At 46.1% G+C, this 71,854-nt stretch overlaps 1 protein-coding gene, 1 non-coding gene and 4 pseudogenes across 18 annotated transcripts; 4 read left to right on the top strand and 2 right to left on the bottom strand.

Moving 5' to 3' along the window:
* Positions 1-666: 666 nt before the first annotated feature.
* On the bottom strand, positions 667-739 carry TRNAP-GGG (transfer RNA proline (anticodon GGG)). The gene has a single exon. It is a non-coding gene; the product is annotated as a tRNA-Pro (tRNA).
* A 13,842-nt stretch (positions 740-14,581) lies between these two features.
* On the bottom strand, positions 14,582-43,773 carry LOC144115893 (CLIP-associating protein 1-like). 17 transcript variants are annotated; one of them, XM_077650525.1, is made up of 10 exons: positions 43,634-43,773; positions 41,053-41,123; positions 35,887-36,024; positions 33,446-33,640; positions 32,675-32,748; positions 31,355-31,450; positions 21,391-21,441; positions 18,772-19,257; positions 18,458-18,683; positions 14,587-14,749 (listed from the first exon to the last, which is right to left on the bottom strand). In XM_077650525.1, exons 3-8 carry the CDS (start codon positions 35,988-35,990, stop codon positions 19,136-19,138), a joined length of 642 nt encoding a protein of 213 aa, XP_077506651.1. In that variant the 5' UTR covers positions 35,991-36,024; positions 41,053-41,123; positions 43,634-43,773; the 3' UTR covers positions 14,587-14,749; positions 18,458-18,683; positions 18,772-19,135. The 17 variants fall into 17 exon arrangements, with proteins under 17 accessions (XP_077506637.1, XP_077506651.1, XP_077506644.1 ...); XM_077650527.1 differs by lacking the exon at positions 18,772-19,257 and adding an exon at positions 23,226-23,314 and having other exon boundaries at positions 14,625-14,749; positions 32,675-32,745; XM_077650518.1 differs by lacking the exons at positions 41,053-41,123; positions 43,634-43,773 and adding an exon at positions 23,226-23,314 and having other exon boundaries at positions 14,599-14,749; positions 18,772-18,948; positions 35,887-36,275.
* Positions 21,451-23,220, top strand: LOC144115897 (uncharacterized; annotated as a pseudogene).
* A 4,648-nt stretch (positions 43,774-48,421) lies between the features above and the next one.
* Positions 48,422-51,300, top strand: LOC144116504 (uncharacterized; annotated as a pseudogene).
* A 4,243-nt stretch (positions 51,301-55,543) lies between these two features.
* LOC144125204 (uncharacterized) lies at positions 55,544-58,838 on the top strand (annotated as a pseudogene).
* A 9,601-nt stretch (positions 58,839-68,439) lies between these two features.
* On the top strand, positions 68,440-70,569 carry LOC144103948 (uncharacterized; annotated as a pseudogene).
* The last annotated feature ends 1,285 nt before the right edge of the window (positions 70,570-71,854 follow it).

Below are 71,854 nucleotides of genomic sequence, written 5' to 3'. Positions count from 1 at the left end.
TAATTATTGAATATATGTTTGTTTAAACTGAGCCATACGGTGTCTCTTTGCCTCTCCGTCCCGTGTGGACCTGTGCATTATGGGGGTCATCACAAAGTTTTCCAGCTGAGGGCATAAAACAAATTTGCATGCATTGTTAGCTCATCAACAGCTAGGTTCGATAAACTAAATGAGGATTAGTATGAATGGAGTCATTGCTCATATACACTATTTCCGAAAAAGTTTCTACCTGCATATATAAACTGTTCTATAGTTCACTAGAGCTGTCGGTGTTAGTTGGATTAGATTTTCCATATATATATATATATATATATATATATATATATATATATATATATATATATATATATATATATGTGTGTTACGAAAGAAGGTTGCGTTGGCTACGCATGATAAAAGCTCAAGAGAAGTGGGCACTTCTACAGAGACACATTTATCATCGTTTCGACCGCACCACGGTCGAATCGAAACGATGGTAAATAAATGTGTCTCTGTAGAAGTGCCCACTTCTCTTAAACCTATATATGTGTGTGTATACATATATTGGAAACCAACAGTCACCGAAAACCCAGGTACATAGGGAAATTTTTTCTATTTTTTTCAATTTCTAGTGCCAATGAATTAGTTTAAAGAAAATTACTTATAAAGGAGCAGAAAAAACAACCATGCCGCCGGTGGGATCCGAACCCACGACCTCCGAATACCCCGTCCGGTGCTCTACCAACTGAGCTACGGCGACGGCTGTCCAATCTTCTGCTTTCGTGGGTATTTATGTTGTGCGTGTAAGCGAACCTTGAGTGTGTTCACCAGCGCCACCCTCGTCCATAGCGGTGGACGTAGCACGTCCTGTAATACCGCAAGTGTGACGTAGAACGTCATCGAATGGAGAGAGCAGAAACTGTGCGAGAGCCCTCTTATGCTACCTATGGCATCAAGACTGCCAGAACCGAGACCCTTGTTAAGCTATTAGCAGACAAACAAATGAAATGAGGGGATCGTTTGAAAAACATATTAAGGAAACCAACAGTCACCGAAAACCCAGGTACATATATAGGGGAATCTTTTCAATTTTTTTCAATTTCTAGTGCCAATCAATTGGCTTAAAGAAAATTACTTTAAAGCAGCAGAAAAAACAACCATGCCGCCGGTGGGATCCGAACCCACGACGTCCGAATATCGCGTCCGGTGCTCTTACCAATTGAGCTACGGCGACGGCTGTCCAATCTGCTGCTTTCGTGGGTATTTATGTTTTGCATGTAAGTGAACCTTGAGAGTGTTCACCAGCGCCACCCTCGTCCATAACGGTGGACGTAGCACGTCCTGTAATACCGCAAGTGTGACGTAGAATGTCATCTAATAGCGAGAGCAGAAACTGCGAGAGCCCTCTTATGCTACCTATGGCATCAAGACTGCCAGAACCGAGACCCCCCTTAAGCGAATAGCAAACAAATAAAATCAGGGGCTCGTTTGACAAACATATTAAGGAAAGCAACAGTCACCGAAAACCCAGGTACATAGGGGAATTTTTTCTATTTTTTCAATTTCTTGTGCCAATCAATTGGCTTTCTGCTAATAGCTTAACGGGGGTCACGGTTCTGGCAGTCTTGATGCCATAGGTAGCATAAGAGGGCTCTCGCAGTTTTTCATTTCATTCAAGTGTGGGTGATATCGAGCATGACGGCTATTCTTCCGAGTTGAAGGGAAAGAAAGAAGAGCTCCACAAATTTTTGTTCTTAGTGAAAGATATATTGCAGTGCATCTTTCTGGATACGCGGCAGCAAAAAACGTGACTATCTGAGAATGTTACCTTGAAAATTTCCCGCGTCTATTCAAACTCCTAAAGTTAACTGGGAAAAGGGCTTCATTACCTTTATTTTGAAATGAATGCACGTGTAGACTAGCCTCCGAGGATCTGTCGACGGCACGCTGCCGAACTGCGAAACTGCCAGGTGATGGCGGTGCCTGTATTTCGATGCTAGGTTATCTCAAGCGTAGAAAAGCTATTTTTTGGTGAGGGTGGCGTCCACTTGATGAGAACTCAATTATCTCCATAAAGACGTACTTGATTTTGTCCTGAGTGTTTGTTCAAAAATCCAAGATACAAAGGATGCAATGAAAATAATGAGTAATTACAATGAGAGAGAGAGATAAAACATTTATTATTGCATTGAAGTGTTCTACGAGTCAGGTAGGCGGACTCCTCAGTTCAGGACTCTGGTGGCTTGGGCGGATGTTTTCTCCTATGTGCTTAGCCGTAATGTGACCAAGGCAAACAGAACGAGCACTTTTTTCTTTTCCGCAGGTATATCCCACAATACATTCAGAGTAACTGTGACTGGGAGGACTTCCGAGACTGTCTGGGGAGCAATCACAAAGGATGGCCTCGGACCTCTCGTCAGGATGCAAGGCCAATTCACGACTGAGAGCTACTGCTCCATCCTTGATGATACGGCGTTCCCTGTCCTTATGGTTGTAGCTTTCCTACAACAGGATTTCAACCTTCAGCAAGACCGCTCTCATGTACACACATCAAATCTGGGTTCCTGTTTCATGCAGGAGCATGCAGTTGCCATGTGCAAATGGCCGCCGCAATCCCCAGACTTAAATATCATCGAAAACTTGTGGGGCAACATAAACGTAGCATTGTGCTCCCGTAACCTGCACGCCTTGCCCGCAGACAACCAGTGGTCTGCAGTGCAGGACCGCTGGGAGGAACTCAGGGCAAAAGTTCAGTTGTGCGACGAACTGTACACATATTTTCTGGACAAAATGAGGGCTGTGATTGAAGCTGATAGTGATGCCACCCGTTTCTAAGCAGTCGATAGTCCGGCTTAGGAGATCGCGCGTGTTGTGAAAGCTTGTGTTGTGCTGACCACTTCTCCTGCCAGTCTGGTGCCGTGATATTTTCGACCTTATCTTCTCACCCACTCTAAATGTCCAAGGAGAGTAACACTGGATAGTTCATCGAGCTTGACAGAAAGAGCAGCATGGCACTAAAAATACAAGAAGCCAGTGTCTGTGTTCTTTTCCTTTCGGCCTCTTGAACACTGCTCCGTCCATTTTTTTCGAACTATCTGGCTGACTAAAAGCCCAATTCTGAATGTCTTCATTTTTTTATCTTGCGCTTTTGTGATGTTTTGCAGAAATATGGAATAAAACGTTCGCGTTTTTCTCTGACAATTTTTTCAGTGCATTAAGTTGTAGCTGGTGCACTGCCACAAGTTCAAACTTGCTTTTCATCAATCTCTACTACGTCATTTATTTATAATCGACTTTGTGGCACCCAGCTTTCAGCTAATAGAAACATTCGAGTGAGTCGCGGGAATATTCTGGCTGTTCAGCACAAAGTAGCTGTTCTTGGAGCGGCGGTACAGGACGGAACTTTGACTCACGTTTGAACAAAGTTTATTCGTGACTTCTTTTAAAAGTTTGATCGCATGCAAAATAGAAAGAAAGCACGAGCAGCGTTCCCTTACATTCCGCACTGAAGGAAACGCAAATGCTGCGGTTCTTAAGAACTGCATCGGGCTCCCTCTATGCGTGCACATTGCGAGAGCGAAGTTAGCTTCACTGCACAGAAAATGCACTGCGGCGGAGCCGCCGCGCTCTAGCAGACGACGCGGCGAAGCCCCCTACGCGGCGACTGTGCTTACCCGTTATATATATATAGCCCCCGGCGTCGACGCCATCTGTTGGAGCGCGGCTGCGGCATTGTGTAGCCGACATACGGTGCGACGAGCCGAAATGACTCGCTGGCGTAGTAAAGCTTTCGCTTTAAAAGAGGGTGGAACTACGCAACTACCAGATTCTTCCGGAAAAGAAAAGGACCTTGCCAGAAGTAAAACACTGTCTGCAACAAACTTGCGGAAAGCCAGCCAGGATAATATTTCCGTTCATTGATGGAAAACTTATCACGAATACATTAGGCCCAGGTAACCAATATTTCCTGTGGTGCCCGATGGCTAGAAATCTCTGAAAGTGAACAGCACTCAAAACTCTCGAACATTGATCCTTTTGGGGCAATGCCTTTCTCAATCACTGCTCTGTGGATCCGCAGCGGTGGCGCAGTGGTTAAGATACTCGGCTGTTACCCCCAAAGGCGCGGGTTCTATCTCGGCCATGGTGGTCGCATTTCGATGGAGGCGAAATGCTAGAGGCCCGTGTACTGTGCGATGTTAGTGCATGTTGAAGAACACCAAGTGGCCGAAATTATCCGTAGCTCATCACGGCGTTCATCATGGCTCGAGTTGCTTTTTGACGTTAAAACCCCATAGATGAAAATAAAAAAAAAATGGTTCAGTGGTGTGATTTGAGAAAATGACTCCTGCCAACTGACGGAAAAAGAGACGCAAGGGGGACAGTCGAGTGTCAGCGATATTAATCGAATGAAACTCAGGAAGGACAACATACAGACAGCAACAAAACACCTAGACCCAAGAAAAACTGACTACGACACGCTCCCTGATTTAATGGAGGTAGGCTACATGCAAATTCACGTCCAAGCCTGCATACCGAAGTCCCATCGGTTTTCTCAATGCCAGAGATACGACCGGAGCTCGCAAAGCTGCCGCGGCCGCCATAAGTGTGCGAAATGTGATGAAAGACTGTGCTTTTGCCAACCTTGAAGCAGCACCGTCTTGCGCATAAGGTGAAGGGGAGCATCCTGCGTACGTTAGGCCTTGCCCACCATAGAAGAAAAAGAAGGTACCACTTTCAGAAGGAAATCATTTCATTTAAGAGGAGTGAAGACGCCTCTCAGTCGGCCAAAGCACATTCACTTTTATCGCTCTCACAAATTTCGCTGACGTGGTACATGAAGGCGATGCACCACACCGGCCTGCGGACCCTGTCGAGTACACACAGCAAGTCTGAGACAGGGCCATCCAAACCCCTGGTTTAAAGTAGTCAACCCTAGTCTTGCACCTCCCAAGCAGGCTACGTAGACAAGTGGGTTGGCAGGCCTCAAGGCCGCTTCTCACAGGTCAAGGCTAAACTCCAATCTGCACGCAGCTTATGCACACACATCGCGCGCCTCTGAAAAGGCGATGATATAAGGCATGGTAGCTCTGCCGTCGACGTCGAAGGGTCGGTGGAACTGCGTGAATCAGGCAAAACAAAACAAGCCGCGAGTCAAGGGACCGAGGAAAAGTACCTAGACCACCACTTTACACACAGGGCAAGATGTATTCATAGTACACTGAAATTCTTGGGGACTATGTAAATAACTTCAGTGACATAAAAGGAATCTTAGCTTCGCCTTCTACTGTTGCTTCCTTTTTTAGTAGAAACAAACTTAAGTCTCTAGCACATGAATATGCTCATTAACCACCACGAATGAGAGCAGGCAAATAAGATCTCGGGTGGCGTTGCAGTCATTGTGAAAAGTGGTGTCGCAGCTCGAGAACATAGGCTTAAATCTAGATTGGAACCTGCAGCAGCCACCGTACTTATATTTAAATCCATTACAGTATGCTCTATGTAAGTCGATCCAAACTCAAAGTAGCGCTCCATGAGCTGAAGAACCTTTTAAGGAATTGCCGGAACATTGCTAGGTAGTCGCAGATTGTAACGCAGATTCTTGTTTTGGGTAAAGGGAAAAACTGACAGTAGAGGTCAAATTTAGATGATTTTATTGTCTGTAGTAACGGCCGTTTGCTGAGCTCCGGTAAACCAACATATTTCTCCTCAATGTAAAGGGAAATGAACTATATAGATTTATCCTTAGTTCGCAGTGACTTTTCAGCCATTATACAGAGGATGTTTTAGACAACCCAATCAGAAGTGATCACCTACCTATTATCAGCCTAACATGCTCACTACCAGTCGCACCGACTATACCGCGGCGTTGGCAAGTGCACTTAGCTGAATGAGCACTATATAGGGTGACAACTTGTTTGTTGTTGTCGATGAACTAAATGAAATGCTCACGACTTCTATTGTTGCTGCCGCACGCCTGTTTTTCACAGTCCATAGCAGTGGAGAGTCAGAACCACAAAACTGTGATGGACTTGAGAATGTAAGGAAGCAAGAACGCCTGAAGAAAAGTGTACGGTGCTGCCGATCCTCTGCAAAAAACTCGTCAACCTAGCCCTTGCCATACGAGAGGATAGGGAAAAAAAAGAATGACGAACTTATTTGAACAAAAATTTGAAACTAAAAACAAAACAACTGCCGGAGAAAAAAAAGGGGAGGACCGGAGAAAAAAAAAAGGGGAGGACAACTGCACGCCTATGAAGTGTACTCCACAACGTCACTTTGTAATCGGTTTTATTCAATAATTTTGAGTGAAAGAAAATGAATGATTTTTGCGACACCGGCTACGAATATTTCACCCATAATCAACCCATCAACGTGCAAAATGTAGCGGAAAAAATACATGCCGTAAGTAAACAGTGTGTGGTGTAGCATCTGTAATACATTTTTTCAGCACCTAAATAATGGTTCCGAACGCAAATAGTTCTAGAAAACGTGACGTTTTTTACGAAGCAACCGAATCAGTCAACGCTTATCTATTATAAGAGTATGTCAGTCACATGATATCAGTCAGAACGTCCCATCACACCTTTATACATTTGCGTCATTTTCTCACTGGCCTACTTTAGCAGAACGCTATACTATACATTTATTCATCAAATAAAGCACGACTTTTCACCGTTATCATGGTGCAGGATTACAGCCTCGTTAGTACAGACTTCAGTACAGATACGCTGAATTATGGACAGTTTTCACAAGGAAAAAGCTGGTAACAAAGCCGAGTCGCACAGTGGTGTCCGTAATGCTTTCCTGCCTTTGAGCAAGCATTTCAACCAATGCAAAGAGCAGTAACCTCGTCTTCGTGTAAGCACACGAGTACATGATTTTTTTTTTTCTCGAACCCCACTCCTTTTTGCCGGAGGCAGACCTGATTTGTGGGAGAGGAATTTTGCTCACCACAGAGGCACCCGCTTGCTAGATAGAGGCAGAACGGTCTTGGAGACGAGTAACTTAGGTTTACGTACAACCAGTATAAGAGATTCATAAAAAAATATGATAGCCGTCCCGCAGCTGCACCAAACGAACAATACCCTCACCCAGTGCCTGTTCGCTGCTGTCTCCCGTGCAGCAGTGCTTCCAAAAGCGAAACAGAGAGAATGAACACGAATAGTTGTGTTGCCTGCGGCTAGGCAGGAAACTACAACAGCGCATTTGCACTCTACTACACGTAGACCACAGAAGAAGTGCTCCGAGTATCGTCATTTCTTCGAAAATGAGACAACACTTGCCTCCAGGTCACAAGTATCAACAACGCGGCAGGGCCCAAAATGCTGCCCTGAAGGACACCAAACGAAGTACATTTAAATGCGGAAGTGCTGTTGTTTACTGAAACAGACTGCATGCGAGTACTAAGGTATGATTCCATTAACTTAAAAGCAACACCACGAATTCCGTAGAATTCTAATTTTCTCAGCAAAATTCTCCAGTTAAGAGAATAAAATGCCTTTGTAAAGTCTATAAAAACTCCCAGTACGTATCGTTTTTCTTCGTTTTTTTAGAATGAACTCTTTTTGGTGAAGCAGGAGAAGTTCGGTGGAACAATGTTTCCTAAAACCGTATTGACAGTCAGTGAGGATGTTATGTTTATCTGTAAATAAAACCAGACGTGAATGGATGGCATTTTCAAGCACATTGGAAAAAATTGGTGAAATAGAAATTGGTCTGTAATTTGCTAAATTATTTTTGTCACCTTTTTTTGTGTAGAACACAAACCTTTGTGCACTGTAGCTGTGCTGGAAATACTCCACTTGACAAAGATTGAAAATATGGGCAAGTGGGACAGCAATAATGTCAGCAATGAATTTAATCGGTCGGACTTGAATGTTAAAGATATCACTGGAGCTAGTATTTCTTAATTTCATGATAATAGAGAAAACTTCCGTTTCTGAAATAGGACTCAAATAAATTGTATCAAGACAACTGCCAGTCAATTATTGGGTGCAGTCTCCTGACAGTGCAGGAAACTTCAAGTTTACTAGGTAGTCATTGAAAACAATAGCTAGATCAGTTCCTGAAATCGTTGCGCCATTCACAACCACTTCATTAATTCCTTTTGATGCCTGCACAAAACAAAAAAGGCTCCGATTAAATCTAGTCATCGAACAGTGCTGCCATAGCTACTGTATCTCCGCAGACTTAAGGTTCTTGAGGACGATTGCGAGTGACAGAATTCCCTTGACGGAGCTCACCTTTGTTTACATTGAATAGTAACAGCCTCCTCGGAAGCATACTGTTATCACCAACATTTTTTTCGCAATAAATTGGGCTTTTTTTCACCATATAGTCGAGTCTACGGAAGATCCACTTTATGGAGACTTTCAAAGCGAAAGCGCTACTGGCCTAGTAGGAGCGACCAAACTCGGCTACAAGAAACGGCACATTACAACCACGTGACGCCACATGACGTGGCGCCACTGCCATAGCAATGCATCACGTGAGTTCGCCACGCCGCCGAGTCTTCGCTATCGCTGTGCTGGAGCTCCACAGCCGCGGAGCGGCTGCTGCCTGACCACGTGATCTAGCCGAACCTCCGCTGGATAAAAAAAAAATTAGCTGTGGTTTAACTTCTGCTGAACCTGGTTAGAGAGCGAAAGCTGTGCTGTATTGAGCAAGTAGACGCGGCTTGGCATCTGTATATTACATTGAGCACGTTCCGCACACAGGATAGGCAGCGAGCCCACCTTGCCACCCTAGCGGGTGGGCGTTAAATTAATGGTTGATCGCGAAAGGTTGGTCACCAAACTCTGTGGCCTACTGCTGCAGTGCCGCGTGTCTGCCACAGCGTTGTCAGCGCTAATGCATGCAGCCCACATCTCTCACCACCGCCACATACATCAAACCACGATTGAAGTGCCCACTGACCCAGAGAGCCAGTTATGCGCCCTTCCTTTCCTCAAAGTAAGCGCAGTCTAGAATGTTGTCAGCGCCAACAACAATGAACACAATTAACGCCGACATCTTTCGCTTTGTATCTCTTGGATTAGCCGAGCAAGTCCACATCATATCAATGGCACATGGCTATATAAAATTACAAGCAGAACAAGGAAGAGGAGAGTATAGGTTATTCGGGCGGAGATAAAAGAACTCCATTCACATCTATTATTTACATTTACAAAATGAAAATGCACGGAACTATAGTTCACGACTCGACAGGGAGGACACCGATTAAACCTGTAAACTTACCACTGTCTTGCTTTTCCTTTTATCGTGAAATGATCGGCTGTATATGTTAAAAGCTGCCCTAATTACGTCGCCTGCTATTTTAAGGTGCTCCACTTTCCGTAGAATACACGGGTAATGTATAGCGGTATTGCCCTTCACTCGAAATCAAAGCAGCAGCTTTGAGGTAAGAGCATGTACCGGGCATGAACGTGACGAAGCAGTCTGTTTGGATCATACGATTTCCGAAGGGCTTCTCCACTGCTTTTTGGGTTGCATTTGTTTGTGGCATCAGACGCTTAAAGCTATCAGGTCGGCGTGAGTTGCGTGTTTAGCGCTCAAGGGCCGACCTCAGGCAGCCTGCGCGCCAACGGAGGAAGCGGGACTCGCTGCCACAGTAGGCACACTCCTAAGAAAACTAGAAGGGAGCGTAACGACTCAAAAGACAAATACAGTGTAGTACCAGAAAAGCGAGGAGTGGGCCGCGGCGTCTGTTTTTCCAAGCAGGCTAACCGGATACCAAACGTCACTGCGCACTGCGCGGTGGGGCGCGTGAACTGCGCTTTGGAAGGGGCGCTCGTCGGGGTAAACTCTGAAAATCCTCAAACTCAAAATTCGACCTCGCCGAAGAACCTCACTCAAACTAAAACTCACGTGTGAGGTTGAGGGCAGATTTTATGACCTCACTCAAAAAATTGAGCTGCCGGTGACTTCACCTCAACCTCACCTCGTCCGTGAAGTTGAGGTCATTTTGAGGTTGAGGTCGATCTCGCGAGGTCGAAACCTCATGATGTTGCCCACCTCTGTGAGACCATAGTATATTTTTCCCCGAGTGTGTGATCTCACTCTTATACAATTCCAAAAGAAGCAAACCCCAGCAAACATATCTTACAAGAATATATTATACTCTATGAGAAATACGGCAGCTACATTTACCTCTATACAGGCGATTCGAAAACAGCAGTTGACGTTCGAAGTTCAGGAGTGAAGGGAAAATGAAAAGGAATATGAATTCTTTAAAAAGCCTCAATATTTAAAGCACCGTGTTGGTCGCTGTAGAGAATATAATAGACGACAGCATAGAGGACAGCGCTGTTCACACCGATTTCCTCAACATTCAGCGCTCTACTCCAGAAACGCAGTTATGCCGTTAATTCGCGAAATATTACGCAACATTACAAAGGTGACAACATAATTTCTACTGGGTTTGAAGCCACTTCCATATTGACGGCAACGAGATAGCGGACGTGTGCGCAGCACGAGCTCCTAACAACAAAATTATGAAAATACACATGTTCCAAAAAGATTGCATGAAGTTAGTACATTGTAACCTGAGGGATAAGTGGCAGTGTATGAAAAATTCAAGTAAATAATAAGCTGCATGGGTAAAACTGATAGAAAAAGTAGAAGCCATGAACACATCAAGATTAGTTTATGTTAGTTTATACAGGTTTAACTCCCCAAAGCGACTCGGGCTATGAGGTACGCCGTAGTGAAGGGCTCCGGAAAATTCGACGACCTGGGGTTCTTAAACGTGCACTGATGTCGCACAGATAACGGGCCTCTAGAATTTCGCCTTCATCGAAATTCGACCGCCGCAGCCGGGACAGCACTCGCGTCTTTCGGGTCAGCAGCCGAGCGTAATAACCACTGAGCCACCGCAGTGGCGAACACATCGAGAATGCTTCACTGATGTGATATGTCGTATTTGTATTGGGCACACGCACCTTACCCACAAGTTAACACTGACAAAAGAAAAACTTACATGTGAACGCAGATACATTAAAGGGAAGCTGAAATGGTGTTTGGAGAACTTGACGAGATTCAAGCATTCGATTGCACGAAGCTTCTAGATAAAGCATGCAATGTTGTTTTACGCTAGCATTCAAAATGGTGACACAGTCGCCAATTAACGTTTTTCCTCAGTGCGTCGGAACTATACGGATACACTTAATTTGACTTCATTGTTACCAAATTTCAGACTGCTACTGCTTTCGCCCACATCCTTCTGCGCGTCGTCATTCATAGGCATTCTTAAAACTGCTGGGGCTCGCATTATAATTGAAGCCGCTGGTTGAAAGTCACACTTCTAGTTGAAAGTCACACTTCTAGTATTCTACCCTTCTTTTCACCTTCTTACCTTATTGTCTGCTGAAATCTTTCGCCTTCGAAGTGTTCAGACATCTGATGGAAAACGTTCAGCAAAGATTATCGCTGCAATCAGATCTACTGCCGATTGCTGTAAAGTCAGTTTTGCGAAGCACTGCCTATGCTGATTATTTGAGCAACCAAAATGAAAAGGAAATATACTTGAATCTTGCCAAGATTTTGAGCTGCTATGAAGGGCGTAGTTGACCCGAAGTTCTTATGAGAAAGAAATACTAGTGTCTGACTTGGCTAGACAACCTCATTCTTTCAGCACGTCATTTCAAACCAAAGCTGTCTTTACCTGCAGCCATCGCATAAGTACGCAGTCATTTCAATAAAAGAAAGGCAAGCAATTCACAATAATGAAATATTCTTGGCGCACACTGCTCCTTTATAATGTCATAGGATACCTTGCGTGCCATTGTGGAATTATGAGCTGCTTTTTTATTGTTAATTACTTTTACATAACGCTTCTTGACTTCTCACTTGAATCCCTTCCGTGCTTCAAGTGCCTCTGCAAACTGCTCTTTTGGTGTCTTGACCTTTTGAGCAGCATCGCTCGCCTCCTCGTTCATCTCGTATATGTCAACCACAGGTTGTGGCAAGGCCGCCTACCAATGCCTGCAACACACATAAGCAGCCTTACCTCAGATGAAGCCAACAAGAACTTAGTGAGTCTCTTATAATGGTTGAGACCTGTCAAACTGCAAAGAAGACGTGTTGGTGTTACCATTTTGCAAGATAATTATTAATTCGTAAATCCGGCGAACCGCATTTTTTCTGACCCCGTTACAGAGGAAATTTACAATATTCAAGTTGCTGCTGGACAGCTGTCATTATGCTCGATGTTATATTAGTTTGTGTTTGAGACAGATTCATTTGCCTCACATAAATCAGCCTGACGAATAGTACGACACATCCACATTCCTGGGCGTTCGGTGTCTTGGAAAAAAAAAGCGCTATAGCTTTGCCACCTTCAAGGTAATTCAACCCGCAGAGAAGAACAAAGGGTATCAGAAACTATCAGCCGTGGGAAGTTTTTGTTGAACGTGTCGTGAAGAAATGAGCTCCCAAGAACCAAATTTATCGTCTGCGTCAGCCAAATCCCACAAAACCTTGTTTCGCATGACGCGATAAAATGGTTTTTTAAATTTTTTTTTCTTTGTGACAAATGAGAAGTATCCGTAAGAGCCAAGGCCTCCATTTTTTTCCCATACTGCGGTAAAAGGAGCGCTTCAGATCGCTTTTTCGTTGCAATTTGCGATAATAGTGCGCAGAAGCCATGGTCTGCTAGATGGGCTCACGCTCGAGCTGAAGTTGCGCGAGCGGGTGTCTACGCCGAACGGCGTCTGTTCCCCTTTGGAGATACCGGCCGCATTCTATTTTCAGTCGCGGACTACTTGCGGACTCTAGTCTGGCGTACAATTTTCTCGGGCAGCCCGAAGGATGACCATATCATTACAGGAACGAGTTCGTTTTTAGTCTCTGGCAGTCCACGGAATACCCGGAGCTGACAGCAGACGACAGGTGCCCAGAAAGTGAACCGCTTTGCTGGTGGCCATATTGAGATCTCGATACTCATTATGAGCATTTCTTGTGTTCCTGGAGCACGATATCGTGCAGTAAGCCTTTACATGAGCTCTGCAGTTGCTCAATGAAATATCGTAAAACATTTAATTCTGGAATCTTCTTCCACAACACGCAGACGCGTTCGGAGCTGTGAGCGTGGGTTCTTTGAGCGTGTCGTCATCAGGTACTTATTCGCTTCTTTTGCGAGGTTGTCTGTGGGCTTACCTGAAAGCATCGCGGGTGAACTGTTCGTATACTTGACCAGCTAGCGCTTGTCGCAAACGTTTTTGCGAAAGCATTCGTCTGTCTGCCTGTGCTAAAGGACCTAGTCGGCTACCGCAATGAGTTTGGCTATTTGGCACGATCGAACTTTGCTGCAAGCAATAGAGGCGAGCAAACCTCCGAAGCTCAGTACTGTAATCATCTCGTTAAGCTCATGCGTAAGGCCTACGAGGGTATCCACATTACTCTGTTCATGGATGGCTGGGAGAGTTCCCTCTTCCCTGTCACCCATGGGGTTAGGCAGGGTTGTCCCCTCTGGCCATTACTGTTTTCACTGAGCATCGAGCCTTATCTAAAAGCAATCACACGACATCCTGGCGTTCATGGGATTCCTCTCCCGGGCAGTGGGGTGGATAAGGTAGCAGCTTTTGCCGACGGCATAGCCATTTACAATTGAGGAACGAGGACAGTCTGACCCGGTGTCCTTGGCTTTGCGATGATTACAGCAGGGTGTCTGGTGCTGCCCTCAATTATGCTAAGAGAAAGTACACCATAATAGGTCGGCCTAATGAGTGCCTCAGCGGTTTTATACACATCACGCACAGTGCAAACTTTCGCATTCTTGGTTTAGAGTACAATGCTTATGGTGTGACAAATTTAGTATCAGGCACCATACTTGACGAGGCTCAAAGCAGGATCACGACGGCTTCAGAATTTGATCTGCTGTTGCTGGAGCGGCGATATCTCGCACACAATGTCTTCAGTGGCCACATATGGTATCTGGGTAATATCACAGCCTCCACTTCTTGTTTGTCGTGCATTGCAATTTCTGCTGTGTCCATTTTTCCGGGGAGGCTGCACGGAAATGGTGTGCTGCGCGGCGCTCGGGCAGCCACGATCCAGGGGTGGGTTCGCCTCTCCTGTGTCTGTCTGCTGCCGGCTCCTAGCTTCCCGTTACATTCTCAGTTTGTTGTGGGAGGATGATTGCCCGGCACGAGTACTCGCCTCCTATTTCTTAGGCACGCGCCTCGGGGAACTCACCCCTAATGCACCAATAAATCGGGGTCCGCAGGGTATGCCTCTATTCTATGCACCGGCGGTGGCTTTCCATCGGCACGCTCGTCACGTCATCCCCGACTTAGAAGTTGAAGCAAGCCGAGTAGTGGGGAGTCCACGGGCGTGTTGCTTCTAACTCTGGTGCTTCTAGAACGCCGACGGTGGGCAGCATCCGCTTCATGGTTGTCGCTAACAGCGGCCATCCTTCCGGGCCACTTGAGTGACTTCATGTGGCGCTTGGAATGGAGAGTTTTGCCTACGCGTGATGGCCTAGAGCAGACAGCGCAGTGTCCAAGAAATAAAAAAAGCTTCGAAAAAGCCAGGGATAACTTGAAGCTCTTTTTAGAGCAAAGAAAGGAAGCATGCGCGTCAGCAACACGTCCCTTTCTTTGTATAAGGCTTAGAACAGTTTTTTCACCCTTTCGCTATCATATCAGCTTTGAAAATGATAGTATTCCTTGCATGTAAGACTGTATTTATTTTTGCGTGTTGCCTTCGAATCAATCAGTTGTGAGTGGTGCTCCGTCCCGTCTTTCTGCTTGTGTTGCGTCTTTTCTCGCTCCTGTAACGAAAGATGAACCGTTACCAACTTGCCCAGCAAGAAGTTCTTTTAAGGTAAATAAGGGTTTCTTGCTGTAACCTACATTGCACACCCCTGTCGCTTGAATCGAGCTACGGACGCATGCCCCCGAGGTGTTTGGTTGGAGCGTGCGCTCGTGCTTACTGGCAAGACGCTCGTCAAAGATTATCAAGTACGTACTCGTAGATTGCGGCCACTGTGTCTGCGGCGCTGTGAAGCTACAGAAAGGACTGTAAGACCTGCAAAACGAGTTGTTTGCTGCAGTTTTTTTTATGCCTTTCTTTTTTTCCCTAGAGCTATAGCTATAGCAAGAGCTGTAGCAGCTATAGCTGCTTTAGCCTAGTTCACCGAGTTTGGGTAGTCGTCTGTTGTGCCGAGCGCCACGCGTGGTCACAGCAGTTGAGGTGGAGAGATGCGAGACAAGGAAAAAAGGAGGAAGAAGAAAAGAAATATATGCTAAGCCTGCTGGGTCATTTTTATTGTTTAGAGACACTAAGGACTTAACTTTTGTCAAAGCTGGGTTAGCCAGTTGGGCTGGTGAAGAACCACCAATCCACTGCATTTGAAAGCAACGAACTGAAAGCTGAGTAGAGTCCTCCAGGGCCAGCAAACGCTCTTCGGAGAGTGTCTCATTTGCTCAAGAGTGTGTGCAAACGAAAGATGTAGCCACACTTTTGTGCCTACAGTGGTAACCATCCGGCACGAAAGTAAAAAGTAAAAAAAGTGAAATTAGTTGCTTGGAGTATTTACACAGTGTGAGTATTTTCTACCTTGAATGCATTAATTCTATGCGGCAGATGGACAATTTCGCCGCTACAGTACAACCGCAAACTTTGTGTTAAACACACCAAGTTTGCGGAACACAGAAAAGTGATTGCACAACCATGGCTATCGATACAATGCTCTCTAAATCGAAATGGGCAAGGACGGGAATTGAACCCAGGGGCTCTAGTTCCATTGCACAAGCCGGCGATTCCTTCAAAAGCGCGGTGGGACCCATGGTCCGCATTGGGTAAGCTGCACCTCTCCCAGGCATGCCACAAGTATCATGCAAGAAGGACCAAAATTTCCAATCATCTTTCCCTACCCAGATACCCAAAAGGAGAATTAGGTCCAGAACGCTTCAGCCACTGTGAGAAAGTAGTGGCAGTAAGCTGCCCACGAGAGTGAATGAGTGACAGAACATTGAAACAGGTTTGCATGTAAGGAAAGCAAAAGTGAACATAAATAATCAAAAAATACTAGTGGTTCATTGCTAAACTGCAGTAATGCGACAATATCTGTAATTACGTTGTAGCCCAGAATAGTTGAAGTCTGGGTGCCTTTGGTAAAACGATAAGCACATTACGAAAGCAAAGCAAAAATGGTAGTGTGGTTTGGAATGAAAGTAGCCAAAGCAGCGCCCATCGTCTAAACCTTGCACACAGCCCACTGTGGAGTTCACATCATCAAACATTGCATTGGGCTGGGCTTGTAATGCAACTCAGCAGTTAGTGCTGGCTTTAAAACTCTGGACAGAACAGCACCACTAAGTTGATGAAATCATACCTTTGTTGCCATTCCTGGCTATCTTCGCTTTGCTCCGACAGTTGCGAGAGCATTGCCTAGGGTGCTTGGGACAATCTAGATAGTGCTGCTATATGGTTATTGCATGGAGACGCACATGCTAGGAGAACTTAGCACAACATCGAGGTGCGACTGACACCGTGAAGAGTTTAGTTGGAGAACTTGCTTCCTTGTGTACTCGAGACCTTCAGCGGTTATGGCAGTGAAATTAAACATTCATGATCCGTGGGTTCTGTTGCTTGCTATTTTGGTACATGCCAGGATTAGGAGAGGAGATAAACGGTGATTGCTTCAACAAATAATAACCAGAAACACTACAAACTGGCTCATTCACTTTGCATTGCCAGTGGTGCAAACCAACTAGTGCTGGCCAATCTTGTACCAACAACTTTTGATGAATGCACAGCCTAGTGGCCTAGTGGCATCTTTCAGAATTCACAGTTCTGAATCAGATGCTTGATGCATGCAGCATGAGCACGCCACACAAACAGCACTTCAGTTTGTGTGAGTGCCAGCTTAACTGACACCCATGTACTGCTGTACCGAGCTTTTCGCAGCAGGTCTATCTTTTTGATTATTTTATGTCGTGGAAACCTCTAGAATGACATTTTTTCAGACAGCGGAAGTATATGTGGTGTGATCCAGCCAACAGAAGCTTAGGTCGTCAGCCTATTGGCCCTCCGGGCCTCGGCACCATGACCTAACACCTCCCGGTGGACCCACCTGTGCTTCCAACCAACCTACCATGCACTTATCAGTTCACAGTTTACATTCGGCTTCATCAATAACATGATTCCACCACAGCGACAATTTTTTTTCGATTTGAAAACTGAAACTGAACACGAAAACTGAAAGTTATTCTGATCCTCTTTCCACCAAGATTCAGTTAACATGAAAGTGTCAAACAAAAAAGAAAAACTAGAGATAAGACAACCCATTTCTGCATCCTTGTTGCGAAGTGAGCGAACATTTAAATGAAGGCATATTAGTCAATTTTGGTGCTGGTTCACTGCAACTGTGTTTACAGCTTTTGGAAGAAGGTTATTATCCTTAGCCATTTCAAACTCCAACAGCACATTTTAAACCTATTTGTTGGACACATTAAAACATGCCATGATAGAAGGTCACACACATTGCACACTACGATTGCCAACTGACCATCTGCTTTGTGCATGAAGACCTTTCCATTCCTGTGCCAGACATTCTGATACGCATTGTTTTTCCCAGTCCGTCAGTCGCCACAGATGTCGGTTATGACCAGTCATATTTTCCATAATGGCAATGTTGCTCTTTTCGTCCCTCAGTTTATTTCTTTTCTCAAGCCACTCACCTCTGACAGCTCGTCTGGTGTATCTAACTAATATTCCAGGGATCATATCGGGCTTTGCAGGTAGCCGGTGAATTGAATCGACGTCTGCGCTCGAAAGCCTTGCAACTCCTACTGTTTCGGCCACAGCGTTTACTTTATTCAGCAGATTTTCAGGTTCAGTGGACTGAATTCCATAGAATTTAAGGTTCAGCTTTCTGCTCCTCTATTCAAGATCATTGACTTCATTTCACAACATTTCATTTACTTCATTTTTGGACCTTAGCCTCCAAAACTGCCTATCTGTTTTGAATATCTTTTCTGTCTTTTTCCTGAGTAGTTAGCCTTTCTAGCACTTCGCCATACTTTTCTGACATTAGCTCTACACCTGTTTCAATGCTCGCTACAGTTTCTTTAGGCGGCATCTGCTCGTCTAATTTTCCATTTAGAGTACCAAGTAGGGCTTTAATATCGGCTATCTCATCACCAGCCAGTTTTTCACCTTGATTGTCTCCTTTTTTCGCATGTGGGACATGCCCATTTCTGCTTGGCCTACTTCGATTTACTTTTGTACTGCTTTACAGTCAGCCCAACACAGGTTCCAAGATGGTACAACTGGTTGCATACAATACATGTGACAAAACTTCATCGGGCATCAACTTGCTATTGCATGAGGAACAAAAGTCTGTCGACATCGTGCATTACAGACAGCAGTTTCAAGCAAAACAAACAAAAAAACGATAGCAGGATACTAGGGAAGCGGCAGTGGCAGCAAGCAGCACATATTCATAAAAGCAATCAAAAGGAATGACACCAACCAGCGAGAAACTAGAGCAGCGTTCAAGCGGTGGTCTTTCGTGCTGCCGCTGCTGCCGAGTGCTGGGGGACCAGAGCGGTCCGTCTTTTTTATCTTGAAAGGTGGTCGCTTGTCGCGCCACGCGTGGTTGCAGGCCTTTCACAGATCTGGGCAGCTTTGCCGCACTTGCGCAGCTGGGTTCCTTCGTCAGCTACACCGTGGGCAACCAAGCTGTGGTGGAAGTGAAACTGCGAGAAAGCAGAGCAGCGTTCAAGCGGTGGTCTTTCGTGCTGTCGCTGCCGCCTTTTAAAACCCTCTTTGAACTTTGACACATGCCTTTTGTGTCAGATTCCGTAAGTCCAGCCTGGGTGTGTCCCCAGGCCTGCCTCCACTCAGGCATCAGACCACACGAGCGCGACTGGCCCTCACAGTCACCTGGGAGTCACTGGCACTCCCATGGGGTTTCGCATCCTGAGAGGATGGGCCGCGTCCAACCCATCGCCACAGCTCACGCTGCACCACAATAAAACCTAGCAGTCAAAACTACACCGGCCCGTATCCGGTGGTGGGGGGGGGACGAGCAGGCCGCAAAGTCGGGAAGATTTCCCTCCCCGACAGACAGGCAGACAGGAAAACTATTTCTGCAAGTGAGTTTTAGACCCTGCTGGGTCCCTGGGCTACTGCACGGCCCCGCACTGCATCATGTTGGTCGTGTTGGGACGTGACGTTGGCAGCCCGAGTTACCGCAGCAAGTTGCGATGTCGGGTCTGCAGACGTGAGCAGGACCTCCCAGTCCTTCCAGCTGGAGATGGCGTGCTGTTCCTGTGGTGGAGGGTCAGCAGGGCAGCCGAAAAGGATGTGGGAGAGTGGCGTGAGGGTCAGAGCATAGAGAGCATGCAGGGGACATGCCCCAATAGTGAGATAAAAGCTCAGGGGATGACGGAGAGCGGGTCTGGAGGCGTCTGAAGAGGATCGGTTGGGAGGGGGGTAAGAGAGTGGTGGGGAGGGCGGTAAGTCCGAAGGTCCAAACGGGGTATTCGCGTGTGCTCCGGAAAGGTATGCACCCGGTCCCTCGAGAATCCCGGATCAAGACTGTACAGAGCCCGGCAAATCAAACCTCGGGCCAATTTATCGGCAGCCTCGGTTCCAGTGTTCCTAGAGTGAGCTGGCACCCACTGGAGCTCTACCCTGCGTGGCAAATTTTTGGTAGCGGTGTTCAACAATTGACAGGCAGGGGTGTGAATTGTGCATTTGGAAAAGTTGGACAGAGCCGTTTTGGAGCCGCTGAAGATGTACTGGGCGTCCTAATGTGCAAGGGCTAGGGCGATGGCGGTCTCCTCTGGTGTAGAGCCCGAGAGAAGAGGGTGAGTTAGGGAGTGGGGTTGGATTTGGCTGTAGGCAACTGCACGAAGCAATTAAAATAGTCTAGTTCCCTTTCTAATCTAATGCGCAATCTAAATCCTCTCTCGGTTTGGAGAAAAGAAAAGGTGCATAACTGGTTCACATTGTCGGTGGACACCTCAAGGGTGCCACGAATGCCTACTGAAAGCTAGGGTTGCCAGGTGTCCACCGACAAAGCGAACCTGCTATGTGCCTTTCCTTTCATCAAAACCGAGAGGTTTTAGGCTTCAAAATATGATTGGACTGGAAACTACACTGTCTCTTTCGCTTTGTGCAAGCCGCCCCTCATTACAAGAGAGTCATGCTAGGTGGCCATCAGCCGGTGGCTGTTGGCGGCCTGGTCGGCCCACTCAATGACCCAGACTTGCGACTTTAGGCCTGATCTGGCTAGCATGGCCTGTCACTGCTCGAGAAAAGGAACTTGTTACCAATCAGTGAGGGTAAGTTGGGAGTTAAACAAGAGTGAGGTGCTGTAGTGTAGAGCTGCGGAATAATTTCGACCACCTGAGGATTGTAAAAGTGCACTCACGTCGCGTACCACACGGGTATCTTTGCTCTTCATCTCAACCTAAACACGTCTGCCATTGAGAATGACCGAGAGCGGCCTGGCATTTCAGCGAGTTTGCTCTGAGCAGCAAAACGTCTGTCGAACGCATCATGGGCACCTCCTTTCTTTCGAAAACCATGCTCCTCGCAACGGAGCTCCGATCTTAAATGTCATCACAGTGTAATGAGGCGTGCACAAGTGATGTACTATCTGCAGCGTGCGCGGAGGCTGCTATTCATTGAAAATATGCACACTATACTCAAATTAAGAAAAATAACTAATGTACCTAAGGAAGAGTAGTGCACCACAATAGTCTATGCACCACCATAGTCTATGTTAATTTTTTCTCAGACGTTCACGAAAATGTCAAATCCTAATTGAAGACGAACTGCCTCCGGAGTGTTGGTCCTTTTAGGTAAGATAGTAATAAGTTACACTCATACATTGGCTTTTGAATCTGTGCCTGGGTGTACAAAAATCAGCAACACTGATGAGTGCTAGGGACACTTGGCCTCATTTTGATGATGCTATATATTAGAGAGAAATGAAGAACAGATCATTTTCCGTGTACTTTTAGTAGTTGCATAATATACGTTTGGTGTATGCATTTCTGCACTGCAGTATGTATGCAAATGGAGGGGACGTCTTGGTAATGCAAGTGCACTGAATTTAACTGCTTGTGCATTTGGCAGTGAAAGAATATCTCATGCTGGTCTGCGATACAAAGAAATTACGCGCGCACGTAAGCAATTCTTGATGTGTAAATGGAAGATCATGACGACGATCCACGACCAAAATCGGGAACCGATCACAGATCTAGAACAGTGGACACAAACCCTCCTATCGGATGTGGGAAAGGACACTTAACTAGTACATGACCCAGACCCAGGTGTAAATACGATTGACATCCGACTTACAAACATGTGGGAGGCAAGGCAAAGCCTGGAAAAAAGATGGCTTAAGCAAAAATACAACAAAAAACTTAGAAACAGGATAGTCACACTCACGGAAGAAAGTCACCACCACTCCGAACTTGCGTGACAGCAGTGGAACCATATCTGCGAAAATGTAAATGGCAATCTAGGCTCGAGAGAGACGTGGAATCTTCTACGGTATCTCCTTGATCTGGAAACGAACAAAGCTACAACTCAAAAAGAAATAACAAAATTTTAAACATAAACCCAGGCACGGATCAAGATATTATAAACACGTTACAGCAGAAGTACTTCTGCACAACCCAAGAGACGAAGTCCCTGCCCGATTATAAAGACAACCTAACCCCTTGCCTTGAACTGCACATCCGCACATTCCAAAAAAAAAAGCCAGGTGTTGAAAATCCGCCGCAGCAAAGAGAAGCTCGAGGCCCAAATAGTGGAGGCGCTGAAATTGTTGAAAGCATGTAGACAGCATTTGGGACGAATGAAACAATAGGTTCACGAAGCCCGAATTTTCTTTTAAAAAATCAATCGTCTCATTAGAAGCAATCCCACAGTGCCCAGGAACCCAGTGAAGGTGTACTTCTGTAATACGTGGTGGAATAATAAAATTTTAAGGAACAGCTCACAGGTGTATCGCTCAATTTTTTGAGTGATGTCAAGACGGAAAGGTTGTCTGAAAGTATAATAACCTGAGAGAGACTGCATGGAATCCTTATTAAGGCGCGCTCAATGGCCAGAAACTCGGCGACAAAAATAGGGGTATAGTCAGGGGCCCAAAATGAATAACTTTTGGGCCAATGAATGAACCACGTCTACCGTTGCCCACTGGGTTTCAGCAGCCTGGTATGAAACCCAACCGCGCAACCGCGCATTTAAGAAATGCTCAATTTCAAATGCTCTAGACGGAAGCGAGGACGACCTGCTGTGGGAGGCAGCTAGTGACAAAGAAGAGTCAAGCTGTGATGATGACAGTGACAGCGACAACTGCCATGAGGATGAGGGTGTGTAAGAATGCCTGTTTGGCTTGTATTTCAATAAAGTTGTCTTTGACCCTCATAACTGTGCGATGTCGGTTCCTCGCGTCACATTCGGGTTCTTTCGGTTTTTCTGTCGCACGCCCGAAGTCTACCCTCGCATTACAATCAGTTTTTTTTCCCCTTTTTACACCCGAAAAATCGACCCTCGCGTTACAATCGTGGTTGCATTACATTCGAGTAAATACGGTAGTCACAGCCATGGCGCATGTTCCCAAGTTTCGACCTTCGTGCGACCGACGCCAACAACACAGGTCACGAATGAACGAAGTGGATAGAAAGGTTTGAGAACCTTCTTTTAGCGTGTGATATCATGACAGATGCACGAAAGAAGGCACTCCCCCTGCACTACGTCGATGAAGAAGTCTACGACATATTTCGCTCCTTCCCTGACAGCGCTATGCAAGCCGCAACTGCAATAAGCATGACCCAGGCCAAGCAGAGCACATCGACGCCAGAATATGATGCCGCACGAGCGAAACTGAATTCATATTTTGCTCCACGAGTGAACTCAACATTTGCAATTAACAAATTCCGTCAAGCTCAGCAGAACGCTGATGAGTCACTGGATGCCTTCCACGTGCGCCTTCGTCAGCTTTCTCGCCACTGTAACTTCGAAAACGTCGATGCTGAAGTGCAGAACCAAATCATCCTCACCACAACATCGTCTCGCCTCCGAAAATATGTGATGCTCCATTCCCTCACTTTACCAGACTTGCTTAAACAAAGAAGAATGCTCGAGGATGTCGAACGGGATGTGTCCGAAATCGAAAAGAACGCCGAAAGCAACGTGGCGGTGTTTGCAATGCACAAGGAAGGACAACACCATGGGCAACACCAAAGAAATGGACAAAAGATGCCATGACAGACCTTTGCAGTGCAACGACCTTGTGTTTCATCAGCAAGTTGTCGCAACTGTGGCGGCAAGAGGCCTCACCAAGGCAGACGATCAAGCTGTTCTGCATGGGGCAAGACATGCAAGGCATGTAACAAGATTGGTCACTTTGCACGATTCTGCCATTCAACGACGAGAATGGTACAAGCAGTGGACTATGACAGTGGTTCAAACAGAATCTCGCAGGCAGCCTGCAGTAAGAAGAATTCAAGTACTAAGGAGCATGCAGCCACCTGTGACACCCACTGCAAGGCTTCCGTATGGAAGCCGAAACGTCTTTTGACAAAAGTCTTTGGTCCGCGTCTGCCTTTTTTTCTGTTGAAATGAGCTATCGCCTAAATGTGAATCTCCAGGAAACATCCATCAGAGCGTTCCCATACAAAGCAACATCTCCCCTTGATCTTCTAGGCAAAGTCTCTGTCACAATGAGGTCTGTCACAATGAGATAAGTGCATTGAAGAAGACATCTTTGTCATTCCAGGAAACTGTGCACCACTCTTAAGCTTCACAGCAGCATCCAACCTGGGTCTTGTCCAGATCACGTACCAAGTTCACAAGCAACCAGGTGACAAGTCGATCATGGAAGCATTCCCCAAGTTGTTTAGTGGAGTTGGAAAACTCAAAAACTAACAGATCCACCTCTTCGTGGATGACACTGTCCCACCTGTTGCACAGCCTCGTAGGCGTATTCCATTTGCCCTACGTGACGCCACAGAAAGGAAACTTGAACGCCTCCTGTCAGAAGACATCATTGAGCCAGCCATCGGACCTACACCATGGGTGTCCCCTGTGGTGTGCCTAAACCACATCAGCCTGATGAAATTCGAATCTGCATCGACATATGTGTTGTGAACACTGCCATTCAACAAGAACGACATTTGTGTCCAACAGTGGATGACATCATTGTTGCCTTGAATGGATCAACAGTATTCTCCAACCTTGATCTCAAGAATGGGTATCATCAGTTGGAACTTGAACAACTTCAAGGCAGCTCACAACAATCTCAACACATGTTGGCTTGTTTCGCTACAAATGCCTAAACTAACGCCACCGCAGTGGCTGAGTGGTTATGGCGCTTGGCCGCTGGCCCGAAAAACATGGGTTCGATCCCGGCCGCGGCGGTCGAATTTCGATGGAGGCGAAATTCTAGAGGCCCATGTACTGTGCGATGCCAGTGCACGTTAAGGAACCCCAGCTGGTCGAAATTCCCAGAGCACTTCACTACAGCGTCTCTCATAGCCTGAGTCGCTTTGGGATGTTAAACCCCCATAAACCATAAACGCCTAAACTTTGGCATCAGCAGTGCAGCTGAAATCTTTCAGAACACCATCTGCCAAGAGCTGAATGGCATACCCAATGTCCTGAAGTTTAGTGATGATATTCTTGTCTTTGGACAAACAAAACAGCAGCATGACGCCTCTTTAGCAGGTGTTCTGCATCAACTCCAAGAAGCTGGATTGACACTGAATGAAAAGAAGTGTCACTTTCATCAACGAGAACTGAACTCCTTTGGACTTATTGTTTGAGCTGATGGAGTACGTCCTGATCCCAAGAAAGTAGCAGCCTTTCTGCAAATCAAAACACAGGAGTCACCTCAAGAACTGAAGAGCCTGCTAGAAATGATCAACTACTCAGGAAGATTTCTGAGAAATCTAGCCGACTTCACACAGCCCTTACGTGAATGACAATGAAGAATGTTGCATGGGAGTGGACAGAACGATGACAGAATGCTCTTGAGAGCTTGAAGTAAGCCATGTCCGATGCGTTCACCCTTGCTTACTTTGAACCATCGCAACCGACAGAACTGGTAGTAGATGCAAGTCCACATGGACTGGGTGCAATCCTCACACAGCATGCCACGGAACACACTTCCCCTTTACCTTTGTGGAGTTCACTTCCTCTTGCTGACTGATCATAAGCCTTTAGTGAGCATACCGGGAAACCCACGAACATCACCATCTGCCCGCATTGAGCGCCTCACTTTACGTATTCAACAGTACAAGTTCGACGTGCAACACACTACTGGAAGCAGCAACCCTTCCGATTATCTTTCCAGGCATCCGGTTCCCGAGATGCAGGTGTGTGCCCGCATCGACAAGGTGCCCAATGAGTGTGTTAACTTTATCCAGCGCCACAGCATCCCAAATGTCTTCTCGGTTCAAGAAGTCGCTGAAGAAACTAAAGCCGACCAACAGCTACAGTTCCTTACCAGTGCTATCCAGCACCCCACACTCAACAGCTGGGCCTCAAACGAACTGAAGTCATTTGCACCTGTAAAGGCAGAGCTAACAACAACACCTGAGGGCATCATTATACGAGGAAAACGCCTAGTTCTTCCCAATAGCCTGCAGAAACAAGCAGTGCTGTGGCCCACAAAGGCCATCAAGGGATCATCAAAACAAAACAACTGTTGAGAGAAAAGGTCAGGTTTCCAGGTATGGACAATCTCGTGCACACTGATTAAAAGCCACCTACCATGTCAAGTAGCTGTTCCCCAAGCAAAGATGGAACCACCTGCCATCACTGAACCACCCAAAGGTGTCTGGGAAGAACTGTCGGGTGACTTCTGTGTTCCTTTCCCAGATGAAAAATGTGATATGGTGGTAATAGATGACTTTGCACGATATCCAGTTGTGCATGTCATACACTCCACAAGTGCAAACAACGTGCTTCCTGCCCTGCGACAAGTGTTCTGCCAGTTCGGAATCCCAGCACAGGTGAAAAACGACAATGACCACCATTCCAAGGTCGAGAGTTTGCTGCCTTCTCAAAGGAGCTGGGATTTCGACACAATCGAGTCACACCTTTGTGGCCTCAGGCTAATGGTGAAGTTGAATGGTTTGAGAACAGTGAAAAAGCATGTTCACACAAGTCAGCTTGAGGACACAGATTGGAAAGTAGAACTCGACTCTTTCCTCTTAGCATACAGGTCTTCGAAACACCTCACAACAGGAAGATCACTATATGAACTGCTGTTCGGCAGACCGATGAGACATCTGCCTTGCTACACTGAAGCTGCTTCGGAAACTGGAGACTTGAACAACCGTGCTCGAGAAAAACACAACAAACATCATGCTGATACACGAAGGCATGCCCAACCACATCGCTTCTGTGTTGGTCAACGAGTCTTGTGTAAGCAGGACAGACACGACAAGCTCACTCCGTACTATGATCCAGACCCTTATACAATTGTCAGCGTTCATGGATCACAAATCAAGGCATCGAGAGGAAATAGAGTGATAATGCACAACTCAAGCTTTTTCTAGATGCCTCTGGCATTAAACAAGCACCAGCCACACCACTCGACAATGATGACATCGTATATCCACCACCTACTTCATTGCCATGTCCTGCACCACCTGTATTGCACCAGTTCTCTAATGCAGTGCTACCCAAAGAAAAACAGAAAGCCTCCTCGTCATCTGTCAGGCTTCACAACCTCATTTTGTGACTGTTAGTTGATAGGAGACTTTCACAACCTTTCTCCAGTGAGCTGTTTTTACACCTTGTGCACATTCAGTCAACATTCCCCAAGGAGTGTAGTGCAGTGTTTGTAATTGGCATTTAGCCAATTGTGAATAGTGTGTTGGACACTAAGGTGAATAAAAACATGGCAGGCTTAACGAACAAGCCCCTTTGTATAGACACGCTGTCTGAGGCTCTCTATGTAGCCCATTGCTACAGGCGCGCTTATGGGTGCTGGCTCCGCGGTGTCAGCGTCGTCATTGACAGAAATGAAATTATTCCAACCAATGTCATGACACCCCACGTCAGAGTCGACGACGCGCTGCCACAAATCGCCACCGGGCTGGTCATCTTCCAAAGCATCAGGCTCGGCACCAGACACTGTGTCGACGAAGCCGGCCTTGCGGAAGCAGTTCCGCATGCAAGTGGCCGTCACCTCCACCCAGGCCATTTTCATCATCTCGACCGATGAATACAATAGAAATGGGCACGATGTTCCCGTCCACCATCCCGAATTACAACCAGGGCCCGAGATTTGATCGAAGCCAAGGAAACGTTCGCACCGCAACAAGAGCGACAAAAGCGCACGACGAGCTGGATGTGCAAGGTGCACAGGCGGCAATCATGCCAATCAAGCTAAAGGTACAGATGCACAGCGCCAGCAGAGAGACCAAAGAGGGCCACCCGTGAGCGTCAGTGCAGCCTCCACTTGGTTTCCACGGAAGGCCTGCTTCACGGAGCGTGGCCTCAGCGATCGGCACCGGCAGCAGCGCAGTTGATTGCGGAGGCCACGCACAGATTTGCAAGAGTGAGGAGAGGAGAGCGGTTGTGAGGAGAGGCGGGAGGGCAATCTTGGAAGGTTGGCCGGCGGGGAAAGGGTAGCTCGCTTGAGAGCAGCACGAAACGGGGTGGGCAGTTCGCGTGCGAGAGGTTTGGGGAAACATACCGCGCGCTGGGCATACAAAGCGGTCGGAGGCTGGTTATCTTGAGTCGCGGCGCCGGGCTTACGCCGTCCGTTCGCTGTAACCGATCAGCAGGGCTTATTGGCGTTCGTTATACGCGTGATTTTGTGCCATTAAAATAATGTATATTTTGACAGTCGTGCAGGTCTCGTTTGTTATAAGCGACAGTTCATCTTAAGTGGGGTCGTTATATGTGGGCTCGGCTGTATTGTACAGTTCTCTCTCTCCATTGCTTCTGTTAACTGTTGTTAGTAACTATGTCGGCACTGGCTTGTAGATTTTTCCTGAGTCATGTCAGGCTGTGATTTACAGCTTTTAGCCCTGATATCCTTCCAAAATTCTGGTAAAATAAATTGAATTGAACTGACTTGTTTAGATTAGGTTCTGACTGGCAAATGTGTTATGTACAAAGAGTTAAAAACCACAAGCTGTTTTTTCTGCAATTATGAAATCAATATGACTTTGCCGATGACTTCGGCTTAATCGCTGAGGTGATGCCATTGTGCTTGAAATGGTGTCAGCTCATTTTGTTCCTGAACGAGCTGTAAACCAATGTGAAACAAAAAGAAAAATAAGCAAACCACATGGAGTGGCAGAACAAGCTGTCACATATTTGCGTTGTGGTTGCACTGAAGATTTCACAAACAATAACAAATACCAAAGTCATGAAGCAGCACAACAGATGCCTGAACACTGTATGCAAGTTCACCGCACAACATGTGACTCCATAATACAGAGCAGAGCGATTAATATGCTTTTTCAAGGAATTGCAAAAAAGAAGTACTCGCAGGCCTTAATCGCATCAGACAGGTTATAGCTTGAAAAATTATATTTCACTTCGAAATTATTGTTCAGTGCAAATATATTCCGGAATGAGGTTTCCATATATTCTGAAGACAAAGATGGTTTGGTTTGGTTTATGGGGGTTTAACGTCCCAAAGCGACTCGGGCTATGAGGGACGCCGCAGTGAAGGTCTCCGGAAATTTTGACCACCTGGGGTTCTTTAACGTGCACTGACATCGCACAGTACACGGGCCTCTAGAATTTCGCCTCCATCGAAATTCGACCGCCGCGGCCGGGATCAAACCCGCATCTTTCGGGCCAGCAGCCGAGCGCCGTAACCACTCAGCCACTGCGGCGGCTTGAAGACAAAGAGGGCTGTGGTATGTTCCAATATCGTCACTCGCACCGTATATATCCAGCAGCACAAAGAACTTCTGAAAGCTATAATAATTTCAGAATAAGCAGCTTAATTATGGGGCACGATAATGTGCGTGCACAATTGGTACATGTAGCACAGAAACTGGTCAAACAACATATCAAGTCCTTGATGATTGAAAGCACTACTTCACTATCAAAGCTGAAAAACCAACAGTACGTGTGAAGCCTCAACCTTCAACCTTCAATGGAAAACCAGTGGCAGAGGCCTTGTGCGACTGCTCTATCAACGTGCAGAACCAGCGAAAAAGACAAGTAAAAAATACAACCCTCGACTTTAAGGGGGGACACTACCCTTATGAATGAAATTTTGAACCGCTTGCTCGGTTCAACTCAAACTTGCAGGGCTGGTTTATATTACTGCTGGGACCATCTGTGCCAAATTTCAATACTCTGGAATAAGTATGAAGCAAGTTATGCAACCTTTATGACAAGGATGACTATGCTTGCTTAGGAAAATTATCGTTTGAAAAATAAGCGTAATCTTCCAAATTTTTCTGTTATGTGGCTTTAGGAATGACCAGAGCACACAACTGTGGAATTATTTTGCTTAATTTTGCAATATATCGAAAATATGCTGCCTTATAAAAAATGGCATTCATTTTTCATCTGCGCCACTTCTTTCAAACTAGGTTTTTGGCATAAAAAAAGGAAAAAATAGGCAAATTGAGCCCACAGTTGTGTTCCTCACAAAATTTCACTGCAGATAGTCTGCTACAATATTAATATTATCAAGTAATACTGGAACAATAGTTGAAACGAGAAAAATGGACTCAAAAAATTGAAAATCTCCTCACTGTATTTCCGGACCTCTAATGTTCAGGAAAACCCTCCAGCAGCATATGTAGGTCCCTCTTTAACTCTGCTGCTCAGCAGCAGTGGCTTCAAGTTTGTGCTTTTTTCTGGCCACCTTAGAGCTCTGAATTGCTCTTGCTCGTGCCCGCACCACGCACAATTTGGTGTTCTCCTCGATGTCCATGGTAGTATGTGTGCCACAGGTAATGTCCAACTTGTCTGAGACTCTTTTCAGTCCCATCGGTCCTTCATTAAAGTTTAGAACAGCTAGTGCTGCAGCTGTCTCGATAGTTCTGAGAGATGCAATCTCTGTCTTTGGACACCGCTTCCACACCGAGTTGAACGACTCGTGGGCACTCTGAGTGCATCCTAACGGCCTGCGTGGCATCGTGCATGGCATCGTGAGCAGCGTCCATTGCAGCACCGTGTTTCTTTTCTCCTAGCAGCTGGTAGGTCTTCAGATGCATTGGTGGCGGACTATTCATGCTCGTGAACAAATCCTTCAACTTCATGAAGTTAATTCCGCAGTTCCGGGCAGCCAATGCGAGACGCACGGGGAGCTCCGGATGACGGCTCGATCCCACGAAAGGAGAATGCAAGACTCGGACGATGTTTCCGCACCCACTACCCAAAACAACAAACTGAAGGTTCGCCCCTGCACCACTTTGTTAAACTGTTAAATCAAATGACTGCTCGCTGCATAAGGAACACAACAGCGTGCCTATCATTGTTCTTACCGCTGCTACATCGACAAAACGGTAGCTAGTCGGCACTTGGGGCCCACCGCTGACGTTGGGCGTCGCACGTTCAGTTGAGCGTCGCGGTCGTCGCATTCTTGAAGGAGCGCGGCCTTCCTTTCAAATGCAGTCAGCAAATCCTCGTCATCGGGGCTTGAGTAAGATGCTTCAGTCCCCGGCGATGGAACGGAGATAGGCGATATCGGTCGTTCCAGTGCTCTCGGTCGGCCTGTGCTGGCTCGGCCTCTCGCTTTCGTGAAGCAGCTTCGTTTACCGAAGCTGTTCCGCGACGCGAATTTTGTCGCTGGCATTCTTCCAACAAAAATATATGTTTGAAGAAACCAGAGGAGCCTGACAAAGAGAGGCCTTGCATAGCGTGAAACGGCATTTAAAGCGTCACGTGCTGCGTTTGCACCAATCACAGCTCAAGTTTCGGTTTGCTAGCCAATCAGGGCTTCCCGTTTTCAGATTTTTGCGTTTGCTTTTTTTAACTTTGCTGACGTTTTGCTCTACTCTCGACGGAAGCACGTGTGCTCGCTGGAAAGAAGAAGAAACGACGCTTCTCCCAAGGGTACTCGCTGCTCACTAGGCCTAATAGACGCTCCGCACGTGCACTTTGAAAATGCCGATTGCGGGCCATTTTCCTCGACCCGAAACGACGTGCGGGTGCCGCCGACCTTTCAATAAACGAGAATTTCTGCGTTTCTAGAGCACACCCGTGAATAAAATTTTGCCGAGAGCTTCTTTATTAGTCCGGGAATCAAAAATGAGGATAATCCAAAAATGGACTTTTTGGCCCAAAATTGCAGTTTTTTGCACCATGTCCCCCCTTAAACAAGAGTGGTGGTAAAAAGAGGCATAGGCCTGTCTTCAGAGGGAAACATCAGCATAGTGCTGTACAAGTGCTCTCGCTCTGTGCCACTTACGCAGTGATGCTCCAGTGCCCCTGTTTTGTGTAGTGGAAAAGGCGCGCGATCGAGCCCTTCTTGCGGTCCCCAAGTCAATGGCACTACTGGGGCGAACTAAGGAGAAGGTTGCAAATGAAAACAAAGCGAACAATACAATAAGGCAACCAAGGAAAAAAATGATAAGAAACAAAAAGCAAATGATGACAAAACGAAACTTCAAAACTATTAAACAAGCTACCATCCCTGCCAGTGGCAACGTGAAACATAGGCTTACTCAGTCAGTCTAAAATATGACGATTATGACTCATTTTTAATGGCGCAAAGGCAGTTCACCAAAGAGTGCCATGCTTAGTGAATTAGATGTGAGGCAGTGGAAACAGGGAGCTACGGCGCAAAGCCAGAAGTGTCGACTGCTGACAATGGCACTGAAACAGAATTACTGGCACTGGTGTGCTATTGCTGAACAGCTCAAAGCCCGATGTTGATGCTAAGCTTTGTAATGGTTTTTCATTCATCAAAGCTGCCAGAATGCAGCTAGTATATCGCTTTGTTTGTATTGCAAGGAGCAAGCACATTTACCTCAAATGATTGCACCCGGGCAGAACTCATTCTATGTTCCTCAAGACTGTTGTGGTCACTCTGCACACCAAGTCTCGAAAGTTCCTTGTTGGCTTTTAATTGAGCACAAGTGAGCGGCAGGCATACTGTTCAACATCCACCGAGCATGCTTGTTGCTATCACTGCGTCCGAGTCATTCAGTTCTTTGCGGGCGCAGCTCCACCTAATAAACAGTTTCTTTTGGAAGCTCTTTTCGCTGTCTTCTTGACTGCCATCACCACTATATGACAATATATAATTCTCAAATTACTGCATATTCTTCTTAGGAAATTCCACTGTAGACAATATAGTGCCTTCATAATGAATAAAACACTGCAGCCAACCTTTAGGCATTAAGAAGCTATTGGCCCAGACTGAAAGCTATCTGGCCATTTCCAAGCTGCAAAAAGCAATCAACCTCGAAGATTCACGACCTTGAAGCAGACAACGGTAGCGGCGGCAACAGTGCAGTTCAGCATCAACTACTCATCTGCTTTGGAGTAGCACACCGGCATCATTAATTATATGCAAACACCCCTATCAGCCGTCATTATTTCTGGCTTCATGCTACCTATGTGCCGCAGCTCACAGTTTTTTCACTATCCCTACTTCTAGTCCACTGCAGCCATGGCTAAAATTTTTTTTTCCGCATAAGCTGTGGTCAGCCAATCTTAAAAATACCACTGGTACAACATGCAGAGTCAAGTTACTTATGGATCACTGTTCAAAGTGTCAACGCACCAGAGGCACTCCTGGTGTTGTAGACCCGCACGCCAGGCCTCCGCACCAGAGTCGAAGTACCGCTTCCGGGCCTGCTTCACATAAGACAGTAAACACATGGCAGAAATGACAGCACTGCACCACTCACGGGAAAACTGCACAGAGTATGAGACCATTAAAAAAAGATAAGAGAAGGGATTCAAGCAAAGGCTGGATGAGCAACCGATTAAATTTTCGATTAATTAGTAAACACTTTAATACCAATTATCTTTCTAACCAGCTAGTAAATTCATGCAAGTTAAATAAGTCAAGCTCTTAAAAATGTGTGCAGGTGCCGAAAATGTCTACACCACATGGTTTGCTAGTGAGCCGTGTAATGGAATGCTCAAAGAATCCCCGAACCTGTACAGCTCTGCAGAGGTGAACATGAAAGATCCCCACCTTAGAGATTTGGAGCTGCCGAACCGGCTCAACAGTGAACGCGGTTGACCAGACGCTTTTGACAAAAAACAGTACATTGTATTGAGGGTATGTTCTGGGTTAAGTAACCTGCCCTCTAGAGCAGCAGGATAGTGAATGCAGGTAAACATGCCAGCCAACTATACCATGTCACGTCGGCGCACTAGACAAACATGTCCACAACTCTAACCACTCAACAGCAAAACGTTAAAACTACTGTGCCCACAGCAGTGGATCGCAAGCAAGGAGCTTCCGCCGAAGTGAAAAAAGAGCCTCAGCCATGGTCACAGCAGGGGTAAGAGCAAAGGCAAAGGCCGTGGCAGCAGACCATACCTGCGGTTTTCCATGGATCCGTGGCTGGAGACCGAGTGTTTCATGGGTCGGCCCTGGGCGCTGTTGAGCGAGTTGCTGAATGAGGAATTGCTCATGCACAGCTCGCCCTGAAACATGCGCTGCTTGCTCGTATCCAGCGAGTTGAGCAGCACATCCGCCTGCTCCTTAAAATGGTCTGAAAAGCCCCAGAAGGCCCTGCAATGTGTGAAACCAGAATAAAGCACCGTACGACGCAAAGAGAAGTTCACGAGCCATCGTGATGGGACAGGAATGTTTGGAATAAACGCCTGGAAATACAGATGAAATAAGTACTGAAAAGATCAAAACTCACAAGCAGCAGACTTCTTTGTGCCAGAAACATCCAGAAGGTATGACGAGTTAATCATTACGAGTGATTCACAGCAGCAAGTTTACAATAGTGTACAGTAGCCGACGGGTAATTCGGACTCAATAATTCGGACTTGTAGGATATTTCGGACCTCGATGAGGCACCGTCAGCCACCCCATGGAAGCGCATGCATATTCACGATGGATATTTCGGACTTCAAGTCCAAAAGTTCGATATTTTTGGACTAATTTCAGTCGCCTGTGGGCCAAAATTGGCCATCTTATCAGCTTTTCGACAGCACAAACGGCGCCATCTTGGATTGAGGTGGATTTACGCTGCAGCTGGCTTGGCTTGGCTTGACACACTTTCGGTGCCTCACTGTAGCCTGTAGAGATCCCTGTGATCTCTGACACTTCGAGGTGGCAGCCGGATCGTCACGTCGTCAATTTTTGTTGCAGACGTTGTCGCGGGCAGTTATTGCTTGTCCCATACGTTGAAAATTGGTTGTTGGGGGAAGGAAGTTGTGCAGCAGCTATCTCGCATCTCAGCGGGAAGGGATAAAGGAGGAACTGAGAGAAGAAAGAGGTGCCATAATGGGGGAGTCCAGAATAATTTCGACCATCTGGGGATCTTTAACGTGCACTGACATCGCACAGCACAAGGGCACCATTGCGTTTCGCCTCCATAGAAACGCGGCCACCGAAATCGGGTTCAAACCCGGGTACTCCAGATCAGTAGCCGAGCGCCCTAACCACAGAGCCACCGCGGCGGGTCTCATACGTTCGCCATTCGCTGTTTCGTCACTTGGGTTTCTCTGACCGCGTCAACCGAGTGGCACTCAGTCTTCACGAAGTTACATCCGTTCGCCGTTTTGTGATTGCATCCGGCGGTTCCGCCGCTTTGAGCGAAAAGTGCCTTGTCTTTGCGTGTGTTTGAGGAGCGGTGTGGTACACACCGGGGTTGTGGACAGCATGGCTCCGCCGGGTCCGTCAAAGAAGCGTGGGAAGTATTCCAGCTAAATGCGGTGACCTTGCTGTCTAGTGCGCACAGTGAAAGCACAACTGTGGTACAAATACAGGCGCAAATCGTCGCCAGCAAGAGAAATTTTCCGCAAGGTAAAATCTGACATTTTTAAGCCGATTTCATCTCAATAATGTGATTTTTTGTACTTCACGGATTTTTCGGACTGTTTGATTATTCGGACCATTTTTCGGGTCCCTTCGAGTCCAAAAAATTGATCGGCGACTGTATTTGTGTATGATAGACTATCAAAAATATAAGTTCAGTACAAGGAGCATCGAATCCAAGCATATGGATGGAAAGTCTGGGTTGCTAGGAGGCTGACTGGAAATACTAGTTTTGTAAACTTTTTCATATTCTTATTTCCCTAATTAAGAATGTATACACAATGCTTGGATCATTAAAGTAGATGATGTCCCCATAGTGATACCTGTCTCGCTCCTTCAGAAACTAATGCTGCCTATGTTTCTAGCACTAATTTGTCAGCATGCTTTCATGACACATGGATAAACTGGTAACCATAACCATAAGGAAGGTGTGAGCCGGATGCAACAACTGTAATGAGCCCACGGTTTGTTAGCTGTTATATCTCAAACTATTCTTCCCTGCCAGCCCACGAAGAACACTTTGTCAAAAAGGGTTGTCCATTACACAGCCTGAGAACATCCTTGGTCAGAACCGATACAAACACAGCGATAACCTGACCTGCCGCTTTAGTATGGAAATGCAAATCACGTTTGAACTTCCACAATAATCTAAAATTTATGATATATCGGGCTCTTAAAAGCAGGGTTGCTGATCGAGCTAGTTGGGACACAGATGACATTTTGGGTGAGAAAAGAAAAAAAGAAAAAAGGGGTATGCTATAACAGAAAGAACTGCCATAATGCCACAAACCTTCGCTGTGGAAGCTGTTCTACAACTTCAACACTAACAAAAAGCACTAGGCAGAACTAGGCAATAAGAGCAACAAAAAAAACACTATGTATTTGTAACAGGGCTTGAAACAGATGACTACAACTATGGCAATGGTTGTGATTGTTGTTATGGTCCGGATTACAAAGTTAATACCATGACAGAGTAAGCCGCTCACTTGCGTGAAAAGGCACGGGCTTCAGGGTCAGCATCGCTGATTCCCTTCTTGATGGCCTCCTGGAGGATGGCAATGTGCCTTTCCAAAGTGTGCGTGGGCATCATGTGCAACAGCTCTTCGAGAAACTCAAAGCATGATCTGCACAAGGTTAAAGACAAGGCAGGATTAAAAGCCATCACTGAAAATGCTGAGAGAATGCTAAAACCTTTGACACAATCGCTATGTTTGTCATACGAAAAGCTTTCTGGTGGTTGTTTGAAAGGAAAGACTTCAAAGCACAGCTTGCACAGTGAATGAAAACAACTGGTACTCATCCAAACATGCTCCAAAAGGAGGCTGACAACCATTTCATCACAGAGGGTGCTTGAGTTATGTTTTAGGAATTGCATTTTACCTAAATGCTAAACTAACTTACCTTATAAACGCGTGTAAGGGCCACACCCATGTAAGGGCCGCACCCCATATTCCCAAAGGAAATATTTGAAAAAAAAAAAATCCGTGTAAGGGCCGCACCCAAAATTTCCAGGAAACACGCAAGAATAGCCTTCGAAATACATGCGTACAGGAGCTTCGAGGTGCCGCCCATGGATGGCACCCGAGGCCGCGGGTCATCATCATCATCTTTTCTTCTGCCGCGAGCTTCTGCTACTGTACTTCCGCTATCCGTATCGGCATCGGTATCGCCAGGTCTAACTTTGTTCTGTTCTGGCTGTCAAAGCATGCGTTTTTTGGTGGTTGTGTTAGCGTGGTCGCTTAGCATAGTTGTTGCTTTCGTGCACTGTCGTTCTTCACTTTTTCATGAACTGCCTCCGAGCATTGTCACTGTTGCACGATGGGCAAGCACCTCAACAGCTACACGGCGGGCTTTAAACTGAAAGTAGTGGAGTTCGCTCTCGAACACGGCAAGCGTGCCGCGGGCAGAAAATTTGATGTGGACGAGAAGTGTGTCCGACGGTGGTGCGGACAAAGGGATGCGTTGAAGAATACCAGCCCCAAAAAGCGCGCTTTCCGAGGCAAGCCACGCAAATTTCCTGAGCTAGAAGAAGAGCTGCTATGCTATTCAATGGAAGTGCGGAACAACGGCTACGCGTTGACAACGGACATGCTGCGCGTGAGGGCACAAGCCTTGGCACGTGCTAAAAGCATACCGCACGAGGACTTCAAGGCTAGTGCCGGCTGGGTACGAAGATTTCTGAAGAGGAAGGGCCTATCATTTCGGCGAAGGACCACGCTGTGCCAGCGGCTGCCCCCCGACTACACCGACAAGGTGCTCAGCTTTCAGAAGTATGTCATCGGTCTGCGTCGTGAGCACAACTATATATTTTCGCAGATAACGAACGCCGACCAGACCCCCGTGTGGTTCGACTGTCCCGAGAGCTGCACAGTTGAACTGAAAGGAAAGAAGAGTGTTTTCGTGCGGACAACCGGCGCGGAGCGCCAACGGTGTACCGTTATGCTGTGCGTCACCGCGGACGGGCGGAAGCTGCCCCCCTATGTCATCCTGAAAAGAAAAACGATTCCTAAAGGCGTTTTCCCCAAGGGAATTGTAGTTTGCGCCCAAGAAAAGGGCTGGATGGACGATGAGCTTGTGCTTGACTGGGTAAAAAGCGTTTGGAAGAAGCACCCAGGCGCCATGCTGGCCCGATGATCGCTCCTCGTCTTGGACAGCTTCCGCGGTCACTTGACGGGTAGGGTTAAGGAACGCCTGCGCGGTATCCCCACAGACATGGCCGTGATACCGGGCAGCCTCACCGGCATGCTGCAACCCCTGTATGTAAGCGTCAATCGGCCTTTTACGGTTGAATTTCGAAGGCAGTACCCGGAATGGATGGCCAATGGCAATCACGACGAGACGTTGACAGGGCGGCTTAAGAGGGCACCGCTCACGACTGTTCTTGGATGGATTTTGTCCGCGTGGAATTCCGTGTCGACCGACATTGTAACCCGGAGTTTCAAAGTGACCGGAATTTCACACAGTTTAGACGGGACCGAAGACGACTTTCTGTGGGCTGAACATTTACCTGAACACAGCACCAGCTCGGAGTCTGAAGACTCCGTGAGTGATGCCTGAACGGTAAATAAATTCCGCGCATTCCAGATTGAATTGGATTTCACATGAAAAAAAAATTTTTTTTTCGAAAATCGCGTGTATGGGCCGCACCCCGAAATTTGCACCCCGAATCTGGGAAAAAAAGTGCGGCCCTTACACGCGTTTACAGTTGAAACCCGCAATAACGAAATCGCGAGGGAAAGCAAAAAATTTCGCTTCCGCGGGAATTTCGTTGATGCGAGAATGAGACAGAAAAGACAAGAAAATGAAAAAAAAAATTTATTGTCAAAAGTCGGTAAGCTTGCTTTGGCAAACCTTGCCCTGCAGCAATTTGAAAGCTCTGCCTTCGCACTGCAAAAAGTGGTCCATAGCAACGTCGTCGTCGTGCTCACCCAAAAACGAACGCAGGGTGTCTAAGGCGTCTAACACGTCCTGTGAGTTCGTTTTCTTTCGATGATTTGGCATCTGATCGTCGGTATCATCAGTTTCGCGCACGGTACTTATGATAGCTTCATCGGTCATCTCCTCGTGTACGACAACGTCTTCATCCGCGCGAACGAATTCATCGATGCTGAGGCTACCTGGGACTTCGTTTGCCACGGCACAAAGTTCACCCCATGCGTTGGACAGCGATGGCGGCACTGCGCCGTCAGCACCATCGTCTAGTGCGCCGTCAGCATCGTCGTCGAGTGCGCCTTCAGGCAAATCTTCTGACGCCGCTGGATCAGCGCACGATGCCTGCTTTGCGACAATCAAGCCGGCATGCTTGAAGCAGCTGCTAATCACGACAGGACGTGTCGCAACCCATGCGGCGGCCATCATCTCAAGCGCCATGAACATGTCCACATCGGTGGGACGCTTGAGCTTGAGGTTCAGGAGCAGACGCTGGATCAGCCTCTCCTTGTAGGCGCACTTCACGCTACGAATGACGCCCTGATCCAGCGGCTGCAGCACGGAAGTGCAGTTTGGGGGGAAAAAAATTACCCGCACATTTGTAAGCTCCGCCTCAACGTGATGAGCGCTACAATTGTCAAGAAAAAGGCAGACCGACCTGCCGGCCTTCCGCATGTCGGCATCGCAGGCCTCGAGCCAGCCGCCAAATATAGCCCTGGTCATCCATGACTTGAGGTTTGCGGTGTATTGGACGGGCAGCTCACGATTTCCCTTGAAGCAGCGAGGCTTTTTGCTTCTGCCGATTACAAGCAGCGGCCGTTTGTGCCGTCCATGTTTGCACACAGCAAAATTGTAACACGCCGCTTGCTGTGCTTTCCCCCGTGGCACTTCTGTCCTTTGAAGTCCAGGGTCTTCGATGGGAGCATCTCGTAGAACAAAGCCGTCTCATCCGCGTTATAGATGTCCAACGGCTTGTACTGTTCCAATACTTCTTGGTTGGTCAGCAGCCACGACGACGTTGTCGCTGGGTCGACGGCTGCTGCCTCCCCAGAGATGACTTTAGCGACTATGTCGTGGCGGGCTTTGAAACGGCTCAACTAGCCAGGACTCGCCTTGAAGTTATCGTGCCCTAGCATGCACGCGAAATCCAGCACCTTTTGTTGAAGTATTCTGCCAGACAGGGGCACTTTATTTGCCCGCTGTTCGCAAAACCATGCAAACACTGCCTTGTCAACATCTGGGAACGCCGCAGCCGTCACCGTTTTATTGCTTCCACTTGCACCATTTCCGAGCGCGCTGAGAATGGAGGCCTTGTTCTTTAAAATTGTCGATAGTGAGCTGCATGCAATGCCAAATTCGTCGGCGATCTCCATTTTTTTCCTGGCCTTTTCAACCTGGGCAATAATTGCAGCCTTATCTTTTAAAGTCAAAAATTTCCGCTTCTTGGCTGGAGGCGGCATCTTAGCAGACGGTTAGGCTAAGCAGACGGTCCGATCGCCAAAGAGTTGACGTGCGCTACACAGTCCACATCCAAAGCGCCGAGAGCTATGTTTATCGACTGGGAGAAATCGGCGGATGTTCTCACAATTCAAAGATAAACAACGCGAAGCGGGTTTGCGCGTACTATATATCCCACGAAGCACACACCACTGTCGACAACGTGCGGCGGTACACAAAGCTCAAAATGTCGTCAGGCCCTACAAGTCGCGCGTCGGCAGTCAGAGTGGATGTGGATTTGGCTAGCAAGCAATTACCGAGTCAGTCGGCATGTGACGCGGGCGCTCCGCTCCGCTAGGGTGGCTATCTCCGCGTTTGCTTATGACGTGATGGCACACATTATAAATAATATATCTGGTCACCTTCGCTTCGTCTGATTTTTTTTATTATCTTCGTAATTTAAATACTTGATATACATATAATTGCATTTTTGGTCAAAATATACTGTGCAGTACATAATTTACCTGTAGTGATGGGCAAACCATGATCATCATCATCGCTGTCGCTTGTTGCGAGGTGCAACTGCTCCACTATGGTTCCTCCACTGTAGCTTTTTTTCAAGTAAACAATGGGGCTGCCATAGCAATGCGCTGTGGCGGTAGTTTACCGAATTTTAGGGCACAAGGAAAGCATTTAACCGATTTTTGGACAAAGTTAGCGTTAAGTAAGTACATAATATGCGGACTGCCGTTTCAGATAATTTCGTTATTGAGGGATTGCTGTTCAAAAAAGTTTCGCTGCCGCGAGATACGAAATGCATTGACTCCTATGGGCGTTTGCCGGGGATTCGAAAATATTTCGTTGCGGCGAGAATTCCGTTGCCTCGGGATTTCGTTATCGCGGGTTTCGACTGTATACGGTATGTGCTCAGGTTTAAGTCAGCCTCTTATATAACTCTAGTCTCAGGCTAACAAAAAAAAGCCACACAGATGTTCCCTTTTGTTCCCCAGGCAAGATAACTTGGCATATTTTGTTAGTTTTTTTAAAGCTCATGATGAAATATATGCCATAAACTGTACATTGCACAGTACAGGCACAGCAGAACCAAGAAGGCTACCTGAGCTAAAATCGAAGCTTCATAACAATGGCACTTCCAATGTAAGGCAATTTACTTTGAATCTATATTTTGGTGTAATGTGATCAAATCTGTTGCAAGAACATTATTACATAAATTGCACCACCACAGGTACAATTTGTACCACAGAAAAAGGAAACATGGTACTCACTTTCTGATGTCTTTAGACTTTCAACACAGGTTCAATGTGATCACTGGCATCAGCCGACTTACTTGGGTGTGCTAAAATGGCAAGCAAAAGTGCGCAAGTGTTTAATGTTTTGTAGTCAGCATTTGCTATATGCAGAGCTGTATGTGCCACATTAAGGTTCAGCCCATCCACACATAAATATACATGAGTTTTTACTCCTTGGCGCTGCCCAACTACCAGCAGCTGCGTGGCAAGTCGACATATTAAAAGCTTTCCCAAAAGCAGTGGCACTGCTACTCAATTACTCCCTTACATAATTACTAAAGCAGAAATATAATTATTTCATCATAGCATTGCTTAGTATTTAAAACTTATTTCCTATGAATAATAAGACCTTGAATTGCAACAACAGTAACAACGAGAAAACAGGTAAACTCTTTAAGTACCTGTATAATAAACCGAACTGTGACAATGCAAGATGTGGACGTAATCTTGGCAGAAGTGGGCATTACGTTTATTAGTGATTGACGTACTGCTTCTGCGAAATGGTCGAGCTTTTGGCCCAACCGCTGTGATAAGTAATTGCAATAAAGGAAAAAAGAACACGAGCAAAATTTATCATAATGAAAACCTGCACCAGTCACACACTTTACAGTCAAGCTATAGCAGAAACAAAGGACATTACCGCGCTCACATCATCGTGGTAAGCAAAGACTAACATTCAGCATTCAGTGGCATGGAAAAGGCGCCTTAAAGCATGGAGGGGAACAAAAAACTTGATTTCTGAGAACTATCGTGTGATCCGAGGCTACCCAGTCCTGCCATGTCGGGAGAAAGGGGGTACGGACAATATTACAGACAGAACAGTACAGAATCGATCGGTATACATGACACTGCTACGGTTTTGGCACCCACTGGCACAGGCTCACAACATGATGGCCGATGCCCATTTAAAACACCTATGCTGTTCCATGCACTGTCGACTGCCATTATGCACCGTCACCACTTATGCAATAATATTTGCAACAGCCCGTTAAAATACTTGCACTGCAACTTTCAGCGCAAGTAACTCAATGGTAACATTAACTTGTGCCACTTGCCACCCCTGCTACCGGTGCCTCTGGTATAAATGGCATTTAAGAAATGCATATAAAGGGATACTGAGGACAAATTTAAGCTGGCCCGTATCAATAGATTACCATTCTCAAATGACAAATGTGTCACTTTCACGGAATGCAAAGCTTTCATAAGCAAGAAAAGGCCATTATATGAAATACAGATATCGAAGTCATCGGCCATTTTTACAAGTAAACGCCAGTGACACCAAAACACTTTCTTGTGCGTGGATCTCCAAGGCAAGGCTTCATCCCCATCCACAACAAGGTGGTGATCACAAAGCCCTTTCCAGTCTCGATGTCATGCGAGAGCCACAGAATGTATTTTTGCCAAGAACAAAAACTAAATGGTCTTGTCCTCTGTGCCGCTCGTATCACTTTCTGATACCCATTGCGAAACCTGTTCTGCATGCTCCACCTTTGCTACTAACCCTTTCAAGCACTTGTGTGCACCAAAGAGCTCCAGGCTTCCACTTCGTCTAATTGAGCAATTTTCTTTAGTTTTCAATGGTACAGAAAAAATTTCCAGCATCCAATCTTGCACCCCCGGCACGTTGGGAGGAAAGTTTTTGTGAAGGTTTTCGGTGCGATTTCAAAACAGCATGGCTTGAAGCACAGGTGATACTGTTTGTGGCCATATTATGCTTAAAAATAACAATTTTTCATGACTAAAGTTATGCATTATTAAGTATGATCGTTAACTCTGCACAGAAATGCGCAGTTCCGCTTGCACTTGAAAAAGCCAAAAACATGTTTGTCAGAGAAAGTACACCAGTGCCACATGAAGCATGCCATAAACTTTGGAGTGGCTTTTGCACTGAGCGTACAAACTCTAGACCGGAAGTTCCATGCCTCCAACGATATATCAAAGCAATCATCCAACAGGAACAGTAGCAGCCTGAAAAGCTCACAATGGTAACAACTGCTCTTAAAAGCGCTCATTGCTAGCCTCATACAATTTTGTACAATGCTGCAGGCTGTGCCTGCTTTCCACTTGGCAGTTTCCTTCAAAATTAACTGCTGCCTTCTTATATCACAAACACACTGAACAAAGGCCATTAATGATGCCATGGAGCAATGAATATACAATGTAAGCAGCAGGGTTACAAATGCATAGTGGTGCAAAACATCCAGACTCAGCTAATGCAAGGTAATATGCTGGCACAAAAACTACACCCCTGGCTCTTCCCTGAATTTCATCCCAAATTATCAGTTCGTCCTGATGTCAATCCAACCAAAACGCCAATAGCCATTTGATGTCTGTACATAAAAAAATTAGAAACGAAGTTCTGAAGCTTGTTCGATGCTCAAACCTTTTCAATGCTACGCTGAAAAATCGGTGAGTCTGGTACACGGCTGTGTCAATTCTATTCTAGGGAAACATGAAATTCGATGTGCAAGGTCCACAACTCTTGCCACTCAGACAGTGCAGAGAAATGTTCCAAGATGCAAGAAATGATGAGATGCGACGTAGGAGAAATGCTCACGTGATAGTTATGCAGGCCTCTCTGACTACTTGTGACCGTAAGGCCCTGACCAAAACCTGGAATGAAGGCTCCAGAAGCCTCAAACCAAGAAAAAGTTCTTCATAGACAGCAGCTCCAGCTATGAGCAGGCTACGCAGGTGCCGCAGCTGGGGGAAAAAAACACTCATAAAACACAGATGAAAAGAAAAACTAGGCTAAACAGCAGCTCAGTGTGCAGAACTGTGCAAAAGTTTCTTACTAGGCCCCAATGATTCAAAGTAAGATAGGCCGCTCCCACTTCTGAACATCACCTTGGAACAAATTTAACTGAGGACACTTGTTTGCTGCTTAGGGTTTAAAAAATAAAATTCCATCCAAATCACAAAAAAGTTAGCATCACCTATTGCAGTACAAACACAGATAGAAGCAGCACAAGGCTTTAGCTGGCCAGCATTCAGCACCATTAGGAAAAATGCCAGCAAAAAATGTTTTTGCATCTCACGTGAGCCCCACAATGCAATGGTCAAATAGATTACCTATACAGTCGACGACCGAAAATTCGGACGCCCGATTTTTCAGACATGCTTGATTATTCGGACTTTTTCGCGGCAACGCGAGATGGCTCATAGAGCCAATGTATTAGAGCGCATGAAATTTCGAACACACCGCAACTGACTGCTCGATTTTTCAGAACTCATTCGCACTCGCCGCAAATACCCAAACCGCCATATAATGTGTACAGTGGAACCTCATTACTCAAACTGCAGGAAAGATTGACAACTTGATCAAATAAAACAAAATTCAAGCTTAAAGGGGCCTCTTGCCATACTGAAATTCTGCGCGAGTCTGCACATTATGACATTTGGTTTCAGATTCGTACGGTTCTTGGTTCTTGAACGTCTTCCGCCGCACAAACTTTTTTAAAAAAAGTCAGAGTTTGCGGAACTCCTCTATGCCCAGTCTTTCGTTTCGAATACGGCAAGAGGTAGCAGCAAAGTGCGTGGGAGGCACACAGCTTCACGGAGACTGCGAGCACGGGAGGAAATGGTGGCGTATTTTAAAGAAAGGTCAGCGTACCCGCAGCAAAATGCACCGCAACCCTGACTTTTCTATCGTAAAACCATAAATAACTGGCATTTGGATAACAGGCAAGGCGGCCCTCATGATACGCAAGCCACCGCAAAGTGCATATCGCCGAATACAATGCCGAAATTTGGCTCTAGTCACTAGGCCTAATGACGGAGGCCAACGCCGATGGAGCGCTTGCTTCAGCCGTTTCTCGGTTCTAATTGTTTCCCCATCTTCGCGTTCTCATTTTGGGCCCATGGTACTGCGGGCGCAATGCAGCTCCCACAGCGGTGTGTTCGCTTTCCCGTTTAGACTTTGTCCCAACCTGTGCGTTCATCGATGACATGCTGAGGGCAACACAGCCAGGCCGAGCAGGTGAAAGCGGTCGCTGCCCGTCGTCTATGCATGTGTCGCGTGGCGAAACTTAGTCATTAGGAGCTTTAGAATGCGTGCAACACAACTGGCCTCTTCCTCAGGCATAATGGCAATAGGTTCGCGATTTTTTCGGAGAAATTTGATTTCCCAGACTGCCTGACTTTTCGTTCCTTTTCGCGGTCCCTAGAGGGCCCGAAAAATCGGTCGTCGACTGTATATCAGTCAACTTATATGATGCATTGAACCAAAGTGAAGAGCAGAACCCTGAATGCTTTTTTGGAGGCTCAAATTCCTTTTTTTTAGCCCTGTGATTCCTTTGAACAGATGATCATTAAACAAATCCCCACCAACCGCTTGGCAAACGTATACAACTTCAGGGCCCCCTCAAACAATATAGCAAGCCGACTTACCATGTCCACTTTCGGCTCCCAGTCAGCACCCGTGTCAGACAGAACCTGCCTGACCTATCCAAGTTCTTGCTCGAGCTCCTTTGCTGAGTAGAGCTGAAAGCGAGAGAAAAATTATGAACTGGGCAACATACCTGCATACATAAGGTGCGACAGTATGCAGGGCATTAGGCAGCCATCACTTTCCTCAGTCACGCATGGGGAGCAGGCATGATGCAGCAGTGCACGAAAGTTTTTTGCATACTAACGGGTTCACCTGCACTAAAGAAAGGTGTGAAACTCTACTCCGTCACACATAGGGAAGATGACAATATTTAATTTTTATTGTGCAAAGGCTACTGAAACCAAACTCAGATACTTCAGTTGCAGCTAACACCGAATGCAAAACCTTTCGTGCCGGATCAGTGTGTTTCTGGGCAGAAAGTTGCTCGCACAAAGAATAAAACCGAATGTTTTTCGAGAAAGTACAAGTATACTTGAAGAATCACTTTGTAGAGACCCTACCTGTATTTTTGGAACCTCTTCAAAAGATCTGATGAACATTTCTTGGTCCACAGCCCTAGCATTTGCTGCAAAAGAAGAAGCAGTCAAAAAATGACGCTCGTATTCGCTCACTTCTCCCTCCTCAAACCAGTCATTACAAAAGCAAGCAATACAGTCCTACAAGTAGCTTCTGTATTTCTTAGGCTGAAACAACAAAAAATAAATGCAAAAACAAAACTACACAAAGAAGGGCTTCCAACCATGATGCTGACTGATGAAATATATTTCCAAGAAAGGTTTTTTTTTCAAATCCATTATTATTAACAAATACCACTTAACAATATTGCCTTTAATACTAGGGGGCACAACTCGTGACTTGCACTTCTAGAATTTTTGCCTAGGGGAAGCGTATTATTGTCAGCATCATCATCAACCTGACTACGCCCACAGCAGAAAAAAGGTCTCTCCCATGTCTGCAATTAAGAAATGCATATAAAGGGATACTGAGGACAAATTTAAGCTGGCCCGCATCAAAAGATTACCATTCTCAAATGACAAAGGTGTCACTTTCACTGAAGACAAAGCTTTCATAAGCTAGAAAAGGCCATTATATGAAATACACATATCGAAGTCATCGGCCATTTTCACAAGCAAACTGCAGTGACACCAACAGAGTTTATTGTGCGCGGATCTCCAAGGCCAGGCTTCATCTCCATCGACAAGGTGGTGATCACAAAGCCCTTTCCTGTCTCGATGTCATGCAAGAGCCACAGAATGTATTTTTGCCAAGAACAAAAATTAAATGGTCCTGTCCTCTGTGCCGCTCGTATCACTTTCCTGATACCCACTGCGAAACCTGTACTGCATGCTCCACATTTGCTACTAACCCCTTCAAGCACTTGTGTGCACCAAAGAGCTCCAGGCTTCCACTTCATCTAATTGAGCAATTTTCTTTAGTTTTCAATGGTAGAGAAAAAATTTCCAGCACCCAATCTTGCACCCCCGGCACGTTGGGAGGAAAGTTTTTGTGAAGGTTTTCGATGAGATTTCAAAACAGCATGTCTGATACTGTTTGTGACCATATTATGCTTAAAAATAATAATTCATGACTAAAGTTAAGCATTATTAAGTATGATTGTTAACTCTGCACAGAAATGCGCAGTTCCGCTTGCACTTGAAAAAGCCGAAAACATGTTTGTCTGAGAAAGTACACCAGTGCCACATGAAGCATGCCATAAACTTTGGAGTGGCTTTTGCACTGTGCGTACAAACTCTAGACCGGAAGTTCCATGCCTCCACCGATATATCAAAGCAATCATCCAACAGGAACAGTAGCAGCCTATAAAGCTCACAATGGTAACAACTGCTCTTAAGGGGAGACACGGGACGGGGGTTTGCGGCCGAAAAATGACAAAAAAATCGACTTCTCAAAGTATTTTTTTTTCCTAATCTAGACGTTCTCAAGAACACATACGTAAAATATTACAACTCTCTAAGAAGTATTTATCGATTTATTGCTCTTCAAAGTCATCCGTGTAAAAGTTTTTCTCGCGACAACAACTAAAAAAATGGTCAAATTCAAACGCGTACCACGCAAGAACCGTGCCATAGAGCGCAACCATTTTGGTCTCGTTTGAACCGCGAAGCTCTCAGCTATCCGTTTTCGGTAGAAAACAGTCTGTGCATCTGGAAACAGCGGCGCAACAAGCCAGTAAAAGATAAAAAATACTCGTACGGCATTGGCGCTTTCGTGTCATGTGTCCTGAATCGCGCCTCCCTATCGGATGTTGAGAAATCGTCAGCTAAAAAGAAACAAGAAAACGGCATCGCGTCTGCCATTTTGGATAGCTTTTGCGGACGCACTACGATGGCTGGTGGAAGTTCTGTACTGCCCATGCATTTGGAAAAAAGAAAAAACGACCGCAATCACGGCCGCCACGGTCGCAGTCACACGAAATGACGCCTGATGCACCAGCATCGGAGACCGTCAACACGAGCCCTGCCGCGGCGCCGTTCGAAGATGCTGCAACAACTGAAGGAGCCAGGAGAGCCGTCCGTGTAGACACACAGTTTCTGACCGACGCCGATAAAACGGAGCTAGAGCGTCGCACGACGGAGGCACGGCATGAACTTTCGTCAGTTTCAGGCACTCGGCGAAAGCGATCTCTATTGGGAGCAACGACCGACGATTCGCCCGCGCCGGGAACACCGTTTACGGTGCTAGCCCAAACCTCCGTGAATGAGCTGCTCGAGTGCGTGAAGTGCAAAGTGTGCTGCGGTTCCGTGAACATTTCAAAAGGTGAGCTGAAATTTGGGATTGCTGTGAAGCTCTCGCTCAATTGTGAAGTCTGCGGGAAGGTAAAAACTACTTGGAGCTCGCCTAGAGTAGGCACGAACACGACCTGCAAGCCCTTCAAAGTCAACGTTCTCGCCGCGCGTGCAGCTGCAAGGACGGGAAACGGGCAGACCGCATTGAACGACATTTTCGCCATGCTCAACATTTCCCGGCGGGGTATGCACTGCAAAATATACCCAAGGTTACTTCAAGGACAAGCTGAACCCTGCTGCTCTAAACGCTGCCGCGCAAGGGATGAGGGACTGTGCTGGTGCGGTGAAGCTTGCCTACCAGAACCTGATCTTCGATCACCCAGCAAACATAGCTGTGTCGTTCGATGGAACGTGGCTCACACGGGGCCATTCATTGCATGTGTGCATTGGAACAGTAAGAGAACTCTTCACGGGCTATGTTCTATATTTTGTTGTTTTGTCAAATTTCTGCCTGGGTGCCATTGCGGTTCGAAGGAGGACGATCCCGAATTTGAAGCATGGCAAGCGGAACACAAATGCCAGAAGAACATGTCGAGCAAGCTAGGTGAAATGGAAGTTGAAGCAGCCAGGATTCTTTTCAGCCGCTCACTTGAAAAGTATGGGCTGCGCTATGTCACCATGCTCTGTGATGGCGACAGCCGCGTCTTCAACAGTCTACAAGAGGCAAAGGTATACGGATATGTGCAGATACAGAAAGAAGACTGCACCAACCACGTCAGCAAGAGAATGGGGACAGCACTACGTAACCTAGTGCATAAAAAAAAAGAAAACGGACCAAGCCTCAGCGGTAAAGGAAAGCTGACTGGCGAGCTCATTACAAAGCTCACCATGTATTATGGATGGGCTTTGAAAACACACCAATGTGATATCGAGAAGATGCACATTGCTGTGCTTGCCACTTACCACCATGTTATATCAACGGATGCTGAGCCAAACCATGGTCTCTGCTTTCAAGGCCAGGAATCCTGGTGCAAGTACAACCAGGCTTTGGCAAAGAATGAGCCACCCCCAAAGCATCGCTATAACTTGCCAAAGTATGTCGCAGATTAATAATAATAATAGGTTTTTGGGGAAAGGAAATGGCGCAGTATCTGTCTCATATATCCTTGGACACCTGAACCGCGGCGTAAGGGAAGAGATAAAGGAGGGAGTTAAAGAAAGGAAGAAAGGGGGGCCATAGTAGAGGGCTGCGGAATAATTTCAACCACCTGGGGATCTTTAACGTGCACTGACATCGCACAGCACACGGGCACCTTAGCGTTTTTCCTCCATAAAAACGCAGCCGCCGCGGTCGGGTTCGATCCCGGGTACTCCGGATCAGTAGTCGAGCGCCATAACCACTGAGCCATAGCGACGGGTCTCGCAGATGCTCTGAAGCCTGTTTTTGTCCGCCTCTCCTATAGGAAGCTGCTTGAGCGCTGCCAACGAGGAAAAACGCAGACCTCAAATGAGAGTCTTCACTCTGTCATTTGGTCCCTGGTGCCCAAGACCAAACACGCCTCTTTGTTTGCAGTGCAGTCAGCTGTTGCCGAAGCAGTAACAAGAATAAATGCCGCCAAGGAGTATGCCACCAAAGCTATTTTGCAGCAGCTGAGTGTAAATCATGGCACTGCAGCTATTGAAAGGTCAGCTGAGAAGGATCGGTGCCGGCTTGCAACATCCGAAGCAAAGCATCTACAAGCAGAAAGGTTCCGCAGCGCTATGAAAAAGCGCACAACTGAAAGAGACACTGACTACATGCCTGGTGCATTCTAGGCATGAACCATTGAAGATTCATGGCTGTTATTGGCCATAATAAAGTGTTACTGGGTTCTCAAACTTCTTTTCTTGATTTCTCAAAACGGATTTTTTCGCTACACTGACAGCCCTTGCCCATGATATCTTGAGCTCTACTAGTCCGATTTGCATGATTTTTGTTGCATTTGAAAGCTTATAAGATGCTTTGTGCAACCATACTAAAACAAATACATATCTTTATGCATAAATATAAATTACAATCAATTTATCTGGTTCTAGAAAATTGCATTTTCAGACTAGAAAATTCTAAAGGCTGTAACTTTTTTGGTGAGTCATCTAAAATTATGCCTGTGCTATGGTTGCATTCCCTGGTCCTTCTAGAGCATGCACATATAAAATACAGGCCAATATTTCCACTGCAAGTTGCCATAATTTTGTGCAAGGTGGCCCAACATGACACTTGAAATATCTTGACATCTATATATGCTAAGTAAAATCTAATCAGCAGAAGAAACTACATCAGGTGTAAAAATTTCAACTTCATAACTTAAGAAATAAGAAAAAAAAGGTCAAACCGCAGTGTCTCCCCTTAAAAGCACTCATTGCTAGCCTCATACAATTTTGTACAATGCTGCAGGCTGCTCCTGCTTTCCACTTGGCAGTTTCCTTCAAAATTAACTGCTGCCTTCTTATATCACAAACACAGAGAACAAAGGCCATTGATGATGCCATGGAGCAATGAATATACAATGTAAGCAGCAGGGTTACAAATGTATAGTGGTGCAAAACATACACTCAGCTAATGCAAGGTGATATGCTGGCACAAAAACTACACAACTGGCTCTTCCCTGAATTTCATCCCAAATCAGTTCATCCTGATGTCAATCCAACCAAAATACCAATAGCCATTTGATGTCTGTACATAAAATAAAAATGAGAAACGAAATTCTGAAGCATGTTTGGGGCTCAAACCTTTTCAATGCTACGCTGAAAAATCGACGAGTCTGGTACACGGCTGCGTCAATTCTATTCTAGGGAAAAACGAAATTCGATGTGCAAGGTCCCCAACTCTTGCCACTCCTCGGACAGTGCAGAGAAATGTTCCAAGATGCAAGAAAAGATGAGATGTGACGTAACAGAAATACTCATGTGATAGTTATGCAGGCCTCCCTGACTACTTGTGACCGTAAGGCCCTAACCAAAACCTGGAATGAAGGCTCCAGAAGCCTCAAACCAAGAAAAACTTCTTCATAGACAGCAGCTCCAGCTATGAGCAGGCTATGCAGGTGCCGCAGCTGGGGGGAAAAAGACACTCATAAAACACAGATGAAAAGAAAAAACTATGCAAAACAGCAGCTCAGTGTGCAGAACTGTGCAAAAGTTTCTTAGTAGGCCCCAATCATTCAAAGTAAGAAAGGCCGCTCCCACTTCTGAACTTCACCTCGGAACAAATTTAACTGAGGACACTTGTTTGCTGCTTAGGTTTTACAAAATAAATTCCATCCAAATCACGAAAAAGTTAGCATCACCTATTGCAGTACAAACACAGATAGAAGCAGCACAAGGCCTTCGCTGGCCAGCATTCAGCCCCATTAGGAAAAATGCCAGCAAAAAATGTTTTTGCATCTCACGTGAGCCCTACAATGCAATGGTCAAATAGATTACCTATACAGTCGACGACCGAAAATTTGGACGCCCGATTTTTCAGACATGCTTGATTATTCTAACTTTTTCACGGCACCGCAAGATGGCTCATAGACCCAATGGATTAGAGCGCCTGAAATTTCGGACACACCGCAACTGACTGCTCGATTTTTCAGACTTCATTCGCACTCGCCGCAAATACCCATACCGCCATAGAATGTGTACAGTAGAACCCCGTTACTCAATCTGTAGGAGAGATCGACAACTTGATCAAATAAAACGAAATTCAAGCTTAAAGGGGCCTCTTGCCATACTGAAATTCTGCGCGAGTCGGTACATTGTGACCGCATGGTTTCAGATTCGTACGGTTCTTGAACGTCTTCCGCCGCACAAACTTTTTTAAAAAGCAGTCAGAGTTCGCCGAACTCATCTATGCCCAGTCTTTCATTTCGAATACGGAAAGAAGTAGCCGCGAAGCGCTTGGGAGGCACACGGCTTCACGGAGACTGCGAGCACGGGAGGAAATGGTGGTTCATTTTAAAAAAGGTAAGTGTACCCGTAGCAAAATGCACCGCAACCCTGACTTTTCTATCGCAAAACCATAAATAACTGGCATTTAGATAACAGGCAAGGCGGCCCTCATTATACGCAAGCCACCGCAGAGTGCATATCGCCGAATACGATGCCGAAATTTGGCTCTAGTCACTAGGCCCAATGACGGAGGCCAACGCCGACGGAGCGCTTGTTTCGGCCATTTCTCAGTTTTAATTGTTTACTCATCTTCGCGTTCTCATTTTGGGCCCATGGTACTGCGGGCGCAATGCAGCTCCCACAGCGGTGTGTTTGCTTTCCCGTTAAGACTTTGTCCCAACCTGTGCGTTCATCGGTGACATGCTGAGCGCAACACAGCCAGGCCGAGCAGGTGAAAGCGGTCGCCGCCCGTCGTCTATGCACGTGTCGGGTGGTGAAACTTAGTCATTAGGAGCTTTAGAATGCGTGCAACACAATTGGCTTCTTCCTCAGGCGTAATGGCAATAAGTTCGCAATTTTTTCAGTGAAATTTGATTTTCCAGACAGCCCGACTTTTCGGTCCTTTTTGCGGTCTCTAGAGGGCCCGAAAAATCGGTCGTCGACTGTATATCAGCCTACTTATATGATTCATTGAACCAAAGTGAACAGCAGGACCCTGAATGCCTTTTTAGAGGCTCAAATTTCTTTTTTTTTAGCCCTGTGATTCCTCTGAACAGATGATCATTAAACAAAGCCCCACCAACCGCTTGGCAACAGTATACAACTTCAGGGCTCCCTCAAACAACACAGCAAGCCGGCTTACCATGTCCACTTTCCGCTCCCAGTCAGCACCCGTGTCAGACAGAACCTGCCTGACCTATCCAAGTTCTTCCTCGAGCTCCTTTGCTGAGTAGAGCTGAAAGCGAGAGAAAAATTATGAACTGGGCAACATACCTGCATACATAAGGTGTGACAGTATGCAGGGCATTAGGCAGCCGTCACTTCGCTCAGTCACACATGAGGAGCAGGCATGATGCAGCAGTGCACGAAACTTTTTTGCATACTAACGGGTTCACCTTCACTAGAGAAAGGTGTGAAACTCTACTCCGTCACTTATAAGAAAGATGACGACAAAATTTAATTTTTATTGTGCAAAGGCAACTGAAACCAAACTCAGACACTTCAGTTGCAGCTAACACTGAATGCAAAACCTTTCGGGCCTTAAGAGCGTACGTTGTTGGGCTAGTCGGTCAATCATAGTAAATACAAGGGGGGGGGGGGTGGGGTACTGCGCACAAAAAGACAAGGACAAGAAGATAACACAACAGGCACAGACTCGGATCAGTGTGTTTGTGGGGAGAAAGTTGCTCGCACAAAGAATAAAACCAAAAGTTTTTCGAGAAAGTACAAGTATACTTGAAGAATCACTTTGTAAAGAACCTACCTGTATTTTTGGAACCTCTTCAAAAGATCTGATGAACATTTCTTGGTCCACAGCCCCAGCATTTGCTGCAAAAGAAGAAGCAGTCAAAAAATGACGCTCGTATTCGCTCACTTCTCCCTCCTCAAACCAGTCATTACAAAAGCAAGCAATACAGTCCTACAAGTAGCTTCTGTATTTCTTAGGCTGAAACAACAACAAATAAATGCAAAAACAAAACTACACAAAGAAGGGCTTCCAACCATGATGCTGACTGATGAAATATATTTCCAAGAAAGGTTTTTTTTTCAAATCCATTATTATTAACAAATACCACTTAACAATATTGCCTTTAATACTAGGGGGCACAACTCGTGACTTGCACTTCTAGAATTTTTGCCTAGGGGAAGCGTATTATTGTCAGCATCATCATCAACCTGACTACGCCCACAGCAGAACAAAGGTCTCTCCCATGTCTCCAATTACGAAATGCATATAAAGGGATACTGAGGACAAATTTAAGCTGGCCCGCATCAAAAGATTACCATTCTCAAATGACAAAGGTGTCACTTTCACTGAAGACAAAGCTTTCATAAGCTAGAAAAGGCCATTATATGAAATACACATATCGAAGTCATCGGCCATTTTCACAAGCAAACTGCAGTGACACCAACAGAGTTTATTGTGCGCGGATCTCCAAGGCCAGGCTTCATCTCCATCGACAAGGTGGTGATCACAAAGCCCTTTCCTGTCTCGATGTCATGCAAGAGCCACAGAATGTATTTTTGCCAAGAACAAAAATTAAATGGTCCTGTCCTCTGTGCCGCTCGTATCACTTTCCTGATACCCACTGCGAAACCTGTACTGCATGCTCCACATTTGCTACTAACCCCTTCAAGCACTTGTGTGCACCAAAGAGCTCCAGGCTTCCACTTCATCTAATTGAGCAATTTTCTTTAGTTTTCAATGGTAGAGAAAAAATTTCCAGCACCCAATCTTGCACCCCCGGCACGTTGGGAGGAAAGTTTTTGTGAAGGTTTTCGATGAGATTTCAAAACAGCATGTCTGATACTGTTTGTGACCATATTATGCTTAAAAATAATAATTCATGACTAAAGTTAAGCATTATTAAGTATGATTGTTAACTCTGCACAGAAATGCGCAGTTCCGCTTGCACTTGAAAAAGCCGAAAACATGTTTGTCTGAGAAAGTACACCAGTGCCACATGAAGCATGCCATAAACTTTGGAGTGGCTTTTGCACTGTGCGTACAAACTCTAGACCGGAAGTTCCATGCCTCCACCGATATATCAAAGCAATCATCCAACAGGAACAGTAGCAGCCTATAAAGCTCACAATGGTAACAACTGCTCTTAAGGGGAGACACGGGACGGGGGTTTGCGGCCGAAAAATGACAAAAAAATCGACTTCTCAAAGCATTTTTTTTTCCTAATCTAGACGTTCTCAAGAACACATACGTAAAATATTACAACTCTCTATGAAGTATTTATCGATTTATTGCTCTTCAAAGTCATCCGTGTAAAAGTTTTTCTCGCGACAACAACTAAAAAAATGGTCAAATTCAAACGCGTACCACGCAAGAACCGTGCCATAGAGCGCAACCATTTTGGTCTCGTTTGAACCGCGAAGCTCTCAGCTATCCGTTTTCGGTAGAAAACAGTCTGTGCATCTGGAAACAGCGGCGCAACAAGCCAGTAAAAGATAAAAAATACTCGTACGGCATTGGCGCTTTCGTGTCGTGTGTCCTGAATCGCGCCTCGCTATCGGATGTTGAGAAATCGTCAGCTAAAAAGAAACAAGAAAACGGCATCGCGTCTGCCATTTTGGATAGCTTTTGCGGACGCACTACGATGGCTGGTGGAAGTTCTGTACTGCCCATGCATTTGGAAAAAAAAAAAAACGACCGCAATCACGGCCGCCACGGTCGCAGTCACACGAAATGACGCCTGATGCACCAGCATCGGAGACCGTCAACACGAGCCCTGCCGCGGCGCCGTTCGAAGATGCTGCAACAACTGAAGGAGCCAGGAGAGCCGTCCGTGTAGACACACAGTTTCTGACCGACGCCGATAAAACGGAGCTAGAGCGTCGCACGACGGAGGCACGGCATGAACTTTCGTCAGTTTCAGGCACTCGGCGAAAGCGATCTCTATTGGGAGCAACGACCGACGATTCGCCCGCGCCGGGAACACCGTTTACGGTGCTAGCCCAAACCTCCGTGAATGAGCTGCTCGAGTGCGTGAAGTGCAAAGTGTGCTGCGGTTCCGTGAACATTTCAAAAGGTGAGCTGAAATGTGGGATTGCTGTGAAGCTCTCGCTCAATTGTGAAGTCTGCGGGAAGGTAAAAACTACTTGGAGCTCGCCTAGAGTAGGCACAACACGACCTGCAAGCCCTTCAAAGTCAACGTTCTCGCCGCGCGTGCAGCTGCAAGGACGGGAAACGGGCAGACCGCATTGAACGACATTTTCGCCATGCTCAACATTTCCCGGCGGGGTATGCACTGCAAAATATACCCAAGGTTACTTCAAGGACAAGCTGAACCCTGCTGCTCTAAACGCTGCCGCGCAAGGGATGAGGGACTGTGCTGGTGCGGTGAAGCTTGCCTACCAGAACCTGATCTTCGATCACCCAGCAAACATAGCTGTGTCGTTCGATGGAACATGGCTCACACGGGGCCATTCATTGCATGTGTGCATTGGAACAGTAAGAGAACTCTTCACGGGCTATGTTCTATATTTTGTTGTTTTGTCAAATTTCTGCCTGGGTGCCATTGCGGTTCGAAGGAGGACGATCCCGAATTTGAAGCATGGCAAGCGGAACACAGATGCCAGAAGAACATGTCGAGCAAGCTAGGTGAAATGGAAGTTGAAGCAGCCAGGATTCTTTTCAGCCGCTCACTTGAAAAGTATGGGCTGCGCTATGTCACCATGCTCTGTGATGGCGACAGCCGCGTCTTCAACAGTCTACAAGAGGCAAAGGTATACGGATATGTGCAGATACAGAAAGAAGACTGCACCAACCACGTCAGCAAGAGAATGGGGACAGCACTACGTAACCTAGTGCATAAAAAAAAAGAAAACGGACCAAGCCTCAGCGGTAAAGGAAAGCTGACTGGCGAGCTCATTACAAAGCTCACCATGTATTATGGATGGGCTTTGAAAACACACCAATGTGATATCGAGAAGATGCACATTGCTGTGCTTGCCACTTACCACCATGTTATATCAACGGATGCTGAGCCAAACCATGGTCTCTGCTTTCAAGGCCAGGAATCCTGGTGCAAGTACAACCAGGCTTTGGCAAAGAATGAGCCACCCCCAAAGCATCGCTATAACTTGCCAAAGTATGTCGCAGATTAATAATAATAATAGGTTTTTGGGGAAAGGAAATGGCGCAGTATCTGTCTCATATATCCTTGGACACCTGAACCGCGGCGTAAGGGAAGAGATAAAGGAGGGAGTTAAAGAAAGGAAGAAAGGGGGGCCATAGTAGAGGGCTGCGGAATAATTTCAACCACCTGGGGATCTTTAACGTGCACTGACATCGCACAGCACACGGGCACCTTAGCGTTTTTCCTCCATAAAAACGCAGCCGCCGCGGTCGGGTTCGATCCCGGGTACTCCGGATCAGTAGTCGAGCGCCATAACCACTGAGCCATAGCGACGGGTCTCGCAGATGCTCTGAAACCTGTTTTTGTCCGCCTCTCCTATAGGAAGCTGCTTGAGCGCTGCCAACGAGGAAAAACGCAGACCTCAAATGAGAGTCTTCACTCTGTCATTTGGTCCCTGGTGCCCAAGACCAAACACGCCTCTTTGTTTGCAGTGCAGTCAGCTGTTGCCGAAGCAGTAACAAGAATAAATGCCGCCAAGGAGTATGCCACCAAAGCTATTTTGCAGCAGCTGAGTGTAAATCATGGCACTGCAGCTATTGAAAGGTCAGCTGAGAAGGATCGGTGCCGGCTTGCAACATCCGAAGCAAAGCATCTACAAGCAGAAAGGTTCCGCAGCGCTATGAAAAAGCGCACAACTGAAAGAGACACTGACTACATGCCTGGTGCATTCTAGGCATGAACCCTTGAAGATTCATGCTGTTATTGGCCATAATAAAGTGTTACTGGGTTCTCAAACTTCTTTTCTTGATTTCTCAAAACGGATTTTTTCGCTACACTGACAGCCCTTGCCCATGATATATCTTGAGCTCTACTAGTCCGATTTGCATGATTTTTGTTGCATTTGAAAGCTTATAAGATGCTTTGTGCAACCATACTAAAACAAATACATATCTTTATGCATAAATATAAATTACAATCAATTTATCTGGTTCTAGAAAATTGCATTTTCAGACTAGAAAATTCTAAAGGCTGTAACTTTTTTGGTGAGTCATCTAAAATTATGCCTGTGCTATGGTTGCATTCCCTGGTCCTTCTAGAGCATGCACATTATAAAATACAGGCCAATATTTCCACTGCAAGTTGCCATAATTTTGTGCAAGGTGGCCCAACATGACACTTGAAATATCTTGACATCTATATATGCTAAGTAAAATCTAATCAGCAGAAGAAACTACATCAGGTGTAAAAATTTCAACTTCATAACTTAAGAAATAAGAAAAAAAAGGTCAAACCGCAGTGTCTCCCCTTAAAAGCACTCATTGCTAGCCTCATACAATTTTGTACAATGCTGCAGGCTGCTCCTGCTTTCCACTTGGCAGTTTCCTTCAAAATTAACTGCTGCCTTCTTATATCACAAACACAGAGAACAAAGGCCATTGATGATGCCATGGAGCAATGAATATACAATGTAAGCAGCAGGGTTACAAATGTATAGTGGTGCAAAACATACACTCAGCTAATGCAAGGTGATATGCTGGCACAAAAACTACACAACTGGCTCTTCCCTGAATTTCATCCCAAATCAGTTCATCCTGATGTCAATCCAACCAAAATACCAATAGCCATTTGATGTCTGTACATAAAATAAAAATGAGAAACGAAATTCTGAAGCATGTTTGGGGCTCAAACCTTTTCAATGCTACGCTGAAAAATCGACGAGTCTGGTACACGGCTGCGTCAATTCTATTCTAGGGAAAAACGAAATTCGATGTGCAAGGTCCCCAACTCTTGCCACTCCTCGGACAGTGCAGAGAAATGTTCCAAGATGCAAGAAAAGATGAGATGTGACGTAACAGAAATACTCATGTGATAGTTATGCAGGCCTCCCTGACTACTTGTGACCGTAAGACCCTAACCAAAACCTGGAATGAAGGCTCCAGAAGCCTCAAACCAAGAAAAACTTCTTCATAGACAGCAGCTCCAGCTATGAGCAGGCTATGCAGGTGCCGCAGCTGGGGGAAAAAGACACTCATAAAACACAGATGAAAAGAAAAAACTATGCAAAACAGCAGCTCAGTGTGCAGAACTGTGCAAAAGTTTCTTAGTAGGCCCCAATCATTCAAAGTAAGAAAGGCCGCTCCCACTTCTGAACTTCACCTCGGAACAAATTTAACTGAGGACACTTGTTTGCTGCTTAGGTTTTACAAAATAAATTCCATCCAAATCACAAAAAAGTTAGCATCACCTATTGCAGTACAAACACAGATAGAAGCAGCACAAGGCCTTCGCTGGCCAGCATTCAGCCCCATTAGGAAAAATGCCAGCAAAAAATGTTTTTGCATCTCACGTGAGCCCTACAATGCAATGGTCAAATAGATTACCTATACAGTCGACGACCGAAAATTTGGACGCCCGATTTTTCAGACATGCTTGATTATTCTAACTTTTTCACGGCACCGCAAGATGGCTCATAGACCCAATGGATTAGAGCGCCTGAAATTTCGGACACACCGCAACTGACTGCTCGATTTTTCAGACTTCATTCGCACTCGCCGCAAATACCCATACCGCCATAGAATGTGTACAGTAGAACCCCGTTACTCAATCTGTAGGAGAGATCGACAACTTGATCAAATAAAACGAAATTCAAGCTTAAAGGGGCCTCTTGCCATACTGAAATTCTGCGCGAGTCGGTACATTGTGACCGCATGGTTTCAGATTCGTACGGTTCTTGAACGTCTTCCGCCGCACAAACTTTTTTAAAAAGCAGTCAGAGTTCGCCGAACTCATCTATGCCCAGTCTTTCATTTCGAATACGGAAAGAAGTAGCCGCGAAGCGCTTGGGAGGCACACGGCTTCACGGAGACTGCGAGCACGGGAGGAAATGGTGGTGCATTTTAAAAAAGGTAAGTGTACCCGTAGCAAAATGCACCGCAACCCTGACTTTTCTATCGCAAAACCATAAATAACTGGCATTTAGATAACAGGCAAGGCGGCCCTCATTATACGCAAGCCACCGCAGAGTGCATATCGCCGAATACGATGCCGAAATTTGGCTCTAGTCACTAGGCCCAATGACGGAGGCCAACGCCGACGGAGCGCCTTGTTTCGGCCATTTCTCAGTTTTAATTGTTTACTCATCTTCGCGTTCTCATTTTGGGCCCATGGTACTGCGGGCGCAATGCAGCTCCCACAGCGGTGTGTTTGCTTTCCCGTTAAGACTTTGTCCCAACCTGTGCGTTCATCGGTGACATGCTGAGCGCAACACAGCCAGGCCGAGCAGGTGAAAGCGGTCGCCGCCCGTCGTCTATGCACGTGTCGGGTGGTGAAACTTAGTCATTAGGAGCTTTAGAATGCGTGCAACACAATTGGCTTCTTCCTCAGGCGTAATGGCAATAAGTTCGCAATTTTTTCAGTGAAATTTGATTTTCCAGACAGCCCGACTTTTCGGTCCTTTTTGCGGTCTCTAGAGGGCCCGAAAAATCGGTCGTCGACTGTATATCAGCCTACTTATATGACTCATTGAACCAAAGTGAACAGCAGGACCCTGAATGCTTTTTTAGAGGCTCAAATTTCTTTTTTTTTAGCCCTGTGATTCCTCTGAACAGATGATCATTAAACAAAGCCCCACCAACCGCTTGGCAACAGTATACAACTTCAGGGCTCCCTCAAACAACACAGCAAGCCGGCTTACCATGTCCACTTTCCGCTCCCAGTCAGCACCCGTGTCAGACAGAACCTGCCTGACCTATCCAAGTTCTTCCTCGAGCTCCTTTGCTGAGTAGAGCTGAAAGCGAGAGAAAAATTATGAACTGGGCAACATACCTGCATACATAAGGTGTGACAGTATGCAGGGCATTAGGCAGCCGTCACTTCGCTCAGTCACACATGAGGAGCAGGCATGATGCAGCAGTGCACGAAACTTTTTTGCATACTAACGGGTTCATCTTCACTAGAGAAAGGTGTGAAACTCTACTCCGTCACTTATAAGAAAGATGACGACAAAATTTAATTTTTATTGTGCAAAGGCAACTGAAACCAAACTCAGACACTTCAGTTGCAGCTAACACTGAATGCAAAACCTTTCGGGCCTTAAGAGCGTACGTTGTTGGGCTAGTCGGTCAATCATGGTAAATACAAGGGGGGGGGGGGGGGGGGTACTGCGCACAAAAAGACAAGGACAAGAAGATAACACAACAGGCACAGACTCGGATCAGTGTGTTTGTGGGGAGAAAGTTGCTCGCACAAAGAATAAAACCAAAAGTTTTTCGAGAAAGTACAAGTATACTTGAAGAATCACTTTGTAAAGAACCTACCTGTATTTTTGGAAGCTCTTCAAAAGATCTGATGAACATTTCTTGGTCCACAGCCCCAGCATTTGCTGCAAGGGAAGAAGCAGTCAAGAAATGACGCTCGTATTCCCTCACCTCTTCCTTCCCAAACCAGTCATTACAAAAGCAAGCAATACAGTCCTACAAGTAGCTTCTGTATTTCTTAGGCTGAAACAACAACAAATAAATGCAAAAACAAAACTACACAAAGAAGGGCTTCCAACCATGATGCTGACTGATGAAATATATTTCCAAGGAAGCTTTTTTTTCAGATCCATTATTATTAACAAATAACACTTAACAATATTGCCTTTAATACTAGGGGGCACAACTCGTGACTTGCACTTCTAGAATTTTTGCGTAGGGGAAGCGTATTATTGTCAGCATCATCATCAACCTGACTATGCCCACAGCAGAACAAAGGTCTCTCCCATATCTCCAATTAACCCTGCTCTGTGCCAGCCGCGTCCTCCTTATCACCGCAAGCTTCTGTTAACAGTTTGTGGGGCAGTGGTATATGCACACATGCATGCATATGAACAAATGAAAGCTGAATAATCCGCGCTGTCAACACAGCATGTCGTTATACCCATTTGTGCGCGGCATATATGAGTAATGCGTGAAACCAGAATAAAGCGTTGTACGACGCAAAGAGAAATTCACGAGCCACCGTGTTGGGACAGAGATGTTTGGAATAAACAGCTGGAAATACAGAAGAAATAAGTACAGTAAAGATCAAAACTCACAACAAGCAGCAGACTTCTTTGTGCCAGAAACATCCAGAAGGTATGACGAGTTAATCATTACGAGTGGTTTACAGTAGCAAGTTTAGAAGTGCGTATTATTGCATGATAGAATATCAAAAATATAAGTTCAGTACATGGAGCATCGAATCAAAGCACATGAAAGGAAAAGCTTGGTTGCTAGGAGGCTGACTGGAAATACTAGTTTTGTAAGCTTTTTCAAATTTTTCTTATTTTCCTAATTAAGAATGTATACACAATGCTTGGATCATTAAAGTAGATGTTGTCCCATAGTTTATACCTGTCTGGCTCCTTCAGAAACTAATGCTGCCTATGTTTCTAGCACTAAATCGTCAGCAAGCATTCATGAGACATGGATAAACTGGTAACCATAACCATAAGCAAGATGTGAGCCAGATGCAACAACTGCAATGAGCCCACGGTTTGTTAGATGTTATATTTCAAACTATTCTTCTCTGCCAGCCAATGAACAACACACTCTAAAAAAGGGTTGTCCATTACACAGCCTGAGAACATCCTTGGTCAGAACCAAGACTTAAACACAGCGATAACCTGACCTGCCGCTTTAGTATGCAAATGCAAATCACATTTGAACTTGCACAAATATCTAAAATTTATGATATATCGGGCTCTTAAAAGGAGGGTTGCTGATCGAGCTAGTTGGGACACAGATGACATTTCGGGTGAGAAAAGAAAAAAAGAGAAAAGGGGTATGCTATAACAGAAAGAACTGCCATAATGCCACAAACCTTCGCTGTGGAAGCTGTTCTACAACTTCAACACTAACAAAAAGCACTAGGCAGAACTAGGCAATAAGAGCAACAAAAAAAACACTATGTATTTGTAACAGGGCTTGAAACAGATGACTACAACTATGGCAATGGTTGTGATTGCGGTTATGTTCCGGATTACAAAGTTAATACCATGACAGAGTAAGCCGCTCACTTGCGTGAAAAGGCACGAGCTTCAGGGTCAGCATCGCTGATTCCCTTCTTGATGGCCTCCTGGAGGATGGCAATGTGCCTTTCCAAAGTGTGCGTGGGCCACATGTGCAACAGCTCGTCAAGAAACTGAAAGCACGATCTGCACAAGGTTAAAGACAAGGCAGGATTAAAAGCCATCACTGAAAATGTTGAGAGAATGCTAAAACCTAAGACACAATCACTACGTTTGTCATACCAAAAAGCTTTCTGGTGGTTGTTTGAAAAGAAAGACTTCCAAGCACAGCGAATAAAAACGACTGGTACTCATCCAAACATAATCCACAAGGGGGCTAACAACTACCGTCTTTACACACATAATTTGCGCGCTTTTTATTCAGAAATTAGGGCTCTAAGAAGGGGGTGCGCAAATTACTGAGGATTTCGCTAGCGCGACGTAAAAAACTCCACAAAGGTCATAACGCGCAATATAGGTATAGTGTATGTTGCTGCGTATACGTCAGCACCCAGACCCGCACCCTATGCTGGCTGGCCCCCGAAAATAAGTTCACTCTAAACGAAAGGACGTGGCCCCCCCCCCCTTGCGGGATGGCATGAAGCTGCATGCACGAAGTTGAATAATACGCTAAAACAGCGTCATTGCTTGCGGCCCAGCCAATTTTTTGGTAGTTCCGTATAACGTAAGTTTGCTTTCGCAACTTCATCCGGGAAAGCAACCGCGAATCATTAAATCAATTATCACACCACACAATTCTTTAACAGTAACGCATGAGCATCGACCAAACTGCTTGTCGGCGCCTTATCACGGCGCGGAGCTAAGAAGCCAGCGAGAATAGCCACGTGCGCACAAGTTTCCCGAAAAAACGATTGTCGTCTATGGGCAAACTTGTGCGCACATGATTATTCTCGCTGGCTTCGCCGTTCTGCGCCGTGATAAGGCACTGACAAGCAGTTTGAAACTTGCCGTATAGTTGTGATATCCCATCGCAAGACACGACCGAACCAAACACAAGCCGTCAGAGCCACCAAGAAAAGCGTAGCCGGCAGTCGAGTAACATGCATCAGCCAAACAAACAGCGGTGCTGGCTCTTCTATCGGCTGCCGATTCTCCCTGGAAGTGCTGCTGGCCATTCCGAGTGACGATGCCGCTGGTGCCACCGTGATTGTAACAGCGGCCCATGACACCACCATGAACGCCCAGTGCACAAAAGATTCAAAAAGCTTTCCAAACAAGCACGCGGAATAGCCGAAAGCTACTGGATAGAGCCTTAGGGTAGAGCCCGCGTGCATGATGGTGGTCTAGCGCAGCACAGTGTGTAAAATATGCGAGTAAAAAATTTTTTTTTGCAAACCCGGGTGATAAGTTAAGGGTGTGCAAATTATACGAGGGCGCAAATTATGCAAGTAAATACGGTATTTCATCACAAGGAGGGTGCTTGACACGTTTTAGGAATTGCATTTTACTTAAATGCTAAACTAAGTTATGTGCTTAGGTTTATGTCAACCTCTTACATAACTAGCCTCAGCCTAACAAGAATAAAGTCACACAGATGTTCCCTTTTGTTTCCCAGACAGGATAACTTGGCATATTTTGATAGTTTTTTTTTAAAGGTCATGCTGAAATACAGTCGGCGACCGAAAATTCGGACACCTGATTTTTCAGACATGCTTGATTAATTTGGACTTTTTCACTGCACCGCGGCATTACCCATAGAGCCAATGTATAGGAGCGCTTGAAATTTCGGACGCACCGGAACTGGCTGCTCAATTTTTCGGACCTTGTTCGCACTCGCCGCCAATACGCAAGCCGCCATATACCGTATTTACTCGCGTAATGAACCCACCTTTATACCAGAAAAGTTGACATCAGTTTGGGGAAAGGGTTCATTACGCGGGAAAAAAAAGTTTCGAAAAGATTTTTTTGGAAGGGTCGAGATTTCATACATCACCATCCCTCCCTCCAGTCATCAACAAATGCAAGTGGTCAGAGGGGTTTGTGTTCGTGGGTTTGTGTTGTGCCGCTGCAGGCTGCAGTCATCATCGTTCACTCTGATGTGATCCCGCAATTTTGTAGCAGCCCAGGGCACCGGGCCATTCGTGTCAAGATAACGCCAACATGCTGAACACCTGCCCTGAGGGTCAGGCCCCCATTTTGTAGGCGAGGTTGAAAAAACACACAGGATGGTGACGAGTGCGCAATGCGAATGACTATGCCTTAGCTTACAGCATACAACTTCTTGGCGCTCTGCCAAGAGCCATCTGCGCTCTCCCCTCCCACCACCCCTCTGGCAGGAGCTCTCCTCAAAAAATAAACAAGTGGTGGTGTTATCAGCGGCAAGCAGCATCTTGGCACTGTGCCCCCCTCCCTTCTGGCAGGAGCTATGAAAAGATAAACAAGTGATGTTATTGGCAGCCTGGAGCATCTTGGCGGGCTGCCAAGGTCTGCCATGTGGATGGCGATGTCGCGAAAACTGAGGAACCAGCTACAGAAAGCTAAACGCTGAAAACAAATGTAAATTCTGACCGAAAAAGGGTGTATGTGTGTGTGTATGGGGGGTTTCAATATGCGAGTGGGTTCATTACGCGAGTAAATACGGTAATGCGTACAGTGGAACCTCATTAATTCAAACTGCGAGAGAGATCGAATACTTGATCAAACAAAACTAAATTAAGGCTTAAAAGAAGCCTTTTAACTTCAGATGCTGAAATTCTGCGTGAGTGAGTCGGTACATTGTGCCCGCATGGTTTTGAATTTGTACTGTTTTTGAATGTTTTCCGCCGCACGAACTTCAATAGTAGTAAGAGTTCGCGGAACTCATCCGTGTCGAGTCTTTCGTACTGGATACGGAAAGAGGTAGCAGCGAAGCACGTGGGAGGCGTACGGCTCCACGGAAACGGCGAGCACGGGAGGAAATGGTGGTGCATTTCAAAGCGAGGTCAGCGTACCCACGGCAAAATGCACCGCAACCCTGACTTTTCTATCGTAAAACTGTTAACAACTGGTGTTTTGACGACAGGCAAGACGCCTCTCATTTACGCAAGCCACCACAGAGTGCAGGACGCCGAATACGATGCCGAAATTTGGCCCAAGTCGCTAGGCCTAATGACGGAGCGCTCCCTTTGGCCGTTTCTCGGTTCTAATTGTTTCGCCATCTTCGCGTTCTCATTTTGGGCCCATGGTACTGCGGGCGCAATGCAGCTCCCGCAGTGGTGTGTTCGTTTTCCCATTTGGACTTTGTCCCAACCCGTGCGTTCATCGGTAACATGCCGAGGGCAACACAGCAAGGCCGAGCAGGTGAAATCAGTCGCCGCCCGTCGTCTATGCACGTCTCGCGGGGCGAAACTTAGTCATTAGGAGCTTTAGAATGAGTGCAACACAACTGGCCTCTTCCTCAGGCATAATGGCAATAAGTTCGCGATTTTTTCGGAGAAATTTGATTTCCCAGACTGCCTGACTTTTCAGTCCTTTTTGCGGTCCCTAGAGGGCCCGAAATATTGGTCGTCGACTGTATATCAGTCTACTTATATGATGCATTGAACCAAAGTGAACAGCAGGACACTGAATGCTTTTTAGAGGCTCAAATTTCCTTTTTTTTAGCCCTGTGATTCCTCTGAACAGATGATCATTAAACAAAGCCCCACCAACCACTTGGCAACAGTATACAACTTCAGGGCTCCCTCAAACAACATAGCAAGCCGACTTACCATGTCCAATTTCCGCTCCCAGTCAGTACCCGTGTCACACAGAACCTGCCTGACCTATCCAAGTTCTTGCTCGAGCTCCTTTGCTGAGTAGAGCTGAAAGCGAGAGAAAAATTATGAACTGGGCAACATACCTGCATACATAAGGTGTGACAGTATGCAGGGCATTAGGCAGCCGTCACTTTGCTCAGTCACGCATGGGGAGCAGGAATGATGCAGCAGTGCACGAAACTTTTTTGCATACTAACGGGTACACCTTCACTAAAGAAAGGTGTGAAACTCTACTACGTCACATATAAGGACGATGACGACAATATTTAATTTTTATTGTGCAAAGGCAACTGAAACCAAACTCTGTCACTTCAGTTGCAGCTAACACCGAATGCAAAACCTTTCGTGCCGGATCAGTGTGTTTGTGGGGAGAAAGTTGCTCGCACAAAGAATAAAACCAAAAGTTTTTCGAGAAAGTACAAGTATACTTGAAGAATCACTTTGTAGAGACCCTACCTGTATTTTTAGAACCTCTTCAAGAGATCTGATGAACATTTCTTGGTCCACAGCCCCAGCATTTGCTGCAAGGGAAGAAGCAGTCAAGAAATGACGCTCGTATTCCCTCACTTCTTCCTTCCCAAACCAGTCATTACAAAAGCAAGCAATACAGTCCTACAAGTAGCTTCTGTATTTCTTAGGCTGAAACAACAACAAATAAATGCAAAAACAAAACTACACAAAGAAGGGCTTCCAACCATGATGCTGACTGATGAAATATATTTCCAAGAAAGGTTTTTTTTTCAAATCCATTATTATTAACAAATACCACTTAACAATATTGCCTTTAATACTAGGGGGCACAACTCGTGACTTGCACTTCTAGAATTTTTGCCTAGGGGAAGCGTATTATTGTCAGCATCATCATCAACCTGACTATGCCCACAGCAGAGCCAAGGTCTCCCCCATATCTCCAATTAAAAAAACTAACAAAACATGCCAAGTTATCTTGTCTGGGGAACAAAAGGAAACCTCTGTGTGGCTTTTTTTTGTTAGCCTGAGACTAGTTATGTAAGAGGTTGACATAAACCTGAGCACATAACTTAGTTTAGCATTTAAGGGGGACGCGGCCCTTGAAAACCGAAAAATCGCGAAAAAGTCGATTTTTGGAAAAGTGAATATTCTGAGTTTGTGTCATAAACTACCTGTTCTGCAAATATCAACGCCTAATTCGTCGTGAAAGTACTTCAATTTAAATATCGAACAAGCCGCGGCAGCCGCTGAGCTGCAAGAAATGGCTGAAAATACAACTTCGAGCGCATGCCGGTTCTCAGCCAGCGAACCGAGCGCCGCCATCTTGGTCTTGTTTTGTTTGTGAATTCTTGCTTTTTTTTGCCTCCTCCGACGACCGCAGCGGCAGCATGGTGGAAGCGTGGCTCGCTTGTGATTGGGGCCCTCAAAGCACCTTTCGAGCTTCCCGCGTTTGAAAGGCGAGGCTGCAATTGGGTGAAGGGTGCGCTCCTCGAGAACGCGGGGGATCGCGTGGCTGCGATTGGCTGCTGCACGCGCTGACGAGGCTGTCGCCTTTCGGCGGCGGCCGGCGCATCATCTGCACTGGCTGCCATGGCTCTTTCCTTTTCTCGTTGTTGGCGGTCTTTGTGGTTTGTGCGCTCTCTTCACGTTTCGCCAGGTTTGTGTTCGCTGTTGTCGCCGTCTTTACGATATCTCGCCGTGCCGTCCGAACAGTTTCCTGCAGACTGTTGTGCGGTCAGTCACGATGCGTCCAACAAAGCAAAAGACGCTACACGCGTTCGGTGCGCTGAAGCGTGCTATGAAGTTGGTTCGTGCGGCGAAGCGTGCCACCAGCAGCCACTGTGTCGATGCTTCCAACCGCGTAGCTTCTGCTACATCACTACCAGACAGTGATTGGGTTGCCGCTTTCAGTGACATGCCAGCAGCTTCTTCGGTGCAAGAAAGCGTTGCTTCGGGCACGCCTTGTGTACTGAACTCTTCAACCTCGGTGATTGTGGCCTCCAGCTCCTGTCTGGAATCTACCCTGAAGCGTGACAACGCGTCGCGCGCCGTTCACTTGGAAACTCATTTCCTGATGTGCGAGGAGATCGAGGCGGCGGATGCACAATGTGCTGTTGTTCAAGAAAGTCTTGGCGCCATGCCAGCAACACAACGGAAGTTTGAAGCGATGACGCCCGATCCCAGATCTGCCACCGCTACAAGTGAAAGTGCGAAATTTTGCCTTGTGCAAGTGGATACCCTACGCGACCTGCTCTCTAGCACCTTGTGCAAGCATTGCCTTGTGCCTGGGTTGACCGTTCAAGAAGGCACCCAGCTTGGACTGGCAACAAAGCTTGAACTGATGTGCCCACATAGTGGGATGGTTGCAAACTCGTGGAACTCCCAAAGCCAGAATGAAGCAATGGCCTTTGAAGTGAACATACGAGCTGTTATGGCAATGAAGCAGATTGGCAAGGGCCAGACAGCTCTCAACGACTTCTGTGCAACGATGAATGTATCTCACAGAGGGCTTCATCATAGCACATTCCAGAAGCACCTGAAGAAGACATTCAGGGACAGAGAGATCCAGTGCATGGACAAGTTCTACGCCGAATCAGCTGCTGCAGTGAAGGAGGTCTACAAGGAGATGGACCCAAACTTTTGCAGAGACATCACTGTAGCATATGATGAAACTTGGCATAAGCATGGCCACACATCCCACATTGGAGTTGGGGCGTTGAGTACCATACAGGCCTCATCATGGATGCTGTGGTTCTGTCTAACCAGTGTCTTGGCTGTCAAGTAGGACCAAAACCTGAAGATGCAGATTACTCCAGCTGGCATGAGTGTCATGTTTTCCAGAAAAACACTGATGCTAAATCCGGGAGGATAGAAGTAGAAGCAGCTTTGATTCTTTTCAACCGTTCAGTCTCAAAGCACAACATGCGTTACACAACGCTTGTTTCTGATGGAGACAGCGCCACCTTCTCAGCCCTAGTGGAAGAGAACGTCTACGGACTAGTCCCCATTGTTAAAGAAGAGTGCCTCAACCACGTCCAAAAGAGGATGGGCACGGCACTGCGGAACCTTGTGCAAAAAAGTGAAAAGTCACTGGGAGGGAAGGGCAGGCTGACAAAGGCTCTCATTGATAAACTGACAGACTATTATGGCTGGGCCCTGAGAAACAACTCCAACAATGTGGCTGCAATGCAGCGTGCAGTGATGGCATCGTACTACCATGTCACATCAACTAAAGAGGAGCCTCGCCATTACTTCTGCCCAGAGGGTGCCAACTCGTGGTGCCGTCATAAGGTTGCCGAAGCAAGTGATTCACCACAGCCAAAGCACAAGTACAGCCTTCCAGGCTACATCGCTGAGGCTATGCTGCCTGTTTACCAGTGCCTCTCGCAGGCTTCTCTTCGGCAACGCTGCCTGGGTGCAAACACGCAAAATGCATCCGAGTCTTTCCACTCTGTCCTATGGTCCCTGATGCCAAAGGAGCAGCACGCGTCTTTGATTGCTGTGCAGACAGCACTGCATGAAGCAGTGCTGAGATATAATGCTGGTTGTCAAAGGGCCACCAAAGAAATCTCTGTCAGTGGGGCTCACACCTGGTCACCTAGCCATCCAGCGAGCTGCAGAAAAAGATGCCCTGCGCATGGACAAGGCTCAGAAAAGGAATCGGGTGAAGAATGAGAGGCGGCAAAGGAAAAATGTGCGCAAGGACACCACGAGCTATTCTGCAGGGTCATTTTAGACCTAGGAATAGGTTTGAAACTTTCTCGAGGGCCATGTTTAGAAATGACTTTTTTCCTGGTGTGGCTGCTCATTCTGACTGCATTTCGGGAACCACTTATTGGATTTCCATGGGTTTTTTTTATTTTGTACCTGAATAAATTTCTGAGGGCAAGACAAGCCCACTTTTTCAAGTTATTGTATCTGAAATTTGTCATAAGCAATTAAAATTTAAGTAATTAAGGTCTAATTAGTGACACTAAATTCAGTGCTGTGCTAAAATTTTTCAGCAAGGAAATTCAGCAAAAGGGCCTTGTCTTGCCCTGCAGTACCTATCTAGCAATAACCATAATGAATTTCACAGTGACAGCGCTGTTTTCAAATTCTCCAGGCCTAGAATAAGGAACCTATGTGAACCATTTTGATATACTTCCGTAACTTTAGAACCAGTGTGCACAGCTTCATGAAACTTGGTATTTCGACAAATGTTTGAGTTCTGAGCCTACTCTAAAAATTTCATTCAGATATCTCAAGAAACAAGAAAGCTGGTGTTCTCGCAACCTTTGAGGGCTGTTTTCTCAGAATGTATTTTTTGCCTGGCGTGGCTGCTCATTCTGGCTGCTGCTCGGGAACTGCTTATCGGATTTCCATGGGGATTTTTTTATTCCGTACCTGAATAAATTTCGGAGGGCAAGACAAGCCCGCTTTTTCACGTTATTGTGTCTGAAATTTGTCATAAGCAATTAAAATTTGCCTAATGAAGGTCTAATTGGCAACACTAAATTCAGTGCTGTGCTAAACTTTTTCAGCCAGAAAATTTAGAAAAAGGGCTCTGTCCTGCTCTGGGGCACCTATCCAGGAATGACTACAATGAATTTCACAGCGCCAACACTATTTTTAAATTCTCCAGGCCTGGAATAAGCGACCTATGTGAACCACATTGATATACTCATGTAACTTGAGAACCGGTGCCTACAACTCCATGAAACTTGGTAGTTCTTCAAATGGTTATGCTGTGAGCCTACCCTGAAAATTTCATTCAGATATATCAAGAAACAAAAAGTTGGTGTTCAAGGGTAGCCTCCCCCCTTAAAGGTCATGAAGAAATACAGTCGACGACCGAAAATTCGGAGACCTAATTTTTCAGACATGCTTGATTAATTTGGAATTTTTCACTGCACCACGGCATTAAACATAGAGCCAATGTATAGGAGCGCTTGAAATTTTGGACGCACCGGAACTGGCTGCTCAATTTTCCGGACCTTGTTCGCACTCGCCGCCAATACCCAAGCCACCATATACCGTATTTACTCACATAATGAACCCACGTTTCTACCAGAAAAGTTGACATCAGTTTGTGGGAAGGGTTCATTACGCCGGAAAAAAAAGTTTTGAAAAGATTTTTTTGGAAGGGTCGAGATTTCATACATCACAATCCCTCCCTG

The sequence above is a fragment of the Amblyomma americanum genome, chromosome 1 (assembly GCF_052857255.1).
Source record: "Amblyomma americanum isolate KBUSLIRL-KWMA chromosome 1, ASM5285725v1, whole genome shotgun sequence".
NCBI classification, from domain to species: Eukaryota; Metazoa; Arthropoda; class Arachnida; order Ixodida; family Ixodidae; genus Amblyomma; species Amblyomma americanum.
The sequence above is the reverse complement of the archived record's forward strand: the minus strand, read 5'-3'. Positions and strand labels throughout refer to the sequence as shown.

What these genes read in the sequence shown, in the direction of transcription:
- LOC144115893 (XM_077650511.1), bottom strand. Translation starts at nt 36,275, where the DNA reads ATGCAATTCCTAAAACATAACTCAAGCACCCTCTGTGATGAAATGGTT. An exon ending in CAACACCAGGAGTGCCTCTG is followed by an intron (nt 31,451 to 32,674) that starts GTGCGTTGACAC and finishes CCTTCTCCTTAG; the next exon opens with TTCGCCCCAGTAGTGCCATT. An exon ending in GGGCACTGGAGCATCACTGC is followed by an intron (nt 21,442 to 31,354) that starts GTAAGTGGCACA and finishes ACATTTTCGCAG; the next exon opens with ATATGGTTCCACTGCTGTCA.